We start from the raw sequence: 72089 nt of genomic DNA, 5'->3' as shown, positions 1-72089 counted from the left end.
TTGCCTAGGAATTGACTACATTCCAAAAAAAAGGATCTTTCGTCACTATGATGCCCTTTCAATCCACATGAGGAGTAATAGTAACACACTTTCTAGCATATTTTTTCTTATACAATCTCTACTATTGATTAGCATTCACTGAAAACTACAATATCACATGTTAGACTCATTAAATTGTGTTTTTCAATAAATTTCAGCTAATAGAGTGTTACAAAGAGTATGGTAAAATGTGTTGCTAACATTCCCTAAAAAACTAGACTTTATGATATGATTCACATGAACATAGTTACATAGAAACAATAAGGTAGCTGAAATAACTAAGATACCTGTAGACCAGCCCATCCTTTTTCAATGTCATCTTGTGTGGAGTCAGACTCGTTCACCCACCCCCACAATATCCTCCTGTTTTTGGCATAGTCAAAAAATGACTTGGAAGCATAGAATTTACCATAGTCATACCTTAAGTCTGAACTAGTTCCTGTAAACCTAACATCAGGAATGAAGTTTTCCTGATCAGATACATATTTACCAAGAAAATAGTAATCATGCTGCTTTCTTAGATAGCTTATCTTCAAGACATGTCTAACACTTGGATTTTGCACAGATGTATCCACCCCATTTTTGCTGCCACTGATGTTAACAGGGAAGAAGTCTGGACACTCACAAACTCCAGTATTATCTGATGCGTAGAAGGGATTAGGATCCACTTTCCAATTAACAAAGTCCTCACTTTGGTAGAGAATTGTCTTCCCTTCATCACCATTTTGAGCACCAATTACTACCCTCCATTTTCCATCCTTTCCCTGCCAAGCAGTTGAAGGGTCTCTGAAGTTATTCACTTCAACTCCACTTGGTGGACTCATGACAGGGTTCTGAGGGTGTTTGATCCATTCCCTTAAGAAGGGGTCTGATAGATTCCTTGGCATAGCCAAGTTCTGAACTTGATGTTTCTTATCATCAATTCCTGTGTACAAAATTACTGGTTGTTCTTTCCCTGGGATTATAGTGGCTGAGCCTGACCAGCAGCTATTATTATCATATGGTCCACTTGGTTCAATAGCATTATTTAGATGAATCCAATTGATGAGATCATAGGATACTGAGTGACCCCATACAATCCTATCACCAAAGGTTGCTGCTTCAGGATTATGCTGGTAGAAAAGGTGATAAACACCTTTGTAGTACATAGGCCCTGGAAGATTAAATCAACATTAAGATCAATCATCTTATTATAGTTTGGGTTGCTTTAACAAAGTATGAATTCTTAGGTCACGATTAGATAAACTTCTCCGTGAGTACTTTTAGGGAAAAAAAATGAATTGAGTTTTTTCCATAAGCTAAAATCAACTTATGCAGTCAAGTTTTTGGAGAAAATAAATGAGGGATTTTCTAGAAGTTATGTTCATAAGTTGATTTTAGCTTATGGAAAAAAATTAATTTATTTTTTCTTCTTATTTTCTTCTCATATAAATACTTACTGAAAAGTTTATCTAAAGAGGGTCTTAATAAGTCAAAGAAATCAAGTTTCAAATGGAACATAAGAGAACATGACAGTTTCTATTTTCTCTTATGGATGATGAGCTGGGGAGGTAACCAAATAACTGATAGTCATATAAATTCACGGGCTTACCATTTGGATCTGCATAATGAAGAATCCATTTCCAATTATAATCAGCAAAAACATGTCAAGTGAAGAAAGAAAAGGATTAGACTTATCAGTGGTATAACAAGAGAAGCAGAACAGAACAGAACAGATAAACTAGTAAACTTACGAAGCATTAATGCTAAAATTAAATTCACAAAGCTTGGTGAGGATGAAAATACCATTCATCCAATTCTGTCGGGGCTGAAAGTGATAAGAAGTTCGGTAAGGTTGTTTTTCAGGTGTTCTATTATTGATGCTATGTGTGGATGTTTCAATTCCATTTCCACTGTTCAGCAGAAAAGGAACTATCACAAATAATAGTAGTTCTGGAATGATCTTCATGATGCAAGCATGTAGGAGAAGGAGAATTTCAACAAGAGAGAAGATGGCTTATCTATGAGTTTTATTTTAGTTTGATCAATGACTTCATATATGCACAGTACATCAAGAAACAGGAATATTATATCCTAAATGGATCTGTCACCTTGTGAAAAGAGACAAAACCAAAGCCAATCAGATTTTAAATATACATCACCTGGGATATATATATATATATATATATAGTTATGCATACAAGTCTACATGATATAATTAAATAAATTTAATTTAATGAAAAATATATTATACACTCACTTTGTAAAATACATTTTATATTACTATCCAATCATAAATTATCACACATGGTAAGATTATTGACTTTTACAATAATTATCTTAAAATTTAAAGATGATTTTTTAATTGATTAGCTTAGTAAATTTTTTTTACTAACAATACATAAACTCAAATTCAATTAGAATGCAGTAATTATAAAAATATTATTATTGTTACTATGATAAAATTATTGACTTTTGTACTAAAATTCTATTACGGGTGGTTTCTAATTAGTTAAGTGAGTGTATGTAAATTCAATCCTAGTTAATACCATGTTTTGACAAATTATTTTAAGCACTTACGGCTGACTCAACCATTAACTTTTAAAAGAACTTGGTATGATTGCACCTAGATCCGAAATTTGGCCATAAAGCATGGCCTTTCCTTAGTGACTAGTGTGGAGGTTGGCCACACGGGACAGGGAAAATATGACAGGCTTGATGCATATGCTCATGTTATGGCTGAAGCTATCTAGAGAGCTTAGCACGTGAAAATTACCCACTTTCCTCACAACAAAATGAGTGTGATGATGATTCTCTATAGCTATAACTGAGTGAAAGAAGTGAATACGTTTAAAGTGTGGCCCAAGCCTCTCAAAAGTGTGCCACATTATTTTAGTAAATTATGTTAGTTAAGTCTCTCTCTCTCTCTCTGTAGTTGTTTTCTTCCTATAATGGCCCAAACAAAATAAAATGGAAAGACAGAAAGACCTTTCAAAAGAACTTAACAGGTATTTGTTTTCTTCCTATGGCATTTAGTATGCTTGGCTTGATACACCCCTTCTTTTTATATTTTTATCATCTAGTTTTTCAATTAAATTATGATATGTGATTTTTTCCCTAACATTAAATGACAATTGAATGGCAAATAAAGAAGGTAGAGTCCTTTCTTTCCCATTTTCTAAACTCTGGTGAGTTAATAGGAGACAAGTTAATCTGCCATACTAGGATGGCATGATCTTGTGTTAATATGTATCTATTCTCATATTATGAATAAAATGAAATGATCTTATTTATCTAAAAAGGAATGGAGGAAGAGAATTTTGATTCTTAAATTAAGAAATTTGTTAATTTGGCACTTATGGGTTACACTATAAAAATTATAGTTAAAGTTAATTAAGTATACATTAAGAGGAGTGACGAAGATTTCAAACAAATAATAATTGGTTTGCCAAAAAAGTTTATAATGGAAATTATTTATTTTTTTATTGGAGGTTGATAGAGAGGTATCCAAATAAAGTAAGAAACTTAAATATAATTTTGTTAACTTGGAGTTGGAAAAAACTTATGATGAAGTGTTAAAAGAAATATTGGAAGACCTTGAAAAAAAAGGTTCTAATGATTTATATTTGAGCTATTTAAGACACGTATTATAGAGTTACTCGTAGTGTGAAAATTCCTAAAAATGAAATTGAAGACTTTCCTATAGAAATAATTTCATATCGTAACTCATTTTTAAGTTCTACTTGTTTAACCTAATTTTAGATGTGTCTATTAGGTACATCCAAAGGACTTCATATATTACATTTTTTTTCCGCAGATGATATAATTTTAATTTACAAAGGGAAATAGTTAACGTTCAACATGAATTTTGGAGACCAATTTTGAAAACGAAATATCTCCACTTAGTAGGAATAACAAAAAGTATATGTATTGTTGTTTTAGCAAAAGACAAAAGGAATAAAAATTCAAACAAAAGGAATAAAAATTCAAAGAAAATTGGGAGAAAATATTTAACCACAATTTTTTAAATTTAAATATTTAGAATCATACTACAAAATAATTTGGAAATTAATGGAAGGTCACACATAAGATAATTTTTTTTTACTAAAATAGAGAAAGTATTCAAAAACTAATTGTGATAGAAAAATGGCTACTAAACTTAAAAGCAAATTTTATGCTATAGTTATATGTCCGACTAGTGAATGTTACTGTAGAATAAAAGAATGTTTTGGACTTTGAAAGAACAAAAATAGAAAATGGGGAGTGTGTATCTGATGGCAGATTTTACAACATAAACCATAATAGAGCAGAGTTGGCAGGTGAACGGGGGAAATGATCTTTGTTATAATTTGTGTGCTTATATGGCGAAGGTCTTCCTAAACAAATATTTCTTAGTTGATTTCATCAATCTATCACGTGATTGGTGATTTAAATAAGGAGACCCAATCGTTAACGAACCATATAATATAAGTTCTAATTAAAAATATTAAAGTCTTCTAAGAAACATTTCTTAGGGCAGATTCCTCCTACACGCAGTTACAGAAAATGAGGTTGACAACCACCAATGAGCTGTTCAAGAAAAATGAATCCAATTGCAAGTGGTAATTAATTTTAAATTTGGTGTAGCCATGCTATTTTGCTAAATCACAATGTAATTGATCTAAAAAAACTAACGATTAACATAACATAACACACTCTTTTTAATATATACTAATTTAATTCTCCATATCTTGGTATTAAGAAATAATACTTTTATATTATTTAAATTTTTAATATATTATTAATTATTTAGTTTAAATTTTAATAAATATGTATTAGTAGTTATGCCAATAAATAATTTACACGATTCTTAGGTATTATAATTGATTTAAGATTCTATTGAAAATATAATAAAATAGGGTAAATATATAAAATTTATACTAATTGAATTATTTAAAGAATATCACTCAATAAAATAAAACATTCATTTATATATATAAGAGTAGATTTTTTATTAAATGACCTTCATAAAAGTTTAATTTATCAAATAACATAAATACATGCCGTATAAAAAGAGTAACATATCATTCATTTAATGAGAAAAAATATTGATAATATTAAAATGACGAGTTTCATTTTAGCTATCACTACTCGATCCAGGCCCAGAGAAATCTAGCTAGCATTACTAAACTAATAATTTTGTTTGGGCTTAACATGTAATTTGATCCCTTAATTTATTAGAAGTGTTTAATTAGATTTTTGTATTTTTACTATACAATTGAATCCCTTAGTTTTCTAATCTTATCCAATTTGATACTTTTCGTCACCTCTGTCAAATCCATCAACGAAAAGTTACACGTGACACTTACTAATATTTTTTTAACAACGTCCACATATATAGTGGTGGTTAGAAACTGAAACTATATTTATTATTATTATTATTATTTTATTTTTTTTTTAAAAAAAGTCGTGAATAATAGATCTGGAGAAGCCAAGTGTCCAACACTGCATCCAACAAAAACTCCAACGCCATGGTCACTCCAAACCTTAAACACTTTACCTCCATGTTCTTGTTCCTTTTCCTCTCCTGCACCATCACAATTCATAGACACAGCATTTCCTCTGTCTCAATGCACCACCACAAGCCGTCGCCCCTCGTTGAATCTCACCACCACCCTTTCTTGTGTTAGATCTGAGATTTATTTTTCATATCTTGGTTATTCGCTGATGACTCGTTAATGCGGCACCACCACTGACATTAGATCAATCCGTGAAGAAGGAATTGGTGGTTAGTGACCGTCTCCCCCTTCGAATCGAGAAGGGATAGCCAAAAGAAGAAGCGAATGTGAACGTGTGCGGAGGAAGAAGCAGATGTGAGGCCGATTTCTAATTTCTGTTTACCTTTGTTATTCAATTTTCTATTGAGATTCTAAAATGTAGAGAAAAAAACTTGTGGAGGAATCCTAAGATCCTCGTAGTGTTGATTTGGGTTTGTTAAAGCTCATCATTAAGTAGTTTTCTATGGTTGAGATAATAGGAAAAACATTCTGTTTTGTTGGGAACTTGGAAGCATGTGGAGGGCAGTAATGGATGTTCATGACAAAATGGTGCATAAGTGATCGATGCAAAAATACTACATAGTTGGGTTGAAAGATAAAATGAATAAAAGTTATTGGGAATTTTCTGATTTTTATTTTAAATTATAACAATATAGTGGTAGCTAAAAACTATACACTATGTACAACTTATTACAAACAATAAAAATAATATTCTTGAAGTGTCACATGTAACTTTTCATTAATTGATTTGACACAGGTAACAATAAGGATTTAATCAGGTAAAATTAGAAAATTAAGGAAATCAATTGCATAGTTAAAAAATAAAAGACTTAATTGAATACTTTTAATAAACTAAGAGACCAAATTACACATTAGAGATATAATTTTACAGATTTTTTTATTGACAGCAAAGTAAAGTTACATTAAGCTGACATAGTCTGTATTTTTGTGATACACACACAAACACACAATTTTTATTTTAAAGTATTTAAAAATATATAATGTAAACAATATTCTTAAAACTATAAAGAAGTTTTAGTGATTCCTCCCACATACATTGAAGGTAAAGAGATTCGACAACACACATGACCAAATTTGATAAGGTCAACCACCTCACGTGAAAACAACTGTTGCAACAGTGAAGGATTCCAATCCTCATCATCGCCCACAAGTTGATGAACTTTTAAATTAGCCAACTGCTGGAAAATCTCATTTGTTTGTTGGGGAATAATATTTATGTTTAAGATTTAATTTATCATGTTATCAATTATAATAACAAATTATTTTTTATTTTATTATATTTATTATTTTATTAAATTGTTAATTTCATAAGTCCTTGATTAAAATTAGATGTTTGTTATGATAGTAGATATTATAATAATGAGAAATAAGTCTTTTATAATTTTAATCTAAATTGTTCTTGATAGTATGATTATTGTGAATAAGACATCAATAATTTAGATAAATTAATATTAACTATTAAAAATTGTTCTTGATAGAAGATTAATAGATCTCATTTATTAGATGATATATATATGGATGCCATCATTGAACTGACTCAAGTGAGAATTTATGATGGTTAATATTATCTTGATATCTCAATAGGAAGTTCTCGAGAAGAAATATAATAGTTTTCTTTAACTTGCAATGATCATAGTAATTAACAAGTTATTTGTTATATTTTAATTTCGGACACCTAATGTCTTTGACATTAATTGAATGAATATTGGATATGATTAAATACTTGTGGAATTAATGATTAACAAAGAAGGAATTCATCAACTCTAGATAATGAGTTTGAGCTCTATGATAAGATTAAGACATTGGCCAAAGCAAAAGAAGAAAAAAAGTTTCTTAAGTCATTCATTGATTAAATGTGTTAGCTTATTAGAATTTGACCATAATACTATACTCTATAGTTGACCTTGAGCGATAAATAATGAAATAAAATATTACATTATTCTTTTATGGATTCTTGAAGGTAAAAGATGTTATTACTTCATGCTATCTGGACATTACGGAATGTTGTTAGACTTCTACCTTAATTAGTAAATTAAATATAATTAGACTAATTTAGTGTCGATTTAGTATTGAATCTATGGGGTCACACATAAACAAGTGTTTCAATCTTTGCAAAAGAAAATAATTTATTTGATAATTAAATTAGAGAATTTAATTTAATCAAATAAATATTTTAGTGGAATATTATATTTTTGCTAGCACCAAGAATATAATTAATATAAAAAAGGGAGTGTTATTTTATAAATGTGGAAGTGGTCCATAAAATAAGGATAATATTCTATTGCTGCATATCAGGATCAGATCATGTGATTAATTATCGTAATTAGTCGTGTAATTAATTATGAATTATCTTTATCTTATATCATGAAACTTTTAAAATAAAATTTATGTGATAGTTTTTATTTTTATAAAGGTAAAGAGATATGAAATTATTTTAAATAAAATATTTTCTTTTTTTTTTCTTTGAGAAAAATCCCAAATCCATGTGTCTTTAACATTATGAATAGAAGCATATACCTAAGGCAAAGTGCATTAGATACAAACTAGAAAAGTTCAAGACTAGTTTTAGATCTGAAAAATAAAAAAAGAATTGTTCTTTAGAGTTTCACTCATCAAAGAGTTGACAACAATCTCGGTATGGATACACTAGAGTCTTCACACTATTGAAGAAAATTTTTGTTGTCTCAAGAATGCACATCCGAGTGCGCAAACCTATTTTTCTCTATTTATTATTGTTGAATATTTTTGTATGCAAAATATATCATAATTTTCTGCTACAAGTGTTGGGAACACTTCTATGTAACTATCATAAATATCAATGTCAGCTAACCTCAACTCATTGTTGACCCATCTAACTTCCCAAACATTGACCATTCTCCCATCTCCAATAGCCCAAGACCCATCACTAACTGCGGCCAAATCTCAACCACAAATTTCCAAATAAGAGAATCTTGAGGTTTGGCAATCAAGGAACTAGAAATGAGACCCTGTCTAGCATACTTCCCTTTTAGGACTTGGCACCATAAACTATTCCCATCATTTCTAAGCATCCACCCCAATTTCATATTACAAGCTAAATTCATGTGCTTAAGATTACACATAGTTATTCCTCCATAAACCTTTGGCCTTATTATAGTGTTCCAGCTCACAACATGCATTTTCTTCCCGCCCTCTTGATTTCCCCATATGAAGGATCTCTCAGCTTTCTCAATTTTATCAAGAAATTCTGGGACATTGTGGGGCAAAATGTTTTTATAGCAACACTTCAATTTTTCAAACAAGGTTGGCTCCTTCCTAACTTGAACTCTAATCTGGTGGTTTTGATTCCTAAGACCCCTAATGACGATCAAATAGAGCACTTCAAGCCCATTGCCTTGGCTAATTATCAATTTAAGAAAATTACAAAAGTATTAGTGGACAAAATTTCTTTTGTGGCTCCTAAGTTTATTTCTCCAAACCAGCGTGGATTCTTTAGGGAAATGCACATGCTTGATTGTGTTTGCACTACCTTTGAAGCGATTAATATGCTGAACAAGCAAGTCTTCGGTGGAAACCTTGCTTTGAAAATTGATATCAAGAAGGCATTTGATTCTATGTACTGTGTAACACCCTCTGTCCCACACATATATGTACTAATAATAAAATGAATAAGAAATCAGAATTAATTAAAAGTTTTTAAAACACATTTAAATAAAAGCATTTCAAAAGGGTAAAGGATTCACATTCACTTCACTATTACCAAATAAAACTTGTCTGAAACATTTTTGGCGCAAAACATCATGTAATTAAACAAAACTCATGTCTCAATGTCACATCCTATCAGAGCATTGTGTCCCGATGTCCTTCAGCACAAGGTTCCTTAAAACAATTCACCTAGTCATTTGTTCCCATGAACATAAAGTTCGAGATCATCACAAGATTCAAACACAAACAACACACGGGGAGTGAGTTATCACATTTCTAACTAAGAGAGAGAAACAAGACAACATGTAGATATACATATCATATAAATGAAATACAACTTACTTAAACATAACTCATGTCATTCCACCACTTTGTTGTGTAACATCACATCATAATATAACACGTCTCATTCATTTTCACATCATTCACGTCCTCAAGGATCAAAACACAATATCACTAAATCAATCAATATCGATCAATACACAAGCATTATGCAACAAATACACTAAGACTTAATCCTATATGCAATGTGGTACCATGTCAGTGAAAAACTTTGTCGGGTGCTTAAAAGTACATGACAAGACAAACCACACACTGGTAAGTTAGATCACTCTCACTAGGTAAAATCATAGGGAGACCAGTAGGGTCACGCTGTTTTGCGAGAATGTTCCAACCATGTAGGATCGGCACATACTTAAAGGAGCACTCAAACTGGGTGTATTTACCCCCAAGGTCTAGACTCCAAAGAGTCCGTCAAGGCCTCTCCCTCCTGATTCAGGTCCAATCCAGAAAATATTTTAGCACATAGACTATCTATGAATTGTATAAAACACACAACTCTTTAATTGTTCTCAAAATAATTTTATCTCGTCACGCTTATGATTAAACTCGTTGGGTCCCCACAGTGATTTCCATCACAATACTCATTGCGCATTAACTCGTCGCCCTTAAATGATCTTATAGTCGTGTGATTATACGATTCATAGCTCACAACTCAATGCACACAACATCTCAATGCACACATATATTACAAGTCAATACATACTCAATTTATCACATATACTCGGTCTCAATCACAATACTATAACCCAAAGTAGCATGTTATCACACCTCATGAATCATATACATTTTACCTACGAACTATGCAATATACACAACTACTCAATTGTTTTTAAAATCATTTAAAATCGTCGGGTTCCCACAGTGGATCTCATCACAATACTCGTCGACCTTAAAGGATCTTACAATTGTGTGATTGCACAGTTCATAACTCACAACTCAATATATATAACATCTCAATACACACGTATCTCACCATTAATCACAGGTTCAATTTGTCACTTACTCACAATTTGAATCACTATTTCATAATCTGAATATAACAATTTATACAAAAATGCTTCTCACAATATGGGGAGTAAAACCCCTCAAACAATTTCACACAATCATATTAAAATCAATGAATCAAAATCATAAGTCAAAAATACGAAAACACCAAGAGCACTCAATTTTATCAACCAATTCACATCAGAATATCAATTGGTCCGTCAAACACAACAATATCATATTTATAATCGTAAAGGAAAAATTATAATTCAATAAGCATCCCAAAATAAACCTCAATTTAATCCTAAGGATCCCTACACATGTTCATTCTAATCCCCAATTGCGATAAACTCATCCCTTACCTCTAAGCGGGCTCATGTGTGTATTCCGATAGCCATAGTGACATCTCTAGCGGTTTCTTGAGATTTCTCAAGCTTTTTCTCTGGTTGCTCTACTAGGGTTTTCAAGCGTTAGAGAGAAGGAGAAGAGATTGAAGCTTTCATTCCATTGTCTGTGCGCGATGAGTATTTTTCTCTCCACAGACATTAATTTAAAATCCCAACAGTGAAGATATGCTGAAATGAATTGCTAACCTGGTTTCCAAATTTCATGACGATCCAACAGTTAACGAGTCTGAGATTGTAGATTTGCTGGAACGAGTTTGAGTGTATGCGAGAAAAAGAAAGCTACGATGCAAAGGGAATTTCTCTCATCTCAGACATTGACTCGCAAATTCCAACGGTGAGAATGTTTGGAAATGAGTTCCGAACCTGATTCTCAATTTTCATGATGATTTAACGGTTAACGAGTCTGTGATCGTCATTTACTGAAACAAGTTTGGGTATATGAAAAAAGAGAAGGTTTTGGGAGAGGAAGAAGGAAAAATGAATTTGAGATGAAGAGAGAGCGTAAAGACGTATCGTCATATGAGAACTCACTTAACATCTAACATATCTCTATTTATATTTAGGATACTCTTAGCCTATTTTTTACTTTATTTTTTTTATTATTTTATAAACAAATTGTTTTATTTTATCTCAAATGAATAAATAAAATATTTTTTATTTTTCTTTAAATTATTATTTTAATTATAAAAACATCATCATTTTTTCTAAAATTTTATTTATCTTTGAATAGAAATTTTTTTAATTCATTTAAAAAAATGAGATGTTACATGCTCCTCCTAAAGTTTATCCTGACAGTTCTAAAAGTATTTGGTTTTCATCACTCTTTCTGTAATTAGGTGGAAACTATCTTACTTTCTGTCAAACTTTCAATTTCAATTTCTATTAATGGTTCCTTAGTTGGTTTTTTCTCCGGTAAAAGAGGTGTTAGGCAGAGAGACCTGCTCTTTCCCCTTCTCTTTTGTTTTGCCGAGGACGTTCTTCGTAGAGCAATTTCAAATTTGGTTGATAAGGGCATCTTGCCGCCAATGGCTAGTCCTAGAGGTTTGCAAACCCTAACTCATGTTTTGTATGTTGATGACATCATGATTTTTTGCAGGGGTACTAAAAAGAACCTCTGAAATCTCATGGACCTGTTTTATACCTATGGCAAGGTCTTCGGGCAAATCATCAGTTTGGAGAAATCCAATTCTTTTGCCGGTTCTATTCCGCAAACAGAGTAAAGGCAATTGCTAGTTTATTAGGATTCAAGGAGGGATCTCTGCTTTTTCATTTATCTTGGTGTTCCTATTTTTATAGGGAAATCAAGGGGAAGACACTTGCAACTAATCACGGATAAGATCAAAACGAAGCTTGCTTCTCGGAAAGGCCTTCTTCTCTCTATTATGGGAAGAGTGCAATTGGTGAAAATAGTGGTTCATGGAATGTTAATCTACACCGATAGATGGATCAAGAATTTTTATTTGGTCGGGAGATGTCTTAGTTAGAAAGCTCATGATTGTTGCTTGGACAATGGTTTGCTTTCTTACCTCTGAGGCTGGTCTTGGAATTAAATCTATCCATACTATTAACAATGTTGTTATGTTGAGACTTGGTTGGGAAATGTATCCTCTGATGTTCCTTGGACTTCTCTCCTTTGAGCAAGGACTTTGAGAAATAAGCATCCTACCTTGGCTTATTTTTCTTCTTCCATCTGGCCTGGCATTCGAACCTTCTTTCTGACTGTTTTGCCCAACGCTACTTGGCAGCTTAGCGTAGGTGGAAGTATCAATTTTTGGACTGATAAATGGCTATCTGATCCGATTGTAAATCTAATTTCTCTTTCTAAGCACCTCTATGGGTCACTTTTAGCTTCTGTCAAGGATTTTAGTCAAGATGGCAACTGGGTAATTCCTCTTGTTCTTGCTGCTTAGTATCTGCTTGTTGCAGATCAAATCAAAGACAGAATCATCCCTCTTTTCCCCAGTTATAATGACCATGTTCTATGGGGCCTAAATGACTCTGGGCACTTGTCATTTAAGGATCCTTTCCTCTTTCTCTCTCCAGTACTGAGCCGTCTCTCTTGAGGGAAACTGCTTTGGAATTCTTTTGTTCCTCCCTCTAAAGATTTCGTTATGCGGAGAATTTTTTACCACAGAATGCCAACAGACCATAATCTATGGAAAAAGGGTTGTCACAGTCTCTATGTGTAGTCTCTGTGATGATCATTATGAAATCATTCATCATCTATTTCTTGAAGGCAGGTTTGCCAATCAACTATGGGACTGGCTCGGTGATGTTCTTAATTATCCCTTAGACAAGTCTTCCATCCCTAATCTTTTGACGATTTGTTCTAAGTATTGGTCTCAACAAATCCATGATCTAATCCTTGCAACTGCCATTAATATTTTAGATTATCTGGCATTGCAGGAACAAGCTCAAATTTGATAATCTTAATATTCCTTTGCTGATTGCCATCAATTTAGTGGTTGCCACTGTTTCTCTTTCGACCAGGGCTGCCATCTTCAATTTCATAATTTTCCATTCTAAATTGTTTCTCTTTCACTGGGAATCCTAGATGTCCAATCTCCATCAAAGAAGTGATTTGGCATGCCCCTATTTGTGGCTAGGTAAAGTGTAATATTGATGGGGCTTCTAAAGGCTCTTCGGGCTTAGCTACGGGATCTTTAGAGACAACAGTGCTGCAACCTTGGAATGTTTCTCGACAAATCTTGTTGTGAAGCACACTCTTATTGTATAATTATTTGGAGCCATATTAGCTATTGAAATTGCGTTTAAAAAAGGTTGGCATAGTTTGTGGCTAGAGTGCGACTCTTTACTTGTGGTTCAAGCTTTTTCTTTTGACTTTATTGTTCCTTGGGCTATTAGGAATAGCTGGAAAAATTGTATAATCATGACTAAAAGTATGCTTTTGTAGTTGGACGACACATCTACCATGAGGGTAATACTTGTACAATTAGGTTAGCCTCTCATGTACCTCTTCAGAAGGCTTTTTGTGGTGGGATCTAATCCCATCTTTCTTCTTAACTGACTTCACTAGGAATAGATTGGGTCTTCCTAGTTATAGATTCAAATAGTTCGGCAAATTTACTGTACAGGGCTTGTTTTAGAAACAATTTACCAAACGGGGTCTGTTTTAAAACAAATTGCAAAGGGGGTCTGTTGTTGACGTGGGTGTCGCCATTGTTATTGACGTGAAGCTTGTAACGCCACTGGCAATGACGAGAACAAGGATGCCGCCATTGGCAGCAGCGGGATGGGGTATGACTCAGCCTAAACCGCCATTCGTACTGGTGGGACAGGCTGAGTAGGAGAGAGAGAGGAGCATGTAACGCCATTGGGGCTGGCGGGACATGCCAACGTGGGCAGTCCCGCCATTAGCTCCAACGTAACACGTTGATGGGACTGAAGCATTAGGTGATGAGACTGAAGCGTAATGCAGGGTTCTGAAATGCAATCTGAATCATTTTTTTATGATACAGGCTAGGGTTCACATGCAATCTGAATCATTTTTTTGTGATGCAGGCTAGGGTTCACATGCAATCTGAATCATTTTTTTGTGATACAGGATAGTTCACATGCACCCACTTCTTGCTTTAGAGGAGACTAGGACACTGTATTGGATAGGGCAATCAGAAATCACATGCATGGCATGTTAAAGATTAGGGCTAGGCAAGTAGGAGGTGACGTGCATACAGATTTACTTTAATAATAGCGTGTAAATTTACTTTGCACATAGCTTTTTGGTAAAAATTTCTTTAAATAGAGCAAACTTGCAATGACACTCAACATGCAAAAATTTGCCATTGAAGAGAGTATCAAATAGTGTGAAAGAGGAAGAAAGATTTTCGTTTTGACATTGAAGAGAGTATCAAATAGTGTGAAAGAGGAAGAAAGATTTTCGTTAAATTTGCTGATTCTATTGTAAGGATGTTTTATATTTATTTAAATAAAGTTTTCTTTCGTTTTGTTTATTTATCATGTACAAATTTTTTATTTTGAAGTAACAAATATTATGGTTAGAATGAAATTTGAAGCTCAAATTTAAGTGTATTAATTTTGTAAATTACGTTTTAAATTTAAAAATTATTAGTAGTAATTATTTGTAAGCCTTTTTGTTAATGGTTTTTGTGTCTGAAGTATTATTTGACATATAATTTAATTTAAGACAAAAACTAATTACATGCTATTTCTTAAGTATTTTGTGGTTTGTCCTGAGTACGAAGTTTCACTTGTAATAAAATTTAGTATAAGTTAACAAAAAGAAATTGTAATTTTAATTATAAAAACAATAAGAAAAATATTACCAATTTTAAAAGTCCCGTCATTTAAATTTACTAACATAAAAACTAGCATGGGAATAACAATTTTTCGTTACTATATTTATTAGTAATTTATTGATTTTTAATAATCTTAAAAGAACTTTACTTGGATTTTTAGATTATTTTATACTTTATGGTAAATAAGAAAAATATTGAGACAACAAACTAGCACTAGATAAGGTCTAATACTTCTCCAGTTTTCGAAAAATAATAGGTGAATATTTTATCTCTCCAAGCAATCACTAGGACAGAATATTAAAAAATATAGTTGAATTAATTCTTTAACACTCACTAATTTTGTATCTCTTTGTTTTTATGGCATATATAATATTAGTTATTATACTTGAATTGTATATATTTCTTTTATCTCTTTGTCTCACTAAGTTTCAAATTAGTTGTTCACCGAGTATTCTTTGCCTTACATATACCTGCATGTAGTTAAGTTAATTAATTAACCATTGAGACTATTCACTGGACATGGAGAACAATTAGGCCTTATTTGTCTCTCCTCCACTCCTATATATAGAGAGTATACTTTCCTACTAATTTTCTCATATGTATATATATGATATATCCTTCATTACCGAACATATCTCATTTGAGTTAAGTAAGTTGTTCTCGTCAATTAGTACTGAAAAACGGCTTCGAAGATACAAATATTGGGGCGCCTAGGCGTGTTGGTCATGTTCCGTCTGAAATTTTTTTAAGTCTAATCCTTTCATTTATAACCCTTCCATTTTGTGTCTGTCTGGAATTTTTTTGAAGTTGAGGAATTTTCCATAAATTATCTAATTAGAGTAATTTTTTTAGAATAAAGTATGAATGTGTAGTTTAAGTTTAATAGAGGAAGAAAATAAATATTTTATATTTGTATCATCGACAAAATATTTAATTGAAGTAATGATTTTATTTGTTAGACTAAAATTTGAAGGTAAAGTTTAAGTGAATTAATTTTTTTAATTAGAATTTTTATTATAAAATTAGTATCAGTAATTATTTATTTTAAAACTACTATTGTTATGATTAATTATTTTTAATTTTGATCATGTAGGTATATCATGAATTCAATTATTACAGTGTTGTATTTCAACGGAAGAGTATATAAAGACAATGATGGTGTAATATTTGAAGACAGTAAAAAGGCCATTCAGATTAAACGCGGGATTAGTTTCAATGCTTTGAAGAAAAAAATTGGAGATAAGGTAAAGTTAGAAAATAATGAAATTATTTCTACTATAAGTTGTAGATTTTTAGTTTCAGGAAAATATGTTGCGTTGCAAATTTGTGATGACGAAGATGTTGAAACTATGATCGAAAGTTTTCAACAACAACAACAAATGTCAGTTCTAGAATTGTACGTAGAAAAGGATGTTGTTGGTGGCTCGATGTTTCATGCTGCAAATTCTGTTACGTCATGTGGACGTAATGTATCTCATCATGAGTCGGAACTGCCAAGAAATATAAGCAATTTACATGATGATGAAGATGATGATGATGATTATCTTGCATCTAACTCATACGTTGAAGAGTCTTTCGATGAAGATGATAGTAATGATGGAATATCTGATACAGACGATGAAGTCACTGACATCGTTGAACCAGTTTCAATTGTTCACCCAACCGAAGGTAAATGTTTGTGAAATACAAAATTAGTTGAATACATCTATCTTTTTATGAGAATTGTATTTAATGGTAACTAAATAGGAGTAGTTTTTTGACGTGATTTTTTTTTAAATTATTAGGTGTACCACAAATTCAAAATCCATTTTGGAATGATGCTACGCATTATAATAATATCAATTGGAGTCATCCGAACGAGGAGGACATTTGTGGTCTGGGCATGCCAACGACTTTTAATGTTGGACAAGAATTATATGTTGGCATGGATTTTGACAGTAAAGATGCGGTCAAAAATGCACTGAAACAATATGTGATGAAGGTGCATCAAACTTTTAAGGTTGTTGAAACGAAATCACACAAATATATCGTTTGTTGCCCCAACAACACCGAAGAGTCTCCTTGCCCTTTTTATATGAGGGCAATTTTATCCAAAAAAACTGATGCATGAAAAGTGACACAATGGGGTGGACCGCACACATGTCTAAATATGACTATGACACAAGACCATGAGAAACTTGATTCAAATTTAATTGCGACTTGCGTAGTAGGTACGTTTTTTATGTTCATATTATCCTAGTTTTGCGTTATTTGTTATTTTAATTTGTAATTTTATTTTATTATTTGAATTACAGGCATGATCAGAGAAGATCCATCAATAAAAATTTCTTTGATTCAAGAAAGGATAAATAGTGAATTTTCCTATAAGGTTTCATACAGAAAAGCATGGATGGCCAAACAAAAGGCGATTGCAATTGAATATGGCGATTGGGAAGAGTCGTATGTGAAACTCTCGTCATGGCTAACACACATGCAAAATCATTCTCCTGGCTCTTACTTTCAAATACTACATGACGATTTTATTGTTGGTAATAGGGTGAGTCGCGAACATCGTCAGTTTCATAGAGTATTTTGGACATTTGGTCAATGCAAAGAGGCTTTTAAGTACTGTAAGCCAATCATACAAGTTGACGGCACACATTTATACGACAAATACCGTGGGACCCTGTTAATGGCCACATCGCAAGATGGAAATGGTGGTGTTCTTCCTCTAGCATTCGCCGTGGTTGAAGGCGAGACGCTAACAGCATGGTCATGGTTTTTGGCCCACTTGCGTGAACACGTCAAAGATAAGAATGAAATTTGTCTAATATCTGATCGTCACGCGAGTATAAAGTCTTCTGTCGCTAACGAACATCTTGGTTGGCAACCTCTCCACGGTTATCATGTGTACTGCGTCCGACACATAGCCAGCAATTTCAATCACAAATTCAACAACGCGAAACAAAAAGAGATGTTCAAGAAATTGGGTAAGGTTTATTTTATACATTAATTTAATTTGAGTTTGATGTCTACGTACAACTTTTGATGATAACAAATTTGATTCAGCGTACACTCCTTGCAAGCATGTGTTTGATCAAAACTTAGAAAAATTTCGTCAATTGAGTCCAGCCATAGCAAGATGGATTGATCGCATTTCAAAGGAAAAATGGAGCATGGCTTACGATACATCTGGACGACGATATGGTCACATGACAACCAACCTATCAGAATGTGTGAATAAGGTGTTGAAAGATTGTCGCAGCATTCCAATAACAGTGTTGGTCAAGTCAACATATAGTAGGTGCCGAAAGTACTTTGTTGATCGTGGTCGCCAAGCCCAAAGACAATTAAGAGAAGGCCAAGTTTATTGTTCTAAGCTTGTTACAGAACTTAGGAAAAATCAAGAACAAACTTGTTCGCACATCGTTCGCGTGTATGATATCCACTCGACAAGGTTTGAAGTAGAGGAGACCTTCAATCCTATAACGCAACGTGGCGGACAAAAGTGGGCAGTTAACTTGAATGGCCATTATTGTCAATGCGGAAGGTATTCTGCGCTTCACTATCTATGTTCACACATTATTGCAGCTTGTGGTTATGTGAGCATGAACTACTACCAATATATAGATGTTGTTTACACCAATGAGCACATCTTAAAAGCATACTCCGCACAGTGGTGGCCTCTTGGGAATGAAGTGGCAATTCCTCCTTCTGATGAGGCATGGACACTAATCCCTGACCCAACTACAATTCGTGCGAAAGGTCGGCCAAAATCAACAAGGATAAGGAATGAGATGTATTGGGTCGAACCATCTGACCACCGACAAAAATGTAGTAGATGTGGAGCTGAAGGGCACAATACGCGCCGATGTCCAATGCAATCTGACCGTGGGAGTAATTTATTTAATTGATTTATGTATGTTACATGACTGACTTGTATTACTTTAGGTTTTGTTCAATGTATTTACTTGTTGGTCTTCAATGAAATCGTCAGTTACTTTTTGTTGAATGTGTGCTTCTAATGAAATAAAATTACATTTAGAAGTTGAAATAAATGGAGTGGATCAATCGAGGTTGAGTGACATTGGTGTTGATCGTTAGTTAAAAAAGTTAGTTATTTTCTTTTGTCTACCTTAGTTTTTTTTAACTATCTACAATGACAAACTATGGACTTAGTCATTATGGTTTAGTGTCTAAGTATTTTGGTTTAGTGTTTAGGGTCTAAGCCTTAGGTTTTAGTGTTTAGAATTTTGGATTTAAGGGTTTAGGGTTAAGGGGTTTGGGTTTATGGTTAAAAATTGAGTGTTTAGGGTTTGGGGTTTAGAATTTAGTATTTAGGGTTTAGTGTTTAGTTTTTATATTTTATGGTTGAGGGTTTAGATTTTATATTTTAGTGTTATGGGTTTAAAAGGTATGGTTATGGGATTAGGGTTTACTTTTTATGTTTTAAGGGTTAGTGTTTAGTTTTTTTATTTTAAGGGTTAGGGTTTAGTTTTTTTTATTTTAATGGTTAGAGTTTGTTTTTTATTTTAAGGGATAGGGCTAAGTTTTTATGTTTTAGGGGTTAGGGCTAATTTTTTTATTTTAGTGTTAGGGCTAAGTTTTTTTATTTTAGGGGTTAGGGCTAATTTTTTTATTTCAAGGGTTAGGGTTAGTTTGTATTTTTTAGGGGTTAGGGTTTAGTTCTTATTTGTTAGGGGTTAGGGCTAAGTTTTTTTATTTTAAGTTTAGGGCTAATTTTTTTATTTTAGGGGGTAGGGTTAGTTCTTATATTTTAGGGGTTAGGGTTTAGTTCTTATTTGTTAGGGATTAGGGCTAAGTTTTTTATTTTAGGGTTAGGGCTAATTTTAGGGTTATATGAGGGGTTAGGGCTAAGTTTTTTATTTGAAGGGTTAGGGTTTAGTTCTTATTATTTAGGGGTTAGGATTTAGTTCTTTTTTGTTAGGGGTTAGGGCTAAGTTTTTTTATTTTATGGTTAGGGTTATTTTTTTTATTTGAGGGGGTAGGGTTAGTTCTTATTTATTAGGGGTTAGGGTTTAGTTCTTATTTGTTAGGGGTTAGGGCTAAGTTTTTTATTTTAAGGGTTAGGGCTAAATTTTTTATTTTAGGGGCTAGGGCTAAGTTTTTTATTCGAAGGGTTAGGGTTTAGTTCTTATTTTTTAGGGGTTAGGGTTTAGTTCTTTTTTGTTAGGGGTTAGGGCTAAGTTTTTTTATTTTATGGTTAGGGTTATTTTTTTATTTTAGGGGGTAGGGTTAGTTCTTATTTATTAGGGGTTAGGGTTTAGTTCTTATTTGTTAGGGGTTAGGGCTAAGTTTTTTTTATTTTAAGGGTTAGGGATAATTTTTTTATTTTAGGGGTTAGGGCTAAGTTTTTTATTTGAAGGGTTAGGGTTTAGTTCTTATTTTTAGGGGTTAGGGTTTAGTTCTTTTTTGTTAGGGGTTAGGGCTAAGTTTTTTATTTTATGGTTAGGGTTATTTTTTTATTTTAGGGGGTAGGGTTAGTTCTTATTTATTAGGGGTTAGGGTTTAGTTCTTATTTGTTAGGGGTTAGGGCTAAGTGTTTTTTATTTTAAGGGTTAGGGCTAATTTTTTTATTTTAGTTCTAATGAAATAAAATTACATTTAGAAGTTGAAATAAATGGAGTGGATCAATCGAGGTTGAGTGACATTGGTGTTGATCGTTAGTTACCAACGTTAGTTATTTTTATTTTAAGCGTTAGGGTTTAGTTTTTATATTGTAAGGGTTAGGGTTTAGTTCTGAACATTTTAGGGCTAATTGCTTATATTTTATGGGTTAGGGCTAAGTTCTTATATTTTAGGGGTTAGGGTTAGGTTTTTTATTTGAAGGGTAAGGGTTTAGTTCTTATTTTTTAGGGTTAGGCTTAGTTTTTTTATTTTAGGGTTAGGGTTTAGTTCTCAACATTTTAGGGGTTAGGGTTAGGTTTTTTATTTTAAGGGTTAGGGTTTAGTTCTTATTTTTTAGGGCTAGGCTTAGTTTTTTATTTTAGGGTTAGGGTTTAGTTGGTTATGGTTAATTCTTATTTTTTAGGGTTAGGGTTAGTTTTTTTATATTTTAGGGTTAGGGGTTAGTTCTGAACATTTTAGGGCTAAGTGCTTATATTTTATGGGTTAGGGTTAGTTTTTTTATTGTAAGGGTTAGGGTTTAGTTCTAAACATTTTAGGGCTAATTGCTTATATTTTATGGGTTAGGGTTAGGTTTTTTATTTTAAGGGTTAGGGGTTAGTTTTTATGTTTTATGGGTTAGGGTTTAGTTCACATTGATGTTCATCGTTACTTAGAAACATTAGTTTTTTTCCTTTTGGCTACCTTAGTTATTTGGTTTAGGGTTCATTGATTATTATAGTTTGATACGCGACATAAATTGTATCCATAAGTAAGCCTTAATAAACTAAATATCATACATTACGTGTGAAATTCAAATGACAAATATACAACAAAGCCTTAATAAACGGAGACATGCAAATCATTCATTTTGGTGTCCGTGATGCCGTGAGGATGTGCCACATGGTCGATCCCATCGTCGTGCTTGGCGATCAGGATTTCTTCTGCCCCGATGCCTCCCCGCTTCTTCTTCGTCAGCCTCTGCAGAAAATGCGTGACGCAAATCAACACCGAATAAGTCACCCGTATTAGGTATTTGTCCCGGTACATTCCATTGTGTTCCTAACGGGGCATTAGGTGTTGGAATTGGGCCATGATATTGCTGTGAAGGGGTCATTGTGGGCCATGAAAAATGAGCTTGTGTTTCCGCAACACCACCGAACGATTGCTGGCTTGCAGAAGTATCAGTGTGATGACCCTGAAAAGGATACTGATACATCTGTGTCGGATACTCAGCAAATGTTTGTGGCGTGTAATACATTCCATGGCCACGCTCCGCCATTTGTTGGGAATATTCTTCCGCTTCAACAGTGTCCCTTCATCTATCTATGCCCTGAGTTTCAACACTTGACTGAAGTATGTGAAACTGTTGTGCGGGAAATTGACGCTCTGATGCGGGACCATGTGACACTGGCTCAGTGACTCTCTCTTGCTCTTCGGATAAAATTGTAATTTTTTCCACATAAGGCACGAGATCATCAACTGTCCATGTATTCCTTCCTTGAGGAGACACCATGTATTGTAATGTCTCCGCAACTTCAGCCTGCAATTATAAGGGTCAGAAAATTAATGGTCATCATTAAAAAAAAGATCAAGTTAAATATTCAAAAAAATTAAAGAATACCAATGTAGCCGTCTTTGCATTTTGTGAGTCAACAAACATCTTTGTCTTTCGCCTATACCAGACCATGTAGTCCGAGTTAAAGCTCAATAGGTCTTCTTGTCGGGGATAAGCGTCGACCCTAAATGCATGGCGATTATTCCACTGATGAATCATTGGGGCGAACAATTGCCCCCAATTTTCATCATGTTTCCCTTTTAATGTTATGCCATGAATGCTTAAGGGTTGTGAAGGAGACTTTGGAACTGGTTGCTGCATCCCAAATTGTCTCAACACTCTGTCCGATTGGTGCCACTCAATAACTTGGAAACAAATTAGTGGCACCACTGCGTACCACGCGAGACTTCCGACTAAACAAACGGGAGGCAACAATGATATAACGGTTGATGAGTAAGGCTCCCACACAAACTGCATATAACAACATAGTTGTGAACAATGTAGTAAAATAAGACATATAATTTTTTATTTTACAAATACAATAGCATGGTTCTTACCTTATGACGTTTCATAATATCCAACTTGTGACGAAAAACTTTCACATCATCATTGCCAATATGTTGGTTTCCACGTCGCAGCCACCTACAAAGAATAAAATTTAATATACCCTAAAACCATTTATTCTATTGAAATGAAAGATGCTGTTAAAAAAGACTGACCTGTGCCTCAGTGGTGTATTTTCTACTTGGGAATGAGTCCTCTTTGGAGCCAAGGTTGGACATCGTTCCCATGCCCACAATTGTAGTAAGATGCACATACCTCCGATTGATTTAGTTTTATAATCGGTGGCACTGCACATCTCTCTGTATAGAAAACCAAGTACGGCAGCTCCCTATGCATATCTGCCACATTCTTCAAAGTCACGTAAAAATTAAAGGTACCTTAGCGAAACTCTGTTACTGGTTTTGTCAACGAACAAGACACCTCCAATGAATCTCAGTATCCATGCACGGGCAAACCTTCGTACTTGTTCTTCGTCGTCGTCATTATTTATTTGTGCAAAATGGTGAGCCAGCCAACTTAATTTAACCACACTACCTTTAATTTCATCTTCTTGTGGTCTGACTCCCAATAATTCCTCACATAAATCAGCCCAATCAAGATTTGTTGGACCGATTAATGGTAAACCATCCACACTTATACCTAACAATACAGAGACGTCTTGTAGAGTAATAGTACACTCTCCACATCTCATGTGAAACGTATGTGTTTCTGGCCTCCATTTTTCTATCAGAGCACTAATTAATGAGGCATTTATTTTTAAGTATCTCATCTTGATAATCTAGCCGAAACCAGATTGTTGAAGAAAAGGAAAAATTTGCTCTAGAATTTGTTCTTCCCCTTGATACATGGGGACAGCTCGTCTGATATGTAATTTCCTTTTTTCTTCCTCATTCCAAACATGTTCTGAAACATGCTTAGGTTGCATCCATAATACATGAGTATCGATGGAGCCAGACTTAATGTTAATATGTGATGAAAATGATGATGAAGATGCCATTGCTACTACAAAATAAAATATAATACATGTGAAGAAAACTTTAATTTATTAGTAAACTTTAAATATATAACAATAAATTTGTAAAAAATCAAACTGACCAATTTTTAATATATTCTATACATAAATTAAAATACATGTGAAGAAAACTTTAATTTATTAGTAATTTTTTTTCTACAATTAACAAATAAATAATTGAATAAAATATGGACTAACAAATTATTTATAATACAAACAAATATTGAAATGCAAAAAATCATTTCAACAATATATATACAAAAATAATAATAATGTACAATGTATCATATATTTAATCACGTAAGTTTTCTAAAACAAATAATATTAACCTACAAATTAAAACTAACAAATAATATATATAGCATTCTAACTAAAAATAATTAACTCAAATAATATTACATTATCAACTCATTTATTTAAAATACAAAATTATAATACTAAAAAGATAAATTTACGTGTGTCAAGTGTCTAATATTACAATTATTTATTTAAGTGTCAAATATTTAATATTACAAAAACTAAAAATTTACGTGTGTCTAAAATTTACAAATATATACCTAAAGTTAATATTAACTTGTGCTTAATACTAAAATATCTAATATTACGTGTGTCATCCTAAAGTATCATGCATGTATATATATTTATTAGGCTAAAGTATCATCCGTCTAAATATATACCTAATACTACAAAAGCTAATATCACATATATAAAATTTAAGAATATATACAACAACTAAATATATATACACGTAATATTTTTATACTAACTAAACAAATATATAATATTTTCATACTAAGTAACCAAATAATATTTTCAGCCAAATATTATTTTCAACCAAATATATACAATAACTAAATAAAATTTTCAACCAAATATTATTTCAGCCAAATATTATTTTCAACCAAATATATACAATAACCAAATAATATCTAACAATATATACAATAACTAAATAAAATTTTCATTCTAACTAACCAAATAATATTTTCATACTAACTAACCTAACATTGGAATATCTATTAATACGTAAAAAAAATACCTACTGATACTAACTAATTTAAACTTAGAACTTTTGATAATAATAACTAACCTACTATTTACATACTAACTAACTTAGAATATTTCTTAATACTAACTAACTTAAACTTATAATATATATTAACAGATTTACTTTGAAAATACTTACCAGGAATTTATGTCCAAGATAAGGGTAAGGGCACACTTGAAGGATGGAAGCACACCAACAACAAGCACCAAATTTGAAAGAAATTTGAACCACGAGCACGCAAGCACAACACAAGCACAATAAGCTCTCACACAAAAGAAAGAAAGAGAAAGAGAACTCAATAAGGTAAGGAGAAATGTAAGCGTAAACAATGAACTTCAACCATTTTTTTTTATAGCTGAAAACTTGAACCCCAACGTTCAAAATTTTTTAATGTTCACATGCAATAGTAGGCTTTTCAGAACTGCAAACCCTAAACACTACAAGCCTGCAAGCCTAGCTATCTTCTAAACACTGCAAGCCTGCAAGCCTAGCTATCCTTGAAGCCTTCAACGTGTTCCGCAGGAGGCAGTGGCGGGACTGCCCACGTTGGCATGTCCTGCCAGTACCAGTGGCGGCATGGCTCCCTCTCTCCTCGTCAGCCATGTCCCGCCAGGACGAATGGCGGTATGGATGCCCCTCTCTCTCCTAGTCACCATGTCTCGCCAGGAGGAATGGCGGTATGCATTGAGGCCGCTGTTGTCAATGACGGTACAAGCTCTCCCGCCGGCAGCAATGACGGCATCCACGTCCATAACAGACCCTGTTTGTAATATGTTTTAAAACAAATCCTGTTTGATAAATTGTTTCTAAAACAATCCATGTACAGTAAATTTGCCCAAATAGTTCTCTTTCATGGGTTTGGTTCATTCCCCCATGCATTTTCTAGTTATTTCTTCTTATTAATATATTTAAGGCAGGTTGTTGAGCGTGGGAAATGGAGGGGGTATTGCCCTGGTTAGGATGTCCTTCATTGATTTTGCTATTTCAATGCTGTTTTTGTTTAGAGAGAGAGAGAGAGAATGTCATATTCTAGTATTCCTCTACGATTTTTGCTCGTACACTACTAATCTACTACTAGCCCATTTGTCAACTTTAAATTCAATGAAATCATTGAAATGACATCCAAAAGTGACTATGATTTAATGGCAAGTGTTGATTTATCTATCGCAGCACCTATGTACTACAAAGGAGTTTACCCGTCATAGTCACATAATTCTCGGTGCGCTCTGGTACGTGGTACTGGTTCGTAACCTTACCAAGAATTCGTACACAAGGGGTATTCACAACCAATACGTTTCAATACCCTATTTAAATTTATAATAGGTTATAATATATAAATGAGTATGTTGTTAATTTTTTAATCTAGCTAAAAATTATAAATTATACAAAATAAATTATAAATTACATATATAGTGTAAACATTGAGGGCGAGCCCTGGTGCAGCGGTAAAGTTGTGCCTTGGTGACTTGTTGGTCATGGGTTCGAATCCGGAAACAGCCTCTTTACATATGCAAGGGTAAGGCTGCGTACAACATCCCTCCCCCATACCTTCGCATAGCGAAGAGCCTCCGGGCAATGGGGTACGAAGTTTTTGAGGGCGAGCCCTGGTGCAGCGGTAAAGTTGTGCCTTGGTGACTTGTTGGTCATGGATTCGAATCCGGAAACAGCCTCCGGGCAATGGGGTACGAAGTTTTATATATAGTGTAAACATTATTACAAATTAGTACAACTAATAAATATTTTATCTTGTTAAAATTATAAATTACATATATATAGTATAAATATTATTATATATACTCCATTAAGCTGGCCTTCAATAATTAATATTATTTAAAATTATTTACTATACTCTTGCTAAAAAGTGTGTAGTAACACCATTATCCAGTTACAATTCTACGACTCCTTGGTATATACAAAGAATCCTTTCAGCTTAATTATTCTCCAAAATCTGTTCAAGAGTTGTTTTATCAAACATATAATTCTTTACCTGGAGATCTTTAAACATAACATCCTCCAATCTGTTGTGCCTCGGTTAACTCCAGTACTTTTGTTAGTTCTGAATTCTGATAATAATTCGTCTCCACCAAATTCCAATACCCCTTTGACCTCGAGAGATTTTCCATAAAGTAAGCTCCAATGATCATAGTGATCACCGAAACATGCCATGGCGGGTTGCACGAAATTCTTATCCTCTCTCATTTTGTGAATCACTCAAAGTATGCTGCTTTCTCTAAATCAGACATTATTTATTTCCCTTCATTACCAATGATAGGTTTCCAAATTATGGATGAATTGGAGGCCACATGACTCAGAGTATTATTAGTCCCAGCATCAGTCTGATGAAATTAATATTATTTTTTCTATGTTACTTAATAATTAATTTGGTATCTCTTCTATCTATTGTGCCAGTTATCCACTCAATAATTGTCATTACAAACCTACGACCTCTATCATAACCCTCAATGTGTGCTCTAAGCATAATTAATTTCTTCTTGATATCTCGGCTACGTGCCATGTCTAGTGCTGTTTCGCCCTCCAAATTTCTGAAAAGAAATTAACCCACTTTTGTACAATAATGTAATTGCCTGTAATATAATCAAGGGATTGTTAAAATCGTAAACTCATAAATTGTACTTTGACCTACTTATACAACTTTTTTCCTGTGTTATATGATAAGTTTAAAATAAAATACATTTTAGTCTTTTATGTTTTTTCTATTATATTTTTTAAAAATTCAATATAGTTCTTTATAAATAAATCCAAATGTCCTTCATTCCAAAAAAAATAAAATCAAAATGGTCCTTATAAAAATAATAACTAGTTTCAATATGGATACACCATTTTGATTTATTTTTTTACTAATTTGAGATGTAAAACTTGTTTCATTAGATTTACGTATATGAAAAGTATAGAATCTAACTAATTTTAAAAATAAAAAAAAAGATATAAGCATGATGAAAATTATGTGAAAAATGAATCTAATGAACAACCATAAAATAGAAAAATCTAATATCATATTTTTCTTTGGTTGCTCATAAGACTCATTTTGCAAGTAATTATCATCATGTTTATGGCATTTTTTGGCTTGAACATTAGTTGGGTTTCACCTTTTCACCTAAGTAAATATAATGAAAAAGCTTTCATGTCTTGAATTAGTAAAAAAGAAGGTTTAAATTAGTGTCTCAAAATCAAAAAACAATAATTATTTTATAAGAACAGTTTTCACCTATTTTAAAAACAAAAAGGATTAAATTAAACAAACTTTTTACAAGATTAAAGAACAAACTAATTTTTGTTCTATTAGGATAATTTTTTTATTGAACATTTTATATTCTTTTAAAAAAATCATTTTAGTCATGTAGTACTATTTTTTTAAATAAAATCTTATTTAGTCTTGCTAGCATACTCTTAAAAAGAAGTGAATGTATATTGTAGCATACCCCACAAATATTTATTAACATATACCCACTTATGTTTTAGAATGTATACCGTAGTATGCAAAGATAATATTTAAGATAAATTATAATTTTGGTTACTATTTTTTTTTTTTTGTGATTTTAGTTGTCAGATTTTAAAAATCCACTATAATTTTGATCCAATTTTAATTTTTTTCATAAGTTTTTTGTTTGCCCAATTGAATCCTAGACTTAATCTATTCATTTAAGGAAAAATTAATAAATAGTTTAACCAATTAGCATGTAAAAAATAAAAAAAATGTATGCAAAATTGAAGGTTGTATTAAAATTATGAATTTTCTAAAATTTGAGGACAAAAATAATGAAAAAAATATGAGGACAGAAATTGCATATTAAGAATTAAAGGTAGCCAAAATTACATTTTAGTCTAATATTTACTAAAGAAAAATTTGTTAATATATTTTTCAATGGATAATTTTTTATTATTCCTTCAAAATTTTCCAAAATCCAATTTTCATCCCAAAAATTTGTTGTCTTATTTTGTCCTTCTTATTTATAAACATTCTAGTTTTGATATCCAAAGTGCAATTTGTGGCAGGTTATAATCACCACTAAATGTTAATAATTATAGTCACTTTGAAGACTAAAAGTGGAGTATTTCTAAATTAGGGGAACAAAATAAGACAATAAATTTTTGAGAACGAAAATCGAATCTTGAAAAATTTTAGAGGAATCAATAACATATTTTTATCCTTTTTTTAATTTAATCTTAAGAAGTATATATATGTTTTTTTATTGGTAGCCATCAAAGTTATGTATCAACCCATATATAATGAGAACTCACACGTACACTTTACTCAATCAATTGAGTTAGATTTTCTTGATAAAATATATACATGTTTAGTTATACTATTATATATACTATTACAAACTAAAGTGTTAATTTAATTCATTGAAATATTTTAAAAATGTATATTATATTATGTTATTATATATTTTATATTTATTACTTGAAAATTGTAAAAAAAAAATAATTTGTTAATATTTTTAATAAATAATTAAAGCAGAAAATTAAATCAATCAAATTAAATAATTTAATTGATGAATTAAAGTTAACTAATTGACATCCACAAAATATGTTAAAGTTATTATATCATTATATGCATTGAGATATTATAAACCGTATCATCCTCTTAGCAGTGTTATTTGATCCTATTTATCCATCTATATACAGGGGAAAGTAAAGAATAACTCTGTGTCATCGTTGAATGCTGCAATGTGTAAAACAGTGTTGTCAGCCTCATCTATATATAGGGGAAAGTAAAGAATAACTCTGTGTCTTTACATCTGTTTTTGTCCTCAGTCACTCAGTCAAGTATTGGAATTTTAAGAGATGTTTATAAGATAACTAGTATGTAATCCGTGCGTACGCACGAGTTACTTAATTAGTTCAATTATAATAAAATAAGAAATTTTGAGTATAATTTATTTTCACCCATAAATATAAAGAGAAATAATTAAAATACACAGAAAATAAAAAATATATTATGTAAATAAAACTGCAAGAAGGCCAATAATATGTAATTTGTGCTCATGATTGTAACCCGTGCATATGCACGGGTCATTTGTTAACCAATTTGGTATACATTTTTTTTATTTGCAACATAGGCATAAAATGAAACATAATGCTGAAGCATAATAAAATTGAATATTAATAATTAAATAATTATTTAAACATCAAAATTAACAAAACATTATCTGTAAAATAATAGGGAAAAAATTAGCCACATTTTTCCATGTAAATAAAAAAATATATATATATAATCTGAACTCCATAACAGAATTCAAAAAATAAATTACATAAAAGATCTACAACAACTTAAAAACAACTATGATTATGTCAGACAAATCAAAAAATAGATGATACCATCAACTCCTCAAATTATAGAAGATACCAAGTTCGAATTGTGTACTCTATTCTGTTAGAGAGCTTCAAGAACTCAATCCGGTCAGAATCATGTTCTGCATATAGTACCCAAAATTTCATAACACAGAATATAATAACATTGAATGGGAAAAAATAATATGAATCATGGTTAACAAATGTATAAGATGAAGCTGATACCTGCTTGCCCATCAGCCCATTGACAGCATTCTCTATCCAACTATCTGTCATAGTCTAGATGATAAGTTTTTAAAATAAGAAAAGGCAGCTCCGCAACAAAAAATGTACACATTTTAATGAGTTTCAATCAACACTATTTTAAAAAAAAACTTCAAATTAGTAAGTGATTAGTTATCGACATTCCTTTGGATTTCCAAAATCTAACCTGTGAATTCCACATCATCTGTCATTGTGTCAATAGTGACCTCTCCATCAAGCAAAAATTTCTTTCCAGGATCATTTCCTATGTATTCATGTTAACACTGGCTGCTCAAGGCAACCAATTCGACATATCAAAGACTGCAACACTACATTAATATCAGCCAATATGTGAACATGATTTAGCAAAAAAAAAGGAAAAATAGAGCAACGCAAAGAAATTTAGTTTCAAGATCACAAAAATTGAATAGTCTATCACAGACCACCATCAGCTCTCCATCGCATGTTCTAGATTCTTCTGGCAACTGCTCTATTACGTGGCAGCCAGAATGGCTGGAAAAAAATAAAATAATTATTACGAAACACTATGCAAGAAGGCATAGAAAAAGTATAAGTACTAGACAAATAGAAGCAAAAGCAAATGCCATCACAACAACATACCTTCCATCCGGAGAGCGATTGACAGTATTGAAAGTTCCAGTGTAGTAGCTTGCACCACTAATACCGGTAGAAACTATTCTGAAGAAGCAACAAAGATAGATAAATGCCTTGACCTTGCCATATAAAAACTGAAAATATCTAGCAATTTACATAATATGAAAGATGCCCAAATGAAAATATCTAGCAATTTACATAATATCTAACAATTTAGATAAATGCCTTGACCTTGCCGCCCCAGTATCTCATTGAGCACATACTTAACAAAAGGGAAAAAAGAACTACAAAGAGATCTAAAGCCCAAATTCAAATCATTGATACAGAATAAGACTACCCTCTAGCAATACAGATTTAACCCATATTGAATCCCCTGTATTTGGAGCTTTCCCTTGGAAAACCAATGCTCTGTCACGGCAAAATATGCACAAACTTCTCCTTCGTCAAGTTACTCATTTGCACATAAAATCCACAAACTACAAATTCAATTCAAGTTTGTTAAAAAAATAGCAACAAATTAAAAAAACACTTCATAGTTAACAACCTGCTTTATAACTTCTATCCAAATAATTTAATATCACCACTTCGATCCTAAACAATTTAAATAAAAACTATTGTTGCAGAAATGGATCATGCTAGTAGAAAAGGATTTGTCAATAATATTTAAAATTCAAATAAAATACAACCATATTTTCTTAATTTAAAATGTGAGATATATTATTTTAATTAATTTAAAATGTGAGATATATTATTTTAATTAACATTCATAGTTTTGTATTTTCGAACGTTTACTTCTTAAACAATAAATATTTGTGAATTTTTAAAATGATTACATGATACAATAATTTTATTTTATCTTACAATAATAGGTTAAATTACTAACTAATTTACAAATGATTCAAAGACCTGTTGATTCATCATTGACATTTTAGAAAGGTCGATTTCCTTTTGATATCCGCATCAACGCCACGGAACTTGATCACAGCTCGATCATAAGCCCTGAAACTAAATAATAATAATAATAATAATAATAATAATAATAATAATAATATTTCTTACGCTTAAACAAAACCAAAAACACCTAATCACGAAATTCAAATTACCTTGCCGCAGCATGCATTGTGTCAAATCCACCTAAAAGAAAATAAAGAAAAAGAATGCGATATTAAAGAAAACTGTAGTTAATATAAAGCGAATCTTCTATTTGCACAATCAAATACATTGTGAGGAATTAACACAAAAATGTGATATCCTCCCCAAGTGAATCATGGATTCTTCACACCGCAAGCACTTGAACAATCAATTTCTACAAACACAACATTATCCATTAGTCAAGTCAGCGTTTTTTCCATCATAATTCAGAAAAACAAAATACCCTATACCTGAGGGTACTCCACCCAAGGGGCCCAAACAAATTTACATATACATACAATATCATAGGGAGTAAAATATCATAACAAAAATAGACTTGATAAATCAGTAATTCCTATTACATTAAAAGAATTATACATGTCTTCTTTATTAATCAAATACACAATATCATCAGAATCCAAAAATTGTTATTTCTATTTTTGTTAACTTTATAATAAAAAATTAGGTGTGGGACCTGTGCGTTGCATGATTTTTAAAAAATTTAAAATGAGAAAAAAAACAAAAGGAAAAAGTGGAAAAAAAAGAAACGTGTTGCTGTGGGACAATATATATTGCCCTACCGACGTGATTTGTCTTCCGTGTAAGTTCCTCCTCTAAATACAAATGCTGGAATGGAAATATATCCCATCTGAAAAATAAATAATTTTAAAAGTGACACAAATTTAGAATTAAAATAAGAAATATGAAAATATATCCAAAAATATCATCTTGACATTTGATCAAACACATAACTTGCAACCAATAAATGTCCCAATGAACATGATCAGAAAATGCATAACTTGCAACCAATTAATATCCTAATGAACATGATAACTCACTCTTTCAAACAGCATGAGCCGAGCAATTAAAAGTTCTAAATTGTACTAATGCATCACAAATAAATAATTTTAAAAGTGCCACAAATTTAAAATTAAAATAAGAAATAAGAAAACATACCCAAAAATATCATATTGATATTTGATCAAACACATAACCTGCAACCAATAAATGTCCTAATAAACATGATCAGAAAATGCATAATTGTGAGCACTAAAAATACCACTGAACAATATCAAAAAACAAAAGGAAAAAGTGGGAAAAAAAGAAACGTGTTACTGTGAGACAATTTATATATATATATATATATATACACATTGAACAATGCTGATTTCCAAAGATGCAAGATTCATATTACCTCATTCTTGTGAGTTCCTCCTCCTTCATCGCACTACCGATGTGATTTGTCTCCCGTGTGAGTTCCTCCTCTAAATACAAATCTATTAAAATGCTGGAATGAAAATATATCCCATGTGAAAAATAAATAATTTTAAAAGTTACACAAATTTAGAATTAAAATAAGAAATATGAAAATATACCCAAAAATATCATCTTGACATTTGATCAAACACATAACCTGCAACCAATAAATATCCCAATGAACATGATCAGAAAATTCATAACTTGCAACCAATAAATGTCCTAATGAACATGATAACTCACTCTTTCAAACAGCAAGAGCCGAGCAATTAAAAGTTCTAAACTGTACTAATGCATCACAAATAAATAATTTTAAAAGTGCCACAAATTTAAAATTAAAATAAGAAATAAGAAAATATACCCAAAAATATCATATTGACATTTGATCAAACACATAACCTACAACCAATAAATGTCCTAATGAACATGATCAGAAAATGCATAACTGCGAGCACTAAAAATACCACTGAACAATATCAAAAAACAAAAGGAAAAAGTGGGAAAAAAAGAAACGTGTTGCTGTGAGACAATTTATCTATCTATATATATAAGTACATTGAACAATGCTGATTGGCATGCTGGGAATGCTAACCGAAGCCCACCTAGAAGATTACTGCATAAGTCTAAGCAGCAAGTAGTTTTACACAATCACATGTGATGGGTCAACAAATACAACATCTGACTTCTAAATTAGTATAACCATATATATTTAATCAAAACTAAGAAAACAATACACAGCGCAAAACATTACATCAAGGAACTCAGAAGATTACATTTTTTTTTGTCTTTGTACCTTGCAGCTTAAGTTATGAAAGTGAAGAAAAGAGAAGATAAAGCAGTCGATAGAAGAAATATAAGAGCCAATCATTTAAGAAATCAAAATTAAATAAATGGTTAATTTACAGATCCACATACATATATATACATAAAACATAAATAAAACACAGTTATAACCAAATTAAAAGGAAGGTTGATTTGACTCAAAAGACCAATTGGAAGATTCTCAGTCAAAAAACTTAAAATACACTGGTCAGCACTGTCCAATTGCCAATTCAATACGCCTCCTGATCCCCTTGTTCTGGCACCGTCATGGCAAATTCACAACCACAAATTTACATTAGAATTTGATGTATCAAATTAATTCATTTCAAAATGATAATTAGAAAAAAGGTTAAACCAACTAAAACTCACTTTCTTGGGCGTGACGAATTCGAAGAACTTCTTGGCCTTGCCACTGTTATTGGGAGACTTTGTGCTTTGTTGCTGGTGGTTGCCATAGAGATGCTGCCTCTCCGTTATGTATTTCCTTATATGCTCTTTCACGAACCTTTCATATAAGTACGCAGCTCCTGCGAACTGCGGCAACACCAGCCATGCCACCGTCAATAGCTTCACATCGTACCAAATTGGTATCCTGCCAATTTCAAATTATATAATCAATTTTTCCTAACTATATTAATCAACAATTTCTTTTTGATCCGTAGTCCGTAGGAATCACAAAGATGATTATTAAGAGATTTATGACACACTTGTTCAAGTTTCTGAGTTAAACAGTTAAACCTCTTTGATAAAATTCAAGATAAATTCCAATGAAAATAAATAAATTCAATGAGAGAATATGTTTATGCATGATTCATTCATACAAATATATAATTTCTAACTCACCACTCTAAGATAGGTTGAAGAATCATTTCCGCAAGGGTGACAAACGAATAGGTGATCTAATAAGCTAGCCATTGCTCGTCATCCAACTTGGACTGGCTCTCTATTGCCACCGCTGATGCATACCTGTAATAGTAATAATTATATAATAGAAAATTACTACTATAATAGTATTTAGTATTTACAAAACTACCGTTTATTTTCTTTGTTTTGTGAATTAAATAATTTTTTCTATCATCTACCCTTGCTTTGTTAAAGAGTATTAAAGGACTACAGGTACATCAAGCTACATCTGGATGTCTTTATATATGTAAATTAATTTCAATGGAATAAGATCTAAACAGACATAAAAATCAAAGTATATATAATGTATAAAATAATCACCACCAAACGCCTGAAAGCTAAGACGCAGGAATCAATTAAATGAAAAGCTTCTTGGTTTGATATATAATTTCAATTGGTCTTTTTGATAACAGGCTTGAATTTACCTAAAAAGAAAATCACACAATTCATTAACAGCAAAACATCAGAGAAAGCACATTCAAATAAATGTAACAACATGGAGACAAAATGTCATGTAATGAATAAAAATTTAGAAAATAAGTATTGGGGCAAAGCAAAAGCTCCGCTACATCACAATGTATACCATGTCTCCTCTCCACGTCCATCAATGAAGTGAGTGCAGTTCCACCAACAATCCATTCTTCTACAGGAGCACATAAATTACCAACCTGATCAAAATATCATAGCAAATAAAAAAATTGAGTTGATGGCCCCAATATTACCAAACATTTTCAACCATAATCAATCATTAAAACCAATCGAGAAGAAATATCTAATTTGATGATTAGAAGATAATGTGAAGAGCATTGGCACAAATTGATGATATTAATCCAGTCTTCCCACTTTGAAGGAGGGCTACAGCACCATAACCCAATGCATAGCAATAAGTAGAATCAAAATTAGTTGGCAAGCCACATCTCCCTTCATAGCTGCATATTTTAAAAGAGTACAGGTGACTACAAATTCTAACCAAAGATAGAGATGCCATTAGCAAATGTATGGTCAAAAGAATTTTAATCCAGCTTAAACTTGAAGGTAAATCCTAAAGCAGGACCATAGGACCTTTTCATATTTTTCTGTCTCATAGCAAATCATATTATCAAACCTTACAACTCTAAGAATGATATATCTAAAATAGACGGAGTACCCAAAAAAGTGGGACTGCCCCCTAAATCCTCCTTTATATGTGCCCTGTTGCTTTCTCTTCTCCAACTCAGTTTCAACCATTTGAATAAGCATTTTCTCTGCTTCTATCTTGCCAACCTAAATGGAAATATATACCAATAAGAAATAAGAAAATATACCCAAAAATATCATCTTGACATTTGATCAAACACATAACCTGCAACCAATAAATGTCCTAATGAACATGATCAGAAAATGTGAATTATCAATCTGAATTATTTTAATTAATCAAAAATGGGAAAAAAAAGTTATCCTAAAATGCTAATTAGAAACCTGCAACCTATGTATATTACCTGTGATGAGCTTCCCAATTCGAAAATCTTCGAGCAATTTCCTTGGTTTGTCAGAATCTTGGATCCCTTTCGAGTAATGTTCCATAATACCTTTAGCCAGATTGATACCATACCTGCAACTTGTAACATGCCTTTAGTATTGACCAGTTCTCATTCTTGTGAGTTCCTCCTCCTTCATTGCACTACTGACGTGATTTGTCTCCCGTGTGAGTCCCTCCTCTAAATACAAATATATTAAAATGCTGGAATGAAAATATATCCCATGTGAAAAATAAATAATTTTAAAAGTGACATAAATTTATAATTAAAATAAGAAATATGATACATGCAAGGTTCTTTGTTTGTGAGGAGCACACAAAAATGGCAGAAAATAATTTTAAAAAAATGAAAATCCCTAAACCTTAAACACAAAAAAAGAGCAAACCCAAAACAATGAAGAAAAACATACAAAACTCCAGCAACAATAGAAAACTCCATTTCTGAAACGAAACGTGGTTTGTAGGCAAGGAAAAATCCTTTTTTTCTTTCAAAATAAACAGGCAAAAAAGCAAGATCCATGTCCAACACATGCAAACACATAAACAACTTACAAATTACAACACCAGAGAGACACAAACAAAAAACCCAAAAGAAACGGTTAAAATTTTTGAAAACAAAAAAGGAAAAAATGAGATGAAGTGAGAATACAGAGAAAAAGAAAATAGGAATGTGAATGGAGAGAGTGAGAAAGAGAAAGTGAGTTTAGATGGAAAGATAATAATTTTGGAAGAAAAAAAAAGTGTACACGTGTCAATCTTTCAACTTTTTTAAAATTTCAATTTTGTCAACTGCAAGTGTACATGTGTCAAGCTTTTAAGTATGGGTACATTAGTATTTTCCACATACTTCAGTTCTAGTATATAGATATTGATAATAATTATCCATATGTTAGATTATCAAAAAGAATTATGAAAAATAACTGAATCTATAATACTCAATGAAATTAATAATTATAAAGAATAATTGATTTGATGATCTTCCTTAACCAATATATTCTCGTTTCTAGCAGTCACATATCCAATGGAATCCGGACAAGTCCTGAGGAACTTAGTCAAAATTAAGGTCATTTATCCCTAATTGAATTACAAGATGCATAGGAGTGAGATCTTCCCTCCCTTTAACTAGAACAAGTCTTTGTTGATTTGCACAAGGCGGAGGGCAATTCTATAACGGTGATGTTGTAAAGCAAGGTGGATGGGAGTGAAATCCTTGCGAATTTTTTTTTGAAACCAAATGAAGGTTTTAAACTCATAACTTCGGCTGCAAGGCATTCATGTGATAAAGAGGCTACTACAAGGGTTCATCAATACATAGCTTGATTTTGGTACTAGGCAGGCTTGTGTTTCAACCTAGTCAAGCTGCAAAGCTTTCACGAGATGCTTACAGCTGTGGGAGCCTTTGGACCAAATTTGAGACCTCTTTCTTATCATGAGATAAAAGTTCCCCTTCCTTCCAAGAATGGAGGTTCTTCTCACAACCTCAGCCAACTCAATGATGCAACACTAAAAAAGGACGAGTTGCTCAAACTAATAACTTATCATAAGCCAAAATCAACGAATCTAGCATTTGGAGCAACGATATGCTAAGATTATTAATGAAGTACTCAAACCTAAAGTAAATCACACCAACTAATCTTCCATCCACTTCCTAGATCCACACTAGCTACCAGACACTCTAAACTCAATCCAAGGAGACTAAGTATCCCCCTAATCAATGGTAACTCTCTCCAAACTCAATCCCAAATGTTTAGTTATCCCTCAAAAGTACTTTTGAGAATAAAATTTTGCCTTGAAACTCACTTTGAGAGATGTAAGACTTTAGATACTTTTGCAAACTCAGTTTGCAAACTTAAGCTTCACTAAAACTTTAATTCAAACATGCATTGTGTCCCCCTACGGCCCTACCCTAAACAATGGTAACTCTCGCAAACAAAGAAACTCTAGCAATAAATAACCATTTTCAAAGCGTATTTTGATGTTCCTGATACCTAAGAATCATTAGCAACTCTAGACCATGGAGCAATATGATGGCTCTAGGGACCTAATGGAAAACATGGATGTTTTTAAGTCTATGCTTTCTTACAAAGGTGCTAAAGCCTCTACTATGTCAGTCTTTCCCCTAATTTTAAAGAAGACAACATTAAGGTGGTTTCAAGAACTCATATTTGAGTTAATAAACACAAGGTGAAATGTCTGAGACAAAAGTTTGCCAACCACTTCTCAATAAGCCGAGTCCAACCCAAGTCTAAAGCCACCTTAATTGTCTTCAAACAAAAACCTCATGAGCCACTCAAATAATATATTGACTACTTCAACAAGGAGACCTTATACGTTCAAGGGTTGATGCCCAAGAAAAAAGTCACAACTATAAATGAATTCCTTAGGAGATCCTTTAAGTACATCAACTTGAAGAAAGAAGTTAGGGTGTTCTAACTAAAGACTATCCTTGCCAACCACGGGAAAGCAAGATCATTTAGGATTAATGGCCAATTCTGGATGATTTTTATCCATGCTTAAAGAATGCTATGCATTTAGGGAGTGACATTATAGGTTTGACATTCACAACATTTATGTATGATTGTATTTATGATTAGGTGACAACATAAAAATATTTTATATTGTTAATATATTGCCTATTTTCTTTCTCCGTATCTGTCTCTCTCTTTTTGCTCCTATAATTTTATTTCAAGTGACCGAAAGATGAAGAAGCTTAAGGAGAGATTAAAAAAAGATAAAAATATTTTTATATATAAATGTGTTCAAATATATTTTTCATCTTAGTTTAAATTCTGAAATATTGAAATTTAAAAAAAATATCATAATTTATTAATAACATCACATACATTTTAACATTTTTTACATGTTAGCTTAACATGATCAACGATATAACATGATTAGACACGTATCAATCATCAAAATAATGACCGAAATCATTTTTAAATTTTAAAGATCTATTCAGATAATGTATTCTTGTTTCATTTTTTTGTTTTAAATATGAATGAAGAGAGAACATAACATACAACATAAAATACCTGGACAAAATTTTAAATGATTATCAAAATCCTTTTAGTTACAGCTTAACTATGCTTTCTTCCTGGCCAAATTTTGCTTGCTTCATGCTCCAAGCATTCAGTTCAGAGATCACCACACTCTGGCTTCCATTGTAGAAAACATAAAGATGGGCATCTTTGTCAATAACAAACGAGGGATAAACTCTACTAGTAATACAAATTCTCCCTTTCTCCCGAAGACTTTCAATTATTGAGCGGTTCATCTGCATAATATGAACCTATATATATCAAACTAGTAAGCATGATATTGGAAAAAATCCAATTCCACGTCGATTCAAATTAGGTTGGAATTAAATTCTAAGATATGATGCAACAAGTCGGATAGTATTTATTATCAGCGATAAAGATGCCAAACTTCTAAGTGAAATCATTTTGACATTAGGGTCAATGTCAAAGATTGTTCCATATGGGGTTTTATCAAGTTCCTACCTCAATGAAGATTTGTAAAGTGTATATTCAAGTCTCAACCATAAATAACTATCCAAAATAAAATATAATAACCATAATTTACAAATGAAATAATGAGAATAACAAAAAAAAATTATTTTGGTCACAACACATGAGGTATAAATTGTTGGGTTTTTTGGACTCTCTTCCTATATGGAGTAAATAATCACTTTGTCTTACTTGTTTAAGTAGAAAGGAATCAAATTAGAATGTAAGAGAGAGACTCATTTGTGAGAAAAAATAGTTAAAAAACATTGAGAGAGAAAGGAGAGGAAAAGTCATTGTGACTTTTGCACACTCAGCAAAGAGCATTTTTTCATATTGTAACTATGAATTCGTTCACTATTGGATTGAGCTGATTTTTGGACAGTAGGTTTTACATCCGTGATACTTAACATTGTCCAGTTGGATTATCAAAACGATATTTGAAAAGAGAGATAAGTGATTTGAATTTTCAGTTTTATTTATTTCAGTAGCTCAAACAACACTTCTACATCGACCTTGAAATGTTAAGTTTTAAAGAAAAATCTCATAGATGTTGTCCTAGGTTATAAAGTTCATAAAAAAAAGAATGTAAGAAAATACTGCACCAGTTTACTTGTGATGCAGGGATACCAGAGACTTCAATAGTTGATTCACCAACCAATTTCTCTCTCATTATGCTAACTTGTTTGTCACGTAGTTTTTCTACCTCTTCATTTGGCCACTGCATCAACCACTTCCCACTTTTATGAAGCCAAACTTGCCTTGGAATATTCTACATAGCCAAACAACACACTATCTCAAAATATGTAGATCACTTTATGATGATAATATGGTCCTAAAACAATTTTTAACATGGAGGGTGTTGAAATAATTAAAAGAATTTATTGTATAGTCTATGATTATCGTGGTTCTGATCAATCTTCAGGTAACATGTAATCAAATTTTATAAACTCTTTCTGATAAATTGAAAAATTCGACTACATATCACACATAAAGATTAACCGGAACAATAGACACATGATGGTTACACATCGTATAGTAATCTAACGGGGGGTTAACATGAACAAGGAGTGAGTGTTTGTTTCTCTAAATAATTTCTCATTGGGGAGCTAGAAGGGTAACATGGACAAGAGATAAATATTAATTTAACTGAAAGTCGAAGAAGTTCACTAGCATACATTTGGATCTGCATGATGAAGGCAACCATGTTCAATTTTCATCAACAAGCAAAACATGTCAAATGGCAAGGAAAATAATTAGACAGAGACAATGATTTAGAACATAAGCATGTGTGTGCTAAAAGTGAATGGACAATATAAGAGAGTGCTAAGGATAATGCCATTCATCCAATTTTGTGGCCTTGTGGGGCCTGAAAGTGGTACCAAGTTCGGTAATGCTGTTTTTCATGTACCCTATACTTGACTGAATTAATGCTGTGGGGGGATGCATTGATCTCCATGATGATATTTGCAAGGCTAAATTGTACTTTTGGTCCCCTACTTTACTTTCAATTTCACATTTAGTCCCCCGATAATTTAATTCATAAATTTCGTCCCCCTATTTTGTAAAATCCTGTAATATTGGTCCCAGACGCCTCAATTGGACGTTGACTGTTAAGCAGTGACGTTGACTATCACGTGTCAAAGTCTGAGAGGCACCTTGAAATTGCTTGTGTTTTTTTACCCATCAGTAAAAGTAAAATATTTTTACACTAAAAAAACCCTAAACATTTCGCCAAACAACTTCCGACGTCGTATCGTTTCGTTGGTGAGAATCAAGAAGAGCCCCTTTTCTTCTCTTGGTCTTTCCCTCTGTGCTTACCACCCACTGTCAACAACATCACCCCTCTCCATTCTTGTTTGCCGGTAAGTCCCCCCTTTTTTCTCATCTCAATTTTGTTACCAAAAACCAAAACCCTTATTTTTCATTTCTTTTTTCATTCAATTTTCAAATCATTAAACCAAAACCCCCCCGCAGAGTGAGACTAGTTTGGGCGAATTCATGTGCTCCCTCGAGAAAGTTCTAGAGAATAATCGCATTGACTTTAGATTTCGGTAGTTGGTTATGGATTCGAGCGACAGTGATCGCGGTTACTCCAAGCGCGAGAGGGAGGATGAGGATTGGGAGTTTAGTGATAAGCAGAAGGATAGGTCTAGGAAGTTCGGTGCCAATGGCAAGGATGACGGCGAGGGTTTCGATGGAGGCGCGAAAAGGAAGCGTTCTAGCAGAACCACCACAGATGGCGACGATTATGATTCGCGCTCTAAGCATGGGGCCTCAATCCATGGATACAAAAAGCCACCTCATGGAGAAGACCAAGATCTAAAAATAGAAAAAGGGGGGAACGAAACAGAACAAATCTTGGCACAAACAGGAGTGAGGTAATGACAAGATCTTCAAATCTAGAACATGAGGGGAAGGTTTGAAAAGAGGATACTGATAAAAAAAATTGAAAATTTTACATTTCCTTAGTTGGATCTGCTTGGAGGCTTAGCTAAAAAGAGCTCAATTTTTTTTCTCAGGAAAAAAAAAACAACCAGAGAAGAAGAAGAAAAAATAAAAAATGGCGAGGAAGAGTTGAAAACCAAAGCAGAAAAATTATGGCCCTGCAAATCAAATGGTGATGATGACGATTTCCAAACAAAATAAAAAGGACAAAAAAGAGAAGTTGGATAGATCTGAGAAAAAATTTGCACAAATGTTTAGGGTTTTTTCAGCGTAAAAATATTTTACTTTTACTAATAGGTAAAAAAGCACAAGCAATTTCAAGATGTCTCTCGGACGTTGACACGTGGCAGTCAACGTCACTACTTAACGATCAACGTCCAATTGAGGCGTTCGAGACAAATATTACAAAATTTTATAAAACAGGAGGACCAAATTTGTGAATTAAATTATCGATGGACCAAATGTGAAATTGGAGCTAAAGTAGGAGATCAAAAGTATAATTTTACCTATTTGCAATTATGCATTGATCACCAAAGTTATTGGAAAGAGCCAGATGGGTAGTGGCTTAGTTTGATCAAGGGCTAATATTTGCAATTATGCACACTATGAATCTTTCCCTTTGTGGAAGAAACGCCACAGATAAATAACATGAATTGCATACACAAATTCGTATTATTAGAATTAAAATAGACACCTACTTTGAGAATAATATACCTAGAAATTATATTTATTGATAACTTGACTTTCAAAGTCTCCTCAAATTGGATTTTCTTTTTTAAGTAAACTACTTAGTAGATGCCATCTTGATATTTTATTGTTCTATAATCGAGGTTAACACGCAAAAGACAAACTCAAATTCCAGAAGGAAGTATTCCAAAATCCTGTTAGATCCTGTATGCTACACCATTGTGCTTGATTATTATGTTATATATGGCAAGTCTTCAGTGGAAGAAACGAATAAAAAACAGGAGAAAAGACTCGGAATAATGTGAATGGAAAAATATTAGCAATTTAGCATACTCCAATTATTTATTTTGTCGGCGGTAATTCAAAGTTCATCTCATTAATCTCATTATTAAAGTTTACTTGGAGATGTTATTATTCGAAGACTCAAAGTCTTCAAGGTAAACATATTAAAAGAAAATTAAAGTCTTGTTCTTTCTTTTTTGGGGGTATACGAAGTAATGTACCTTTATCTTAACATTTTTATTTTAGTTTTTATTTTAATTCAAGCTATCTCCAAATGAGCATAGATTAATCCCTTGCGATCTCAGGATAGAGACTAATTTATCCTAAAATGTTTTTTATACAGACTCTGATTATGTGCTTAAGTAAAATTATACATCTTTGTTTAGCTGTTTCCTCCAACTTGCAGTTGCATATAACATGGAGTTCGAAACAAGCAAGGACAGAGTATCTGGAGTTTGAGTTCTGTTTTTCTCTTGCAATGACACCGTACACTTGCCTTAACATTGACGTTATAATTAATAACAGAGATTTAGTAGTGGTAATAAAGAATTGATAAATAAAAGTATTTTATTACAAATTTTGATTAAAGAAATATTATATGTTAATAATGTTAAATATTACACTTTCTAATATTTTTTTTAATTCTCAACTAAAACCAAATTAAATATATTTAGTGATTTTCTATTCCATTAATATTGAAAGAAAAATATAATATGCACTTTTAAACTATTTATTGATTTAAATTTTCCTCTTAAAATTAAGAAAAAAAATGCACAACTTGTGTTATATTAGAATTATTAATAAAATTATTTTTCTTATAAAAAATCTACTATATCTATTTAATTATTAATGGTCATACTCGTAAGCATCTTTTTATTTCAAATTAATGGAGCATTATTCATTTAATGATTATAAGCACAAGAATTAACACATACAGTTTTTAACTTTTTATTTATAATCCAACTAATTTATAAATTTATTATATTTATAATATTAAAAAAATATTAAAGAATTTAAAGTCATGTGCATATATATGTCATGCTAAATAATACTTTAAAGATATATTAAATATTAAGTTTCAAAATTACAATTAAAGTAAACACATGCCAAAAAAATTCTTGGCGGGGATGCAGAAATCTATCAGAGGAGAGGTTGAATTTTATTTTCCTTTGTAAATTTTTTAAATATATAACTTTTTACACATAAAATTAAAATAAATTTTTATTTTAAATGATAATAATCTTAGCCATCATGATAATAACAATAAACATACAACTAATTTTACATAATTTTATACTAGTTATCACTAATTATTATCATAATAATAACAAACACAATTAACTTGTCAAAGTTTTACAGTAACCGTTACCCATCATTATTTTACACCATTTCCTAAAAAAATATAAATCATTATTTACAATTTTACACTAACTTAAAAATACATATGTATATACATAAGAAGTACCAAGAGAGGGAGGCTAGGACCCCTTCTTCTCCCCCTTTATATCCGTCTTTTGATGCAATTTCTATAAAGTAGTTGTTCAATAATTTGTTTTTGTTGATTATGCTATTGGAACAAAATAATTATATAGATTGTGAGCGCATAAAAAATAAGTATTTCTCTTTTAGTATAATTTATTTCACATCCAAAAATTAATTAGGATTAGAATCCTTAATCATTTAGTTAAAGAACATAAGTCGATATCATTTATATAAATAGTTATTGTTCATTTTTATGAGTTTATCTAAAAATAATCAAAGTTTTTGGCTAAAATTATCACACATATATTACAAAAGACTGACTATGATTGAAGGAGAGGTGATATTATATTAGGAGAAAGTAGAATATTATTATTATTAACTTGATGGCATTATATTAGGTGAAAGTAGAAGAATTATGATTATCAATTTATTAGTCATCCACATACTTGTTCGAATTTCCCATCCCTTATTCATTGCATTACATAATCCATTTATTGTTTATTTAAGGATAAGTAGATTATTATTCTTGATTATTAATATAACTATGACTTAATAGTATTTAGTAATAATGGTGCAAAAGTCATCGTAAGAATGATATTCTTATTTTTTATTATGCTATTTATATGATTGATATACTTATTAATATAGTAATTTAATTTGTATTAGGAAGGAACTTAATACTAAAGTGTAACTCACTTGGAAAATAATTTCTAAGCTTAGTTCTCTAATATAATTAGGAGTGCCTTTTGAGCTTTTACTAACACAAAGTATTGAATTTCATCTACACTATTTAGTTACCTATTTATTACAAACTCGCATGATGAAATACCTAATTGTTTTGAGTATAATTAGATTCTTTATTTTTCTTATATCTTTTTGAAGATAAATAAAAGAACTTCTTTACTCCACTGGCGTCTAATATCTTCATGTTAGGGAGTACTTTCTTAGTATTTTATATACATGATTACATACTAACTAACGCTGCTCTGTTTTTCTCTGTGATGCCAAATGAATACGAATAAACAATTGAACATCATTTGACAATAGTTGATAGAGAGAAATTAATTTTACCAATATACGTACTTAACATTTTTGTGGATATTAAATTATATGTCTCTTACATATAGGGGGTGGGAATAGGTTAGGCCGGCCCACAGGAGTCTATGACCTGACCTATATAAAGTCTGGTCTGAACTGACCTATTTAATTAAAATGGTAAGTTCAGACTTTTTTAAAAGCTTATTAAATTAAATAGATCAGGCTTAGGTTTATTAGAAAGTCTTATAAGCCTGATAGGCTGGCCTATATATATATATATATATATATATATATTGGTACCTAAAAAATAATATATATATATATATATATATATATATATATATATATATATATATATATATATATGGGAATAGGTTAGGTCGGCCCACAGGAGTCTATGACCTGACCTATATAAAGTCTGGTCTGAACTGACCTATTTAATTAAAATGGTAAGTTCAGACTTTTTTAAAAGCTTATATATATATATATATATATATATATATATATATATATATATATATATATATATATATATATATATATATTATTTTTTAGGTACCAATATATAATATTATTTTTTGGATACAATTAATTTTTTTTAAACTATCAAACTTTGATTACACATTAATGCTTTATAACTTCTATTCCTATAATCAAGGAGTTTAATTACAATTTAGATGTGAGTTATGTGTCCTTTTATATTCCTCATTATTTTGATTGACTTTCCTTTTTTTTAACTTTCCTATTACTTCCTATTCCATAAAATATTAAATATTTATTGTGGAGAAGACTTTTAAAAAGACTATCAGGCTAGATTAGACTTTTAAAAAGATCAGACCGAGCCAAAATAAAAGTCTTTGATAGGCTATAGGTCAGGCTCAGGCCTCAAAGATTCATCGTATACTAGGCTCAGTCCTTTCAAAGTCTGGCCTGACCTATTTCCACCTCTACTTACATATAAATGTAGTTGAATTAAATTTAGTTGATAGGGTTCGCTAGTTGATTATTACTCACTTACACTAAATACCAAAGATATTCCTATACATTTTTATATTTTCTTTTATAGAATTTAATATTTATAACGGTGTAAATTGATTTTACACCGTCATCAAATCACAAATTATCATTTGAATTACTTGAAGGTAATTCTTTTAAAAATTAACAAACTTATAATATATGATGAGTTATGATTGGACAATTGTGTAAAATATTTTACACAATCAATACATAATTTTTTTAATTTATTTTTAAATATATAAATTATTAAAGTTTATGTATATAAACTAGTGATTTTGTATGCATGTCCATTATCCAAAATAATATCCCTGAAGCATGAACTTTGATACAAACCTATTATGCACGGATGTAATACCTATTTGATATGATAATACGTCAATTCTTAGAAATATAAGATAAGATAAGTTTAAGATACATATTTAAAAAATTAAGAGTATATTCATTAAACATTAATAAAAATATTAGAAATTACATATTAAAATGAAAACATTAATATTAATAGTAATATAACAGAAAAGTACAAAACCCATATTAAAATTAAGAGTACAACCATAGAATGAACGAATAAATATTAATAGTTAGTTGATTAATTTAGTTTATTATATCATATATTATGTTTAACTTAGTTTTTATTATTACTATTAGTTAGTACAATTTTTACGAGATCAGTACAATTTTTATCTCTCTCTTTTGTTGCTATCAATGAGCAATCAGAACATTGAAAGCCCACTCCTAATCTTAGGTGAAAAACACCATGTGTCAAGCTTTAGTTGCATCTTGTATTAGAGATACAGATTAAGTTACTAGTTTAATTTGTTACAAGTTAGTTATTAGTTTGGTTAGTGATAATTGTTAAATATGAGCTATTTTTGATAATAAAAATATATTGAAAATATCTTTAAAAGATATTTATTTAGCAGTTACTTTTAACTTAAATGCTATGAATTGATATTTTTCTTATCTATGACTTGCAGATATGAAAAGAAAATATCAGCAGTTATAAAAAGGGAGTCAAGCAAAGGCAGTGCATAAATCCATATCCCGAGCCTCTTCCTTAGGGGAAATCTTCTTCTTAGCCATTCCCCTTTTGTTTTGCCTTGTTACTAGTCATCTATCACTCCCTTAGCCTTTGAATTGTAAAGCCTCTCATGACTATGAGAAGCTAAACCCCCAGTTGGAACCTAATAGCCAACAGCTCTTGTAATGTAACTGTTTTTCTTATCTATTAATGCAATTTTAGTTTCTATTGTTCTTTCTTGCTTTTATTGTTATTGTGTGGTTTGATCATCCTTGCATCTGTTTTAGGAATTATTCATTAGGAAGTGGTAATGTCTAAAAGAACTGGGAAAGAACATCTCAACATTATATTTATAAGGATAGCGTGATTTTGTTGTGCCTCTGTATAGCATCTTTTTACTTAATGTTGTTTATTATTCTGTCTTTGCAAAGGGATTTGGGAGAGAGAATATATAAATTAGGCTCTTCAACCTGAGGGATCCGGGTTGAGTATATTAGCATATGTGAGGTGGAAATTGGGAAAACATTCAATAGAGAAAATCATTAAAATTGCATCAAGGAGAGTTAGGCATGCTAGGTCCCAACATTATCTTTATTCTAAACAGACCCTTAACACAAAAGCCATTGTTTAATTTTCTTATTTTTTTCGTTTTACTTTCTCTACTTCAAATTTCATCTTATCTTATCGTTTTATTTTTCTTTTCTTATCTTTCTTTATCTTTTATCTTCTTTTATCTCTATCATCTTTTAATTCAAATATTTTCTATTTTCTATTTTTATCTTTAAATATTTGTCTTTTCTTCTACATCTTTATCTCTTCTCCTTCTTCTATTATTTTTAAATTGGGTTTGAATCAATCTAAGTACAAATAAAGTTCCTGTGGATTTGACACTCGGACTTCTGAGTATTTTACTACTTATTACAAATTGGTACACTTGTCAATTGGTTAATAGTTAGTTACAAGTTAGTTACTAACATCAATTATATAAGACGCAATGTATTCATGTAAAAATTGAGTTTTACTCATTTGAGCATTACCCCAATATTAATCAGTTTTATCTTTTTCCATTTCTTTCTCTTCCATTTGCACTCATTCATTCATGGAAAACATGAGATATATCATGGTATCAGAGCTATGAATTCATTCCAATTTTTCTTTTCTTCGATGCACTTATCTTTTCTGCTGCTTCGTTCATCCTTTTCATTCAGAGATTTATCATGGTTCTCCATTTTCTTTCATCTCCATTTTTTCGTTGCTTCATTCATTCTTTTTATTATCTGCTTTCCCAAGAAAATCAAAACACAAATTAAAATTCTTTAATTTTTTAAACTTGATAATCACCATTGTTTCCACCTATAATTGTCAATTGAAGGCACATGAGGTGGTCTAGAGAAATCAAAATCTCATTCAACTTCATCTTTTCTTTAGGTGTTGTTAAGAAAGTCGTTGAATTAGGTGGATGGCATTGGCTGGTTCTTACAAATGGTATTGAAGTGAAACTACAAAGGAATGATCTTAGCATGATTGAAGCATAGAACCTCTTTGATAGTTTCTACAACTTATGGTAGCATTGATGTTATGAAGATTATATTGTTGTGCCTCAAGGCAGATGTGAATTTTGCATGTGGGACAAACAAGGGCACTACCTAGTTTTTACCTACAAGATGTTTGATTAAATGCTTTCGAATTTTGAAGGTACTAACTATTGTTTGAAGTTCTGCACTATTTCAGAAAGGTGCATACCAATTGTTTGGTGAATAATCTTTTCATTATTTTGTCGATATTTGGCCTGTGTTGGCTTATTATTTTCAGCCTTTTAGGCTTGTTTTGATTATTATAGCTTTTGTCATGTGTGGTGATTAAGCATTGTTCATTTGTTTGCTTTTTTCCATGGTAGTTAAGTATTGTTTTTAGTTTCTACCATGGATGGTTAAACCTTGGTTGCTGCTGCTTCACAAAGTGTTTGTGAAAAGTCCTCATTGAAGACATATTTTGTGTTCTTTTATTTGTTGATCCTTTATGTCGATGTGAGCTTTTGTCCATGGTGATTAAGCATTGTTTGAGCTTTTACCATGGATGGTTAAACATTGGATTGTTGTTTTGATTCTGTCTTGAGTGGTTAAGCATTGTTTTGACTTTTGCTCTTGATGATTAAGCCTTGTTGCTTCTGGCAAGTGGTTAAACTTTGAGGTATAATTTTTACTTGGTGGTTAAGCTTTGATAGTTTCTTGGATTGATGATTTGATATTCTGCCAAATGGCCTTACTGTTGATGGTTAAGCTTTAATGCTTGCTTTGGACTCTTGGAAGAAGATTGAGAAAATCGATGTTAGTCGAAGATTTCTAGAAGCTATGCACCATGGCCGCACCTACATTTTGATTTGTTTCCAAATTTCTATTTTGGCTGATGTATTTCTGACATGTTTAGCTATATTCAAATTTTTCATAGTTTATTTCCATTTCCTTTTAATTAAATGTATTATCTTCTCCAAATTGGAAGTGTTTTCAACACTTTCCAACTTGTAGGGGCGAGGGGTATTAGAGATATAGATTACTAGCATTAGTTAGTTACAAGTTAGTTATTAGTTTAGTTAGTTATCAGTTAGTTACTAGCATCAATTATATAAGGCACAATGTATTTATGTAATGAGTGAGTTTTGCTCATTTGAGCATTACCCCAATATTAATCACTTTTACCTTTCTTCATCTTTCTCTCTTTCACTTTTACATTTTCTCCATTTTTCTCTCTTCCATTTGCACTCATTCATTGTTAATGGATTGAAAAGTGCACCAATGCATTCCAAGTAGTAAAGTTAAAACGGAAGTCCGAGTATCGTATTCACATGAACTTTGTTTGTACTTAGGTAGATAAATATTTAATTAAGAAAAATGATTTGGAAAAGGTAGTAAAAAACAGTAAATTAAATTGCTGAAAATTAAATCAAACAAGAAAAAGAATTAAACATGAATTTAAATTAATTAATTAAAGACAAAAAGATGAGAAAATCCAATAATATTGTAGAAGGAAATTCAGAAGATGAGAATGTTGAGAACTTAGCCTACCAGAGCTACTCCTTGATGTAATTTACACCTACATCTCTAGTATACTTTAACTTTGGTCCCCCACACAAAAGAGCATAATTTATCTATTTTCTCTCCTCAAATCTCTTTTTATAGCTAAAATTGTAAATTGCATTAAGAATATAGATGTATAACAGGCTAAATAAATATGATCAACTTATCCCTAGTGATGACTTTATTTAGATACCATTTTCTATTTCTATTAGAAAATAATATTTTTCAACGCTACCCCTAAAACTTACCATGCAAAAGGGTGATCAAGCCACAAACAATAACATTAAGCATAAGAAAGGATAATGCAAAAGTAATATTCATAAATAGATAGGAAGAAAAATTACATCAAGAGTAATTGGCTGTCAAGTTCCCAACAGAGGGGGTTTAGTCTTTCATTGTCATGAAGATTTTACCATTACAAGAGGGAAGTATTTAGTAAAGGGGGAAAAGATAAGAAAGAGAATGGAGGGAAGGAATGACTCACATTGCTTGCTTGCTTCTTCTTCTTCTAGCCTTTGCCTTCTATAAAAAATTGTATTCTGTTGGAATTTTTGTGTGTATTGTCCTTCTTCTCTTTTCTTCTTTTATAAGTGCAGATTAGTGGACTTCTGAATTAGTCTGATTTCCTTAATTATTCTACTTTCTCGCTTTCTTTAATTAGTCTTCTTTCCTTAATTAGTCATTCTTTCCTCAATTAGCTTGTTTTCCTTAATTAGCCTTTCTTTCCTCAATTAATCATTCTTTCCTCAATTAGCTTGTTTTCCTTAATTATTCTTGTATTTCTGAGCTTTATTTTGCTCACTAAGCTTCATAAATCCATTACAAATTCCTCTATTATTTAACCCTAAAATATACTCATAATTAGTCATTATCATTCATTCATGAAAAATATGAGATTTATCATCTTTCATTGGGCATTGGAAGAGATTCTTGGTTTTCCACAAAGCATGCAATAGAATAATTGTTTCACTTCCAATTGTATTCTTTACTTCTTCATCTTCCACATAATCCTTTCTTTATTCACACTAAGTATGATTCTATGATATCAAATTACTCCTCTTAATCACACATTGGATGTACTCGATGAATTGTCTTAGTGAAACTTAAAAATTAAAATGGTTGTTTATTTTTATGATAGTGAAGTCTTCAATTTTTTTCCCGCATTGGTACAATCTTCTTCCATTTTCTATCATTACTTTTTTCCATTAATATGTTCTCAAATTTACAATGTGACTTTAATATAACAATAAGCATATTTTTTCCCTTTTTCCTCTCAAAGTTGAATGTGCTATTTTATTGGAAGTTAATTTTTCTTCTTTTGATTAGCCTTTTACAAAAGTGCAAAGTCATCGGTTATGAATGTGCACATCCATTGCTTAATACTTGAGTATGCTTATATATATTTCATACTCTTTTTCAATATGTATGGAAACAAAACATGTATCATGAAGACAAGATACAAATGAAATATACAATAATGTCAACCTAACATGATAATATACTCTTAACCATGATATATATTTCATACTTTTATCATTTTTTTAGGCTTGAACTTGGTTGCTAAATTTTGATTTTTGAAGATGATTTTTTTACAGGACACAAATGAAAGATACTATAAAATCAAATAAGGTAGGTGTTATAAAGATATTCATTGTATTTTATTTCAAATTAGTTATTTCACAATTTAAGGATGTCAAAATATTTTTTGTATTTGATTTTTTTCCTTTTCTTTTCTGGATTCAAATTTGTAACTAATTGTTTTTAGGCATGATTTATGCCTAGATATGGTATCAATGATAATTGATTCTTTGTGGATGTTGTGTGGCTATGTGGCTCAGTATCATTATGGGAAATGGAAATCAAAGCAACCCGGGCAGTGTTAATTATATGGAAACCAACATGAGTATGTTAGTATTTTTTCCCCTTTTCTTTCCTTTTTTGTATTCGATTTCGTTCTTCTTTTGGATTCAAATTTGTATTCATTCTCTTTTTTTCCCTGCAATCTTACCATTCCTTTTTTAACATGCATAGTAGAATTTATTTTTGTTTATCAGCCAATAAAATAACTTTTATTAAAGACACGAAAATGGGTACTAGAAATACCCTAAAGTCTACATAACAATAACATTGATTTTTATTTTAAATTTAACGTTGAGGCAATGCTAAACCTAACATCAATTATTTGTCTGAATTTCATGTTAATTTTCCTTTCCTTCTTTTAAATAGAGAAAGCCATGATGGTAAGTCAGGTTCTAATTTTCTCTCCTATGCAAATGCCGAAACACAATATTTTTAATGTATGATGTTTGAATTTCTTTTTATATCAAAGTTGTAATGTTGTGCTTTATTAATTGATTATTCAAGTGATTTAACTAAATATAAGTAAGTGTTTGAATGAATGAATTAATTAATGAGTTAGTGATGTTGAGTATGTGTTTTATGAGTATTAGTGAGTTTTTGGTGTGTTTGGACTTAGAGGGATGAGATTTCGATTTATGAGAGAGGTAGGTGTGTTTAGTAGAAACAAAGGTATAAAAAGAGAAAGCTAAAGAGTCAAAAACCTTTCATGAAACCTCTATTTTACAAACTTTGTCTCAAAAGAAACCATTCATTACACTCACTTCCTCTTCTTCAAGAAACTACCATCATAAAAACTAAGTTTGGTGATTGAAAAAAAAAGTTTTTTTCTTCTTCTTATAGTGGTCGTTGACTATTCCTAGGTGAGGTAATATCTCATTCTTCTTCTCTTTCAGTTCATTTTCGTTTTCCTCCATGAACACTTTTCAAAACCTCCAAAAAGTGTTTATCTTCAAGGTTTTAGTATGTTTTTTTTGTTGGTTTCGAGGTTTGGGGTGTGGATGATGTAGAACTACTGAAGAAGTGAAAAAAGCTTTCATCTTGGATCCAAAGTCTTCCCTTTTATTCTTTTTCTTCATCTCAAAGCTAACTTATTGAGTTTCATAGCTAAGGGAAACTTAAACCATCTTTAATCTTATGTTTTATGTGTGTTGATTCAATGTCCATGTTTGAAAATGAAATATTTGAGTTGAAATTCAATATAAGATCCATTAGAGGAGATTTGAGAGAAATGACATAGGCTTGCAAATCTATTGCACTTAAGCGCCATTCGGGGTGGGCATAAGCGAGACATGGGAGTTAGCTACTATAAGTCGGTGCTTAAATGCCACCAGGGTGCATTCAAGCGAGACAAGAGTTAGCTATTGTGAGTATGTTCTTAAGCACCACACAGGGTGAGCTTAAGCGAGACAATAAAGATCACGCTTAAGCGTAGGGTAAGTCATGTTTAAATGAGGTTGTCTTTCAAGTTTTCTTTGCACATATCATTTGAATTTCAATCTTAAATGCTTATTGAAGTGCTTGTAAACCTTAAATGGGATGAATGGTGTTGACATATCTTGTTATTCTCATGTAATTCATATCCATATGATTGGTGTTTGGTTATGGAAACTTGTGGGGTGAAAAGTCTCATAATGTTTAGATGAACTATGTTACAAATTATGTTTTGTTAGAATGATATGAATGATGAATCGATGATGAATTGAACAATATGCGAATAATGAATTGATGATATGTTGAATGTGATATCATGTATGATCATGACAAACATGCATTGATGAATGACTACCTGTGCTCATCCATTTTCGATAAAATCACATCCTCCATAAAATTAATTTGAGTCTTCTCAAATGGTTAGATCGTAGAATACAACTATGTTAAGAGATCTACTTGGGTTAATCGCTCAATAGGTGAAATCTTCTGGAGTAAAGAGTCAACATGATATCGCATAATAGTTAGACATGTGTATTGATAATTGTAACTTGAAAATGATGTGTTACTTGATGAGTTGTACAACTACATTGTTGTCGAAAATGTGAAGAATTTTCATTTTGAAAGGATGATCTTTTGAGATGTTTTCAATTATATGATGTTTCTTTTAGAATGACCTTATCCTTGCATTTTTCTATTGAATTGTGATGATCATGTCATTTGACATAGGAGCAAATTATGATGTAATTTTTTAGGAACATGTCACTAAGGGTTGAGGTGGATGTGGTGGTGGGCTCAAGGGCAAAATCCAACTCTTAAGTCATTTATTTATGTTTTTTCTTAGTGAGGACCAATTTAGGATTTAGATATGATTTTGAATCTATATTGTATTCATTTTCTTAATGAGACACTTTGGATTTGTTTGGAGACTTGTTTATGCTGCTTTGATGATGTAGTGTCTTAGGACACATATATATTTATGTTTTATGATTTAAGGACGTTTTTCGGGTAATATTTATATGACATGTTTGTATTCATGAAAAAAATTTATACATATTTCATTAATTAAATTAATTCAAGAGTTTTATGAGTAACAAAATCTTTGTGTTAAAGTCTTGCATGTAATGACATTCAAGGTCGTTACAAAAGTATCTTTTATTTTTATTTCATTTGAAAATATAAAAAATTATATTGATTTTGAAAAAATTATATATAATATTTGTATTGCACTAATAATTTTTTTTATGTTATTAATGTTTTTTATTTCAAAAGACTTTTGGATATTTATATTTAAATTTAATATATACAAATTTTATGCTAGTGATGCATTTTTTTTATCAAAACATCATTATTCATTTTTTTAGTTCAAAAGTATATAAAATTATAATTTTTAAAGTATTATCTTTCCTATTAAAATGTGTTAATGCATATTTATATTTTTTTAAAAGTACATGTAATTATATTTGAATAAATCTATTGGAATGATTATTTTTTTTATAATCATTTGTTTTTTTGTATTAAAAGACTCTCATATGTCTATATTTAAATTAAATGTAAATAAATTTTATATGAATGGTGTTTAAATTTTTTTATATAAAAATATCATTTTCTAATTCAAAATATAAAATTATATTTTTTAATCTATCATATATTTTAATTATGTTACGCTTATTTATATTCACTTGTTCATACGAGTAATTATATATTCTATTGATTACTTGAACAATTTATCCATAATTAATAAGTTAGATTTATAACCTTTAATAATATACATCATCTTAATCTAACAAGTTAAAATTATACAATTAATTAGAAAAATAAAGTTAGATTGGAGGTCAACTAAAAAAAATACTTTTTTGAATAGTGTCGATACTGAATAGTGTTTTTGGGTACACTTCCTGCCTTAAAAATCAGCAATATATTATGTCAGCCATTTTGTTTTAATTGCCGTTCAAACCAAAACAATCAATATACTTTTAATTAAAAGTTCAAGCAGATTAATTAATTAAAAAAACTATACATTCACAGTAAAATATTTTTCTTCTGTCATTTAATTACAAACTACTCCAACATCATACTTATCATTTTTTTTAATTCAAAGAATATAAACATAAAAGTTCGGAAAGTAAAATTGCACCTCTAAATTTTAAAATAAGACAAATTTCTGGATTTTTCGTAAAATAAAAAGTGAGACAAGGGGAAAGAAATATTCTTGCTGTGACTTCTCAGTTCTTACCATTCATTTTATAGGGGGAAGAAAACCTACTCGACTAGTTCAACTGATATAGTTGAATAGTAGGAGACTAATTTTTCAAAAGTATATAAATATATATTAACTAAATTAATTAAAAATAATAATTTTTTTTTAACTTGTAATTTTTAACTACTAGTATTTTTTTAATTAAATTTGCATTCTTAATATATTTTAAATATATATATATATATATATATATATATATATATATATATATATATATATTTGTTATTAGTTTGAGATGTATTTATCAATATTCACATTATGCTTAAGTTATTTACTAGTTTGGAATTAAATTAAAAAATAATAATATACTAAATTACTCATTGAAATAATAAACAACGAATAATTTAATTTTAAATTATAAAAGTTCCATTTTATCCCTAAAGTTATCAAGCATTGGTTATTTGATTTTTGTAATTTTATATTTTAAAATTTTAAATAACCATCATTTAATAATATTAACTACTATATTGAATTTTTTTGAAAAATTTTAAATTTTAAAAATATCTGATCTTTTTTAAATAATTTGCTGAACTGATTATTTCTTTTGTTAGCAATGGTTGCCATGAAATAGTTTCTGAAAGTGTAAAGAATAATAGCAGTAGGCGAAGAAAGAAAAAGTAAACATGCAATCAAAGGCAGAGATAGATCCTCATTTCGTCTCCATCCAAAATCAATACAAATCAAATTTCAGTATTTAACATCCACCAAACAGAACAAAATAAATGAAGATTTATTATTAAAAAAAGAGAGAAGAAAATAGGATGATTCACCATCCCTTTAGCCACGAACAACCCAATCACAAAATCATACGTTTGGGCTTTAGGCCCGCTTCATTAGTTTGAGCGTGGGTCTTAAGGAAAAAAGTTTCTGCTACATCCATTTCTAATTTTGCTAAGTACACTCCTTTTTGTTTTTTTTAATTTATTCTCATATACACCTTTTATACCCATAATGTTGATACGTGTACCTTATTCTAGAATGTACTTTATGAAACAATGTTTTGTTTTTAACTTTCCATAATACAATTTTATTTTTAACATTCTGAATTTTCAGAATGTTATTTTTTGTGTCCTTAAAGGTTAAAAAATAGAATAGTATTTTCAAAAGTATCTTCTGGAATATTTTTTTGTGTTCCAAAAAGTATTTCCCATAATGTTAAAAAAATTTGTCGAAAAATTCAAGCAAAACACCACGACCATTAAAAACCCCATACCAAGAAAAAATTATACAGTAGTTAAGCAATTGAAGTGGAGACAAGATATAATTGGTATTGGACATTCAATTTAAACAACTCTAAGAGGCACTCCCCTACAACAACATTGACAAATTTAAGATCTAATAATATATTGTTGCATATATAAAATGAGACCTTAATAGTATTATTGCATGAGTGGAAAAAATAAAATAAGGGAGAAAAGTAATTGGAAACTAATGAGGATGAAGAGAGTGAAAGAGATGTGGAAAGTGATGAAAGAAAGGATGATGGATTGTTGCTATTAAAGAGAGAGTGTGTGAGAGAAAGAGAAAAATTGATCTGATTTTTTAAAAGAAAAAAGAAAAACAAGTGTACTTAACAAAAAAAAGAGGAAAATGAATATAGCAATAACCTGGACAAAATGTAGACTAGGCCCTCACTTAAAACAAAACATCATGTTTTTTTTTTTGTTTTTTGTTTTACAGAAACCATGTTTCTAACAATCTATAAAAATCTTAAGATTTTTTTATTATTTAATCTCCTATTTTTAATAAGTTTACTTTTTCATTTTCTATATAGTCCTTTTACTTATTTTTCATTATATTGTTTTGTCACAAAATCATTATATATATTTAACATTACAGGAGAATAAAAACAATTATCATTATCAGTTTATTCCACAATTTTTATATACATCAATTATCAGTTTATTAGACAATTTTATTATTCCCAACAAACACCTCAACCTTAAGAAGGTACATTAAGTTGCCACATTTGCAACGATTTCGTAATTCAGTTGAGATAGCTCGATCTCGTGAGCATGGCTTTGCGGCTTTGGGTATCGCAGGTAAGTTGATTCGTCTTCCTCAATCAACACATGCCCTTTGTCAATTTTTCCATTGTTTTTTTATTGTTCCCGAAACCCTAATTTTGACCTTTTATTGAATTGGCGTATTGATTTTCATACTCTTTTCTCTTTGATCCGTTTTCTAGATTCTTTTTGCTTTAATGGATAATGGGTCTAATGGGTTTCTTCTGGTTTTGATTCAGGATAAGAAAATTTAAACCTTTCTGCTATTGGGGGGTATAGCAAATTATTGTCTCTGTGTTTTGAGAGTTTTTAGGAGCAATGAAGATTGCATCCATATTGGATTTCAGCTTGTGTTGGGTTATATGGTCCTTTGTGTATGGAGTTGTTTGCTTTGTGACTTATGAATGAGGATCCTGTGGATGGTTCGAGTGTCATCTTTGAACAGCTGTTTTTTAACTTATTATTGTTCTTCTTTTATTGTTTTGTTAGTGGTGGAGGTTTTGGTCATTTTTATGAGATCCTCGGTTTAAATCTCACCATTGTACACCAAAAAAAACATATAGAAACAGAGTGTAAGACACTAGGCAAGGATGAGAATATGGACTTATGTTCATTAAGCTTGTTGTATGTATTATTGATTATGTGGCTAATTTTGCACAATCCTAGTTGACATATTTGATCTATATTTTACATTTCTTTAATGTTTTCAGTTACTTTTATAATTTAATTTTACAGGTTGCAAGACGACAGATTAAAAGTGTGTTTGCTACAAGCTATTTTTCTGTCAATAAGCTTGGAGATCGTGCAGGTATAAATTCCTTCGTCCTGGACCATGCATTATTCTTATAGTTTACTTAATGTTATTTGCTTATATAAGAAACTGATTTTTTTTTTTCTGAATGTAGCTTTATTTATTCATAATTATGTTGTTTTGGGAATTAACATTCTAGAATTTGTTGTGTTGTGGAATTCTTTCATTTTTTGTCCCTTTTTTTCTTCTTCTTGGGAGGTGGGGGTGGGTCAGTTTATTTGTGAACTTATTCTTTTTATTCCTTTTCAATATATGTTCAAATTCATAGTACCTGGATATTATGTCCCATTTGGCTCTTAGCTCTATTTTTTTCATTTACTTTTAAAAATACTTTAGGAAATAGACTTTTGGGTGCTCAAGAGAGATTTCAATCTAGCTACCTTGGCAGTATTGCTCGTCGAGCACGTGATGCAGATGAAGCCACTGAAGTTGCTTATCTCAAAGAACTTTACCATCAGAATGATCCTGAGGCTGTGATTAGAGTATTTGAAAGCCAGCCATCTCTGCACAATAGTCCCTCAGCTCTATCTGAATATGTAAAAGCATTGGTGAAAGTTGATAGGCTTGATGAAAGTGAATTACTGAAGACATTAAGGAGAGGTGGCTGTTTGACTTGAACTGCTCATTTTTTTGTGATTGATTACCCTATATTTGTCAATGCATGTAATGTGGTCTGTTTGATTTATATTTCTTGTCAATATTATTTAATTGACCTGTTAATCTTATTCATTATTCAATGATTTTTGCTAAGCAAGCAACCGTATTTGGTTCTCTTGCCTCTGCTTTCTTTCTGGGGTATTATGTTTCATAGGGGTGTAGAGTTGGCCAACTTGTCTCTGCCAAAGTTCACTGGCCAAGCAGTAGTTTTCCTAACTTCAGATTTCATACACTGTGTTAATATTTTGATTAGAAAGCTGGGTTACTTACTAATCTGTGAAAAGTAAGTATTTTTTCCTGCCTGTGCACTAAGGAAACAGTCCCAAGGCATGACTTTATTTCCATTTCGGTGGGAACTCCTCATTTGCTGACTGCTAGGATTTGATGTTAAAGACTCTTCTAAATGCATTCTGTGTAGTCTCCTCTTCCCCCTCACCGACACATGCACACTCTTTTAAAGGTGTACTTTGATATCCTCTCTCATTTATCTAGAATTCCTTGATGACTTTAATTGTGAGGGAAATCAGTAGGGTATTGATATATTATTGAAATAATAGAACTAGTGGGTTAATTTTTCTGTACTTATCTATTTCTCTCAAGCCAGTAAATAAATCTTCGTGTAAAATTGTATTGTAGTAAATTATTTTGTACTTTCATTTGCTTTGTGCCGATAATCCATTTTCTGTTTGTACTGTTAGTCTATAATCTTTTCCAGGGATTATGAAGTTCAATAAAAGGTCTTGTACTGTTAATCAAATATTCAAATTAATAAAGAATCTTGTTTTTCTCTGTGATGAAATTTTGCATCAGGAATGTGATACCTCTTTTGACCTTTTATGTAGTCCTAGGACAAGTATGATCAACTAATACTTGTTTCAAAAGTGATATTAATCTTACTGCATCAGCCATTTGGACATTCTTTAGCATATTTTTCAGAATATAAATTATGACCAGAGGTGATGTGGATTTTCAGGCATGTCCAATTCAGTGACAGAGGAAAAAACTGTAGGTGGTCTTTCTGCTTTAAGAAGTTTGGGAAAATCAACCAAAGACAATACTATTGGAACTGCTAGTAATCCAATCCATATGGTGGCTAGAGAAGGTGGGAATATAAAAGATCAGCTATGGCGTACATTTAGGTTCATTGTGGTGTCCTTTTTCATGATTTCTGGTGTAGGAGCACTCATTGAAGATAAAGGAATTAGTAAAGGTATTCCTTGTTAGTATAACCTGTTTGTATTCTTTTTTTTTTTATTATTGAATCTGAATTTAGCAGACATGTTCTTTGGTTTGTTTTTTCATATGTCCCAGGACTTGGTATAAATGAAGAAGTTCAACCTAGCATGGAATCAAGTACAAAATTTAGTGATGTAAAAGGTGTCGATGAGGCAAAGGAAGAGCTGGAAGAAATTGTTCACTACCTTCGAGATCCTAAGGTAGACATCTCTTGCATAAGTTCATGTTCTCCCCATTGCATACATTTCTAGCACTGTGCACCCTAGCTTGAGCACTTAAACTTGTATGGTATATGTAGATATAATAAGCTTTTTAACATATCAATTTAACCTATATTCATTGATACATGTCCTGAGCTATTGTGGTCTTGTTGATTACTTCATGTGATTGTTGATTTGATGCCACTTAAAGTAATGTAACTGCAATTGTGTGGACTTGGGGATGCAGATGGAATATGTCATTATCAATTGAAGGGTAAAAAATTAGAGAAACTTGTGAATAAGTTGGATCTCTTTCTTTGGATAATTGCCTAAATTCTAAAACTCAAATAACTTGGACATAATGCACACACTTCTAATGTGTTGCTTTTTTATAGATGCTTCTGTGTCACTATTCAGTAGGTACCTTGGTTCCTTAGCTTTCATACCAAATCTGTTTGTGCTGGAGCAAATTGGGTAACTGGATTTTGGTTTTTACATCAGGATGATACCCCTACCAAACATCAATAAAATCACAGTTGTTTAACATGTGCTTACTAGTTACTACTTCCATTGGTGGTGGTGAACTGATAATTTCATATGAGAATCTAAAACTGGGTGGCATATCCAAGATAATTGCTTAAATGGGCTATTCATTAGCAGTACCTTAATTATGTTTGATTCCTCTTGATGTCACATCCCCTTTCATACTTTTTTGTTACATTTTATATGCTTCTTTCCTGACTGCATATACTGGCTTGTACTTTTCCTTATCATCTTTGTAATTGTATGACTTTTTTTCCCTTGTGACAGCGCTTTACTCGTCTTGGTGGTAAGCTTCCAAAAGGAGTTTTGCTTGTTGGTCCACCTGGCACTGGAAAAACTATGTTAGCAAGAGCTATTGCTGGAGAGGCTGGGGTTCCATTCTTCTCCAGCAGTGGTAGTGAATTTGAAGAGATGTATGTTGGTGTTGGTGCACGAAGGGTGAGGGATCTTTTTTCTGCTGCAAGGAAGCGAGCACCTGCTATAATATTCATTGATGAGATAGATGCTATTGGAGGAAAACGAAATGCAAAGGACCAAATGTACATGAAGATGACGTTAAATCAGTTACTGGTTGAGCTAGATGGATTCAAGCAAAATGAGGGCATAATTGTGATTGGCGCTACTAATTTTCCACAATCATTGGATAACGCATTGGTGAGACCTGGGCGGTTTGATCGCCATGTTGTTGTTCCCAATCCTGATGTAAAAGGAAGACAGCAGATTTTGGAATCACACATGTCAAAGGTATTATTTTATGCCGTGCTAAGAATGTTATAGAACACTGATTTGAAAAGGATATAAATAAGATTAAATCACACCAAATTACAGAAGTTTCAGCAATTTCTTTTGTTTCATATTAAGAAACTCTTACTGAGGTTATCTCTGTCCAGAATACTACCAAACATAATTGTCCCATAACACCCCCATCTTCCCTACATAACTTTAAAGGGGAAGTAGTACATACTTCAGCAAAAATTTCCATTGTTCTTATGCAAAATGTAAGAATTATTTACTGTTGTGTGTTGTTTAGACCACACGAAATACTCTTATTTATAATGAATGGGGTTTTACAAAATAATAAGTAATAATGGAAATAATCACATACTAAACTGCTGTAATTAAAACATATCAAATCATATATTTCACACACAAGATAGATTAACTTCTCCATGCTGCAGTTTACAACTTCAGTTTGACCATTTTGTTTTTCCATGCCAAGTGTCTTGCTTTTCTTTAAAACTCTTCCCTATAGAAATAATTTCTTCCAAGAATTACTGACAAATAATGTATTGTGGTCATCAATGGATTATGGAACCCTATGAAACTAAAGTACTGAATCACTTCTTTTAGATTAACAAATATGGCAGCCACACTTTGTGCAGTATATGGATGTTTTAAGAGAATGATTGAATGAAGTGACCATATATAGAAAGTTGATCAACTACTACCAACACCACATCATAACCCTTTAGCATAGACTACACTTACTGCTCTATATCAATCTTGTGGTGATGAGGGTACTGATATGGAAGAACACTAACTGATCCAGCCTTTGGTTGTAAGGTAATTGAGTGCACTAAATTCCTATGTGGTGGCAACCCTTCTAACTCCTTGAAAATTCCAGAAAAGACTCTAATAATACAACTCGCTGTCTTGATCTGCAGTTAAGTGACTGATTGCCACATCATTTAACTGAACTTCAGTAGCCCATAGATATCATCCGATCTCCCTTGTAGGACTCCCTACAATACTGTTAAAACCTACAGGTTCCCTTTAAACCACACCAGATTACAGAAATTACAGCAATTTCTTGCTGTCTCAAAGCTCAGAAACTCCTAGCAAGGTTATCTCTGTCCAGAAAATTACCAAATACATTAGTTAACTGTCCCCCCTCCCCCAAATAACACACACAAATACACACAGAAACTGTCAAATGACAGTTATTAAAACTAAGTCCTAACATTGCAGTATTTTAAACTGCTATAATTATTAAAACTAAGTCCTATATTTCCTTGAATAGGCTTTCCAAATAATTGGTCTCTTTGGGTTAACAGAATGTATCTTATTTGGTAGATTGAATTGGATGGCATATGACGCCTTTTTCAGAGTTATATGGTTAGTGCTCTCATTATATCGGTGCAAAATGTTGCTGTTTTAAGCTTCTTTCTTTGGGCTATGATTGGCTATCCATTGGATACTTTTGTGTATGAGCTCACCCCCATTTACTTTGAAGTTTACGTAAGATGGCATTTGTTATATCCATTAAATGTATAACTATGATCTTAGATGATTGTGTGAGCTTCTTGATCAGTGTTACCTTTTTGTTATGCTGGATTTTTGTTTCCAATCAAATACAGGTTCTGAAGGCTGATGATGTTGATCTAATGATCATTGCCCGAGTAACACCTGGGTTCTCTGGTGCTGACCTTGCAAACTTGATTAACATTGCTGCTATCAAGGCGGCAATGGATGGTGCTAAAGCTGTGAGCATGGCTGATTTAGAGCATGCAAGAGACAAGATCCGGATGGGAAGTGAACGCAAGTCAGCTGTCATATCTGAGGAGTCACGGAAGTTGACTGCTTTCCACGAGGGTGGCCATGCCCTTGTGGCCATACATACTGATGGGGCCCTCCCTGTTCACAAGGCAACTATAGTTCCCCGTGGAATGGCTCTTGGCATGGTTACTCAATTGCCTGACAAGGACGAGACCAGCATTTCCCGTAAACAGATGCTTGCTAGGCTTGATGTTCTCATGGGAGGTCGTGTCGCTGAAGAGCTAATTTTCGGAGAGAACAAAGTCACATCTGGTGCATCCTCAGATCTCAAGAAAGCAACTAGTCTGGCAAGGGAGATGGTTACCGAGTATGGCATGGGCAATGAAGTTGGACTAGTCACTCACGACTACGAAGATGATGGTAGGAGCATGAGCTCAGAGACTAGGCTTCTTATTGAGAAAGAGGTGAAGCAATTCCTGGAGAGGGCCTACAACAATGCAAAAACTATTCTGACCACTCACAACAAGGAGCTTCATGCACTTGCGAATGCCCTTCTGGAGCATGAAACCCTTTCAGGAACTCAGATAAAGGCATTGCTTGCCCAAGTTAGATCTCAGATGCAGCAGCAGCAGCCCCAAACACTTGAAGCTCAGAACAGTTCACAATCCAACACAGTGCCTCCATCATCTAGCAACCCGGCATCTGCTGCTGCTTCTGCAGCAGCTGCCGCCGCCACCACAGCCGCAGCTACAGCTACTGCTGCTGCTGCCAAGGCTAAAAGTGCTCCAGTGGGATCTTAGCAGGACAAGATATGCTGGAGACGTGTAGCAAACATAACTTTGTACTGCCAGATTGAGATGAGCTTATGGCATTTTTTTTTTCAGGTTTTCTCACTTGGAGGAACTCAACTCATGCACCTCGGAGTCTAGTTTACATTAAAGTATATACATTTTTTTTTCTCATTGTTTGTAGTGTACAATGATAAATTAAGAGATTATCAGTTTTCCCCCAACTCAATCTGGTACTCTCACTCGATCTTTTTCTAACTATAAATTATAGCAAATTACCTTGTTCAATTCAATTTCCTCTATTGTTTCTTTTTTTCTTATCCGTGGTAACTACTAATTCCCCTTTTCTGAAATGCCCTGTAAAGTCAATTATTACTTTTAACTATCAAACAAATTAAATAAAAAGTTGCTGTGCCACTACTTCTTATCTTTAAATGATCTACTTTCCTAAAGCTAAAAATCGAGTATTAGTTTGAATTTTGTAAAATGCCAAGAAATTGTAAGGCTTGTTTGGAAGCAATGTCTTCCAAGGTTATTTTGATGATGTCAAAGAATCAAGAGTTAAACAAAGGTTCAAGCAAAGATTCAAGAAACAAGTTTCAAGATTCAAGATTCAAGAATAATCAAGATCAAGATTCAAGATTCAAGAATAATCATGATCAAGATTCAAGAATTAAGAGAAGACTCAATCAAGATAAAGCCCTCGAGTGGAGAAGGATGAAGGTCCAGAGGCAGAAACACTATCAAGACTATTAATTGTTGCTGAAGGCCCAGATTAATTTGAAGGCCCAAGTTAAATATGTTTTTTAGTTATAATTTTTATTTATTGTAATTTTGGCCCAAACTATTTAGAAGACTCATGTCTATTTTTATCTTTTTGTTCAGATACACTATAAGTATTGGTTTTTGTTTTGAATAAGAAAAAAAAACTTTTGGCATTTTGATAAAATTTGGTGAGAGTTTCTCTCTGAGTTCCTTGTTGAACCAATCTCAAACTTATCAAGGTAATCCTTGTGGCGTCTATCCTGACTTATCTTCCTTCACTGGAAGTGGCATCATCCAAATCTCTGTAGCCTGTATCCAATGATCCGCTCCTACTAAGGTTCACATCAAAGCTAGATTGTCAAAAACCTCTCATGAAACCTCTATTTCACAAACTTTGTCTCAAAAGAAACCATTCATTACGCTCACTTCCTCTTCTTCAAGGAACTATCATTGGAAAAACTGAGTTTGGTGATTGAAAAAAAAAAGAGATTTTTTTTCTCCTTATAGTGGTTGGTGACTATTCCTAGGTGAGGTAATATCTCATTCTTCTTCCCTTTGAGTTCATTTTCGTTTTCCTCCATGAACACTTTTCAAAACTTCCAAAAAGTGTTTATCTTCAAGGTTTTAATATGTTTTTTTTTTGTTGGTTTTGGGGTTTGGGGGTGTGGATGATGTAGAACTACTATAGAAGTGAAAAAAACTTTCATCTTGGATCCAAAGTCTTCCCCTTTATTCTTTTTCTTCATCTCAAAGCTAACTCATTGAGTTTGATAGGTAAGGGAAGTTTAAACCATCTTTAATCTTATGTTTTATGTGTGTTGAATCGTTGTTTTTGGTTCCTTTAATGTGTGTTGATTCGATGTCCATGTTTGAAAATGAAATATTTGAGTTAAAATTCAATATAAGATCCATTAGAGGAGATTTAAGAGAAATCACATAGGCTTGCAGATTTATCGCGCTTAAGCGCCATTCAGGGTGCGCTTAAGCGAGATAGGGGAGTTAGCTACTAAAAGTATGTGCTTAAGTGCCACTAGGGTGCGTTCAAGCGAGACAAGAATTAGCTATTGTAAGTATGTGCTTAAGCGCCACACAAGGTGAGCTTAAGCAAGACAATAAAGATCACGCTTAAGCATAAGGTAAGTCACGCTTAAATGAGGTTGTTTGTCAAGTTTTCTTTGCATATATCATTTGAATTTCAATATTAAATGCTTCTTGAAGTGCTTGTAAACCTTAAATGGGATGAATGGAGTTGACATATCTTGTTGTTCTCATGTAATTCATATCCATATGATTGGTGTTTGATTATGGAAACTTGTGGTGTGAAAAGTCTCATGATGTTTAGATGAACTATGTTAGAAATTATGTTTTGTTAGAATGATATGAATGATGAATCGATGATGAATTGAACAATATGTGAATAATAAATTGATGATATGTTGAATGTGATATCATGTATGATCATGACAAACATGCATTGATGAATGACTACCCGTGCTCATCCATTTTCGATAAAATCACATCCCCCATAAAATTAATTTGAGTCTTCTCAAATGGTCAGATTATAGAATACAACTATGTTAAGGGATCTACTTGGGTTAATCGCTCAAAAGGTAAAATCTTTTGGGAGTAAAGATTCAACATGATATCGCATAATAGTTAGACATGTGCATTGATAATTGTAACTTAAGAATGATGTGTTACTTGATGAGTTGTACAACTACATTGTTATCGAAAATGTGAAGAATTTTCTATATCTCTTTTGAAATGGTGATCTTGTGAGATGTTTTCAATTATATGATGTTTCTATTAAAATGACCTATCCTTGCATTTTTCTATTGAATTGTGATGATCATGTCATTTGACATAGGAGCAAATTATGATGTAACTTTTTTAGGAATGTGTCACTAAGGGTTGAGGTGGACTTGGTGCTAGGGTCATGGACAAAATGCAACTCTGAAGTCATTTATTTATACTTTATCTTAGTGAGGATCAATTTAGGATTTAGATATGATTTTGAATCTATATTGTATTCATTTCCTTAACGAGACACTTTGGATTTGTTTGGGGACTTGTTTATGCTGCTTTGATGATGTAGTGTCTTAGGACACATATACAATTATGTTTTATAATTTAAGGATTTTTTTCGGGTAATGTTTATATGACATGTTTGTATTCATGAAAAAAATTTATACATATTTCGTTAATTAAATTAATTCAAGAGTTTTATGAGTAAAAAATCTTTGTGTTAAAGTCTTAGTATTGCATGTAATGACATTCAAGGTCGTTACAAAAGTATCTTTTATTTTTATTTCATTTGAAAATAAAAAAAAATTATATTAATTTTTTAAAAATTATATATAATATTTATATTGCACTAATAATTTTTTATTGTATCAATATTTTTTTATTTCAAAAGACTCTTGGATATTTATATTTAAATTTAATATATACAAATTTTATGCGAGTGATATTTTTTTTATCAAAATATCATTATTCTTTTTTTAGTTTGAAAGCATATAAAATTATAATTTTTAAAGTATTATTATTTTTATTTATATTGTGTTAATCTATATTTATATATTTTTTAAAGTACATGTAATTATATTTGAACAAATCTATTGGAATGATTATTTTTTTTATAATCATTGATTTTTTTTTGTATTAAATACTCTCATATGTCTATATTTAAATTTAATGTAAATAATGGTATTTATTTTTTTTATATAAAAATATCATTTTCTAATTGAAAATATAAAATTATATTTAATTATGTTACGCTTATTTATATTCACTTGTCACACGAGTAATCGTACAAAGACAATTAATTTTTTTTAATCTACTATATATTCTATTGATTACTTGAACAATTTATCCATAGTTAGATTTATAACCTTTAATAATATACATCATCTTAATCAACAAGTTAAAATTATACAATTTATTAAAAAATAAAATAAGATTGGAGGTCAACTAAAAAAAATATTTTTTTGAATAGTGTCGATGCTGAATAGTGTTTTTGGGTACACTTCCTGCCTTAAAAATCAGCAATATATTTTTGTTTTAATTGCCGTTCAAACCAAAACAAGCAATATACTTTTAATTAAAAGTTCTAGCAGATTAATTAATTAAAAAAACTATACATTCACAGTATAAAATATTTTTCTTCTGTCATTTAATTACAAACTACTCCAACATCATACTTATCATTTTTTTTAATTCAAAGAATAGAAACATAAAAGTTCGGAAAGCAAAATTGCACCTCTAAATTTTAAAATAAGACAAATTTCTGGATTTTCGTAAAATAAAAAGTGAGACAAGGGGAAAGAAATATTCTTGCTTTGATGTGACTTCTCAGGCAAATTTTTCCATCTAGGATAGTTTTACAAAATATTTCCCCAGATGGGGTCGTTTTGAAACATTTTGCAAGATGGGACTGTTCTTTACGTGGCATGCATGCAAGCAGCACCCAAACCGCCAGTACCACTGGCGAGTTTGGTCATTCTGAAAGAATCGCTCCTTGTAATAGCGATATGGCCATGCATAGGAAACTGCCAGTTTGACTAGCGAGTTGCTAGGCTGAGGGCTAGGCACTAGGCGCGCAGGCAGGAGGCAGGAGGGCAGGATGCAGCAGTGGTGCAGGACGGAGGTGCAGCAGCAGCAGCAGAATCGCCAGTACGGTTGGCGAATTGGTTTGCAAAGGAACCACCAGCCTGGCTGGCGGTTTGCTTTGTTTAAAAAATTTCCACCCTTCCCTTATAAAAAGAAGAAGCTCCTGACTGCACAGGCAAGCCTTCTTGCACTTCGTTATTCTTCCAAGTTCTCCCAACGTTTGTTCTTGTGTTTTGTTTTTGTAAGTATTTTTGAATAATAAATATTTATTGTGTTATATAAATATATATGTTAACTTAATTTTAGTTGATATGTTTGTTTATTTTTGTAGGACAGTAACTCTCTCCTCTCCTAAGTGGTTTCTCTTGTGTTGTTGTTAGGTGATTTCTCATATTGGTAAGTTTTTCTTAACTTGATAACTTAAGTTGATGTTAGCTGGAACTTTTAAATTTTAAGTAGTATATGTTACAAATTTGAGTTGGTATATTATTATTTTGTACGTTAGTTGTAGGTTAGTTGATTTTAAATTTATATGTTATTATTTGTGATAAAATGATTTATACGTTAATTTTAGTTGTTATATTATTATTAATTGGTTTAGATTTATTAAATTTGTATGATATTATTTGTATTTTATATATGATATTTGTAGTTTTAGTTAGACAGTGAATATTATTTAATTGATTTATTTATAGTTTTTATTGAAATATATGATATTTTATTAATTTTATATATGTATGTTGTTTAAATTTTTGATTCCATGGTAATTTTTTGATTTAATGACATTTTTTTGTGTATAATATATGTTATTTAATTTAAATTTTAATAATTGGAAAAAAAAGTATGGTCATTTATATAAATTTATGTAGCTATTTTAATATTTAATTTTGTTATTTGTAGAGTATTTTAGTTAGTAAATTAAGTTTTGTTGTGTTAAATTTATGTACATTTTTTTTATAATTTTGTTATGTAAGTATTTTAATTTGGTCATTTATTTAAATTTATGTTGGTTTGTTAATTTTTAATTTTCTTATTTGTAGAGTATTTTAGGTTGTATTTTAATTTTTTTTTTGTGTTAAATTTATGTACGTGCTTAAATTTTAAATTTTAAATTTTGTTATTTATTTTAATTTGGTCATTTATTTAAATATGTGTAGGTATTTAATTTTTAATTTTATTATTTGTAGAGTATTTTAGGTCGTATTTTAAGTTTTTTTTGTTAAATTTATGTACGTGTTTAAATTTTTTATTTTGTTATGTATTTTTAAATTGGTCATTTATTTAAATTTTTGTAGCTATATAATTTTTAATTTTGTTATTTGTATAGTATTTTAGGTAGTATTTTAAGTTTTGTTGTATTAAATTGATGTACGTATTTAAATATTTAATTTTGTTATGTATTTTTAATTTGGTCATTTATTTAAATTTTTGTAATTATTTAATTTTTAATTTTGTTATTTGTAGAGTATTTTAGGTAGTATTTTAAGTTTTGTTGTGTTAAATTTATGTACGTGTTTAAATTTTTAATTTTGTTATGTATTTTAATTTGGTAATTTATTTAAATTTGTGTAGGTATGTAATTTTTAATTTTGTTATTGGTATAGTATTTTAGGTAGTATTTTAAGTTTTTTTTGTGTTAAATTTTTGTACGTGTAACAAATTTATGTATTTTAAGTTGGTCATTTATTTTAATTTGTGTAGCTATTAAGTTTGTAATTTTGTTATTTGTAGAGTATTTTAGAACATTTATTTAAATTTGTGCAGTTATTAAATTTGTAATTTTGTTATTTTGAATTTTTTTATTTGTTCAAATTGATGTATTTTGTTATTTATTCAGATTTTATTTATGTGGTATGTATATTTAATTGATTTTTTGTAAATGTAGTTAATTTTTTTAATGTACAATTTTTGTTGTGAATTTTTTGTATTACATTTTACTTTACAGTATCAATGGCATCTTCGTCCTCATCTTCATCTGGTATACACATTAAGTCTGGTCCAATAGATGGAGACGTTTTATGG

The 72089-nt window shown here is 31.3% G+C and overlaps 3 protein-coding genes and 1 long non-coding RNA gene across 10 annotated transcripts in view; 1 reads left to right on the top strand and 3 right to left on the bottom strand.

Annotated features, from left to right (window-relative positions):
- The window catches only part of LOC114383076 (beta-fructofuranosidase, insoluble isoenzyme CWINV1-like), a 3939-nt gene extending 1841 nt beyond the window's left edge, over positions 1–2098 (bottom strand). The window contains exons 1-4 of one of the 3 annotated variants that reach the window (XM_028342670.1): positions 1825–2098; positions 1631–1639; positions 327–1192; positions 1–15 (exon numbers count right to left, since the gene is read on the bottom strand). The exon at positions 1–15 is cut by the window's left edge and continues 144 nt beyond it. In XM_028342670.1, the coding sequence (XP_028198471.1) occupies positions 1–15; positions 327–1192; positions 1631–1639; positions 1825–1987 (1053 nt within the window). In that variant the 5' untranslated portion in view covers positions 1988–2098. Of the gene's footprint in view, positions 16–326; positions 1193–1630; positions 1640–1772 lie in introns of all 3 variants that reach the window. The other 2 variants (XM_028342669.1, XM_028342671.1) reach the window with 2 other exon arrangements.
- Positions 2099–30267: 28169 nt separating this feature from the next.
- Positions 30268–31860, bottom strand: LOC114383219. 2 transcript variants are annotated; one of them, XR_003660425.1, is made up of 4 exons: positions 31237–31860; positions 30803–31128; positions 30598–30651; positions 30268–30494 (listed from the first exon to the last, which is right to left on the bottom strand). It is a non-coding gene; the product is annotated as an uncharacterized LOC114383219 (long non-coding RNA). The 2 variants fall into 2 exon arrangements; XR_003660424.1 differs by having other exon boundaries at positions 30598–31128.
- A 3807-nt stretch (positions 31861–35667) lies between these two features.
- On the bottom strand, positions 35668–37447 carry LOC114384634 (pyrophosphate--fructose 6-phosphate 1-phosphotransferase subunit beta-like). 2 transcript variants are annotated; one of them, XR_003660745.1, is made up of 4 exons: positions 36822–37437; positions 36491–36606; positions 35927–36011; positions 35668–35768 (listed from the first exon to the last, which is right to left on the bottom strand). XR_003660745.1 is itself a non-coding variant. In XM_028344343.1 (3 exons), the coding sequence occupies exons 1-3, from the start codon at positions 36948–36950 to the stop codon at positions 36128–36130; spliced, it is 390 nt and encodes a 129-aa protein (XP_028200144.1). In that variant the 5' UTR covers positions 36951–37447; the 3' UTR covers positions 36022–36127. The 2 variants fall into 2 exon arrangements, 1 of the variants encoding a protein (XP_028200144.1); XM_028344343.1 differs by lacking the exons at positions 35668–35768; positions 35927–36011 and adding an exon at positions 36022–36272 and having other exon boundaries at positions 36822–37447.
- A 21423-nt stretch (positions 37448–58870) lies between these two features.
- On the top strand, positions 58871–65981 carry LOC114383320 (ATP-dependent zinc metalloprotease FTSH 4, mitochondrial-like). Of its 3 annotated transcripts, none has more exons than XM_028342969.1 (7): positions 58871–58998; positions 59698–59770; positions 60110–60373; positions 61404–61640; positions 61742–61866; positions 62677–63153; positions 64767–65981. In XM_028342969.1, the coding sequence occupies exons 1-7, from the start codon at positions 58972–58974 to the stop codon at positions 65703–65705; spliced, it is 2142 nt and encodes a 713-aa protein (XP_028198770.1). In that variant the 5' UTR covers positions 58871–58971; the 3' UTR covers positions 65706–65981. The 3 variants fall into 3 exon arrangements, with proteins under 3 accessions (XP_028198770.1, XP_028198771.1, XP_028198772.1); XM_028342971.1 differs by lacking the exon at positions 58871–58998 and adding an exon at positions 60751–60890 and having other exon boundaries at positions 60162–60373; XM_028342970.1 differs by lacking the exon at positions 60110–60373.
- The last annotated feature ends 6108 nt before the right edge of the window (positions 65982–72089 follow it).

Source organism: Glycine soja, chromosome 14, assembly GCF_004193775.1.
Source record: "Glycine soja cultivar W05 chromosome 14, ASM419377v2, whole genome shotgun sequence".
NCBI classification, from domain to species: domain Eukaryota; kingdom Viridiplantae; phylum Streptophyta; class Magnoliopsida; order Fabales; family Fabaceae; genus Glycine; species Glycine soja.
Note: the sequence above shows the minus strand (reverse complement) of the source record. Positions and strands in the feature narration are given on the sequence as shown.

What these genes read in the sequence shown, in the direction of transcription:
- LOC114384634 (XM_028344343.1), bottom strand. Translation starts at nt 36,950, where the DNA reads ATGTTACAAGTTGCAGGTATGGTATCAATCTGGCTAAAGGTATTATGG. An exon ending in AATTGGGAAGCTCATCACAG is followed by an intron (nt 36,607 to 36,821) that starts GTAATATACATA and finishes ATTTCCATTTAG; the next exon opens with GTTGGCAAGATAGAAGCAGA. An exon ending in GGGCAGTCCCACTTTTTTGG is followed by an intron (nt 36,273 to 36,490) that starts GTACTCCGTCTA and finishes TAAAATATGCAG; the next exon opens with CTATGAAGGGAGATGTGGCT.
- LOC114383320 (XM_028342969.1), top strand. Translation starts at nt 58,972, where the DNA reads ATGGCTTTGCGGCTTTGGGTATCGCAG. An exon ending in TGCGGCTTTGGGTATCGCAG is followed by an intron (nt 58,999 to 59,697) that starts GTAAGTTGATTC and finishes TTAATTTTACAG; the next exon opens with GTTGCAAGACGACAGATTAA. An exon ending in TAAGCTTGGAGATCGTGCAG is followed by an intron (nt 59,771 to 60,109) that starts GTATAAATTCCT and finishes AAAATACTTTAG; the next exon opens with GAAATAGACTTTTGGGTGCT.